The following is a 72,089-nucleotide window of genomic DNA, read 5'->3' on the forward strand; positions in this document are numbered from 1 at the left end:
ATATCGATGAAGCCATGATCATCATGTAAATCATCACCCTTATCTTCCCAAACATCCAAAATTGCAACATCCGATCTCGAAGACGGGTGAGGTTTTTCGAAATCAAATCAATGATCTTACAAAAGCTGATGATCGAAATCCTCATTAGTAAACTAATGCACTCCGAGTCCACCGAGTCTCCAATCTTGCCAGGATGATGATCTTGGCTCGGCTAAACCATATGCTCGCCAATATGTAGCCAACATTATCCTCATCACGACTCACTGAAAAATTATGCACACCTACATGAAATCTTTACAAAAAGAAATCAAGTCGATGCCTTTATAGACCTTGAGTAATTCCACAAAAAAAAGAGACCAAACTGGTGGGGACTCATAGGAAAGGCTCTCAAAATAAGGGGTGTCCCAATTTAGAGCGCCCAAAAGAGCCAAGCTTTGAAATTTTGAAAAGCTTGTTGGCGATAGTGTTCTCAAACTAGTCTTGCTTGGTGGGCCTTTCTATATAACATCTATAGAATATAACAGGACATATGCAAATTGACATTTAGCATCTAGCACTGAAGGGAACAAGAGCATGCCTAATTTGGCAAGGGCGGCACTGCGTAAAAGGGATATACATTTGAAAAATGCTATAATGTTTATGGGAGGAGACTAAGTTAAGTACATCAATTATTAGAGATTATGGGGATGGTTACAGTTGAGAATATATCCAAGCAAAGTTGTACTACTATGTCTACGAATGAGTGTTTTTTTTCCTGCAAACGGAAAGTATTTCAAAAAGAAATTTTTCATCAAATGGTTGGTAGCGCAGAACGTCGGTTCACATTTTTGAAGGTGAATGTTGAGTGTGTTTTTTCTTTCTTCTTTTATAGTTATTTGTTTTGTGTTTTACCTTTCTTCTTTTGTAGTTATTCTCGGTACAATGAATGAGAACAGTGATACATGTAACTTCACCTTCTGTGTTTTGTGTTATTGCATCAACAATGCATGTTGTACCGTTTGTCGCACCGATTGTCATGTCGATGTTTTCAATGATCATGCAGCAAATGCCAATTGCGATTGAATCCATCTCATTGAACTTAGGGTCTAGGATCCAGTGCTAAGGGATACTTATGTTACCCGCGTTCATCTTCATTTCAGCTTTTGTAATGTCAGTTTGAAGTGGACAAGGTGAATTCACTATACTGCGATACACCACTTGCATTCACTACTTATGTACTCAGTATGGTAATACATCATATGCATTGGCTAGCAACCATATACAAAGAGTTTTGTGTGTAACTAACATGTGCAGATTACAAAGAGTTGTGTGTATAACTAACATGTGCAGATGTTGATCGACATCGAGTGTATAGTTCTGAAAACGAGATCCAAGTAAAGCGAAGCAAAAGAAGTAATGCAAAAGATTCTAAAACAAGAAAATATATAAAGCATGAATGAACTGCAGCAATAAATGAGGTGCTTTACTGACCTGCAATGTTGTACTGCTACTTTTCGATTGTCCAATCTACAGGCCAATATTTGAGTCAAGCTACAAAAAAGCAATGTGAATAGTTAAACATATCGTCTTGCAATGAAACGTCACAGACTTGAAGTGCAAAGTATATAGTGCACGTCATACAGAGGTGCCATACAAAAGCATGGTGGAGAGCTGGCATTGTGGTCTCTCCAAAAAATTATAAGAAACTAAAGTCGTGCCCTGCCCCGTAGCATTTATGTGTTGCGTCAAGCAAACGCATGCGTATGGAAAATTGGATGCAAATAATAGGACCTTGCAGTGTTGTTGAGCTGAAGTCGTGCTTGTGCAATTGGAACATGCAGTTGTGAATATATGTCCTCCCTGCCATACAAAAAACACGCAAATGTAACTTTATGTTATATGTCCTCAAATCAGTATTACTTTCTCTCTCTCAAGCTACTTCGGTCATCAATTATGTCTTCTTGCCTCCTTGCTATTTAACTCGCGTTATGTTTCGTTGTTCCTAACTGCACATGATAATGGACATCTTGAGATCGGTATCTCCATAGCGGAAGGCACTATATTCAGTCCACTCATCAATAATCGAAACACGCATCTAACGAACTACTATTACGTGACGCTCATGAACATAAGTTACGTAGGATATTGCTCTGCAATTTTCTTCAAGTTGGCAAGATTGTCAGGACCAAGCTGAGTTATAATGCCTGGTAAGAGGTGATGAGTCACTCACAACCCATGTGTTCGCCGCAATTGAAGCTTGCCTTTTAGGGTTGGTAAAATGAATGACCGTATCATCCTTGAAGATGTTGACTTCTTCAATACCAAGAATAATATTTACACCCAACCTTTTCAAGGTGTTCTGCAATCTCTCTGTTATTTTAATCCACTAGAATCTCCCCAGATCTTCGATAATCCTTTTGCTCGTCACCTTCTTGAGGCATTCACAAATCTCTCAAAAAGCTTTATGCGGTATTTGAATGCGGGCACTCGGAGCGAGATATCAAATCGGGCTGCGTCTGCAGAATGCCTGCTGATTGAATTGTTTTAAATTAAAAAAAGGGAAAACTTGGCCTTGGCCTTGCCCGTCGTCCCTCAGCTGCAAACACACTGCGTGCAGGAATTGTGAGCGGAGAAGGAGCCCTCTCAACGCGCATGCTACTGGTCTCTTTGCTGCGAAAAAGCACGTGAAGAGCCGAGCGGGGCGCAGAAGCTGAAGTAGAAGCAGACGATGAAAGAAACACTCTCTCTCTCTCTCTCTCTCCCCGTCTCTCCGTCCGTAGAGGAATTCAAAGGCAAACCTGAAACACGCACAGAGAGCTCTCGCTTTCCCCGTCTCTCCGTCCGTAGACGAATTCAAAGGCAAACCTGAAACACGCACAGAGAGAGAGAGAGAGAGAGAGAGAGAGAGAGAGGAAGAAGAGCTCTTCTCTAACGACGCAAGAAAAGCAATGTTGTTGGCGCTATGCAGACCTGAAAAGCAGAGCTGTTTTTGTTTTTTTGTTTTTTTCAGCATAACCGCATTGGGGCCTTTTGACCATGCGATTGGAGCCTTGGGCAATGGTTCAGATCATGCCAAGTGACCAGTTCTACGTTCAAGGAACAAGAAAACCTCCTTTGGCTCACCAAGTAATGAAAGCGCAAAGAGAGAAGGTGGGCTCATAGTGGCTAGTGCCTACCATTTCGTCCTCGGCCCAAGAAGCAAAAAATCTTCAACATACAAGGGCAACCCCTTTTGGTGTTAGCTATGCCCGATTTGGTGGAGGTCGGCGTCAAGCAGTCCACCATGCAGGAGATGGTTCATGCCAAGTTGATGGTGCCAAAAAATGGCACCAGGTGCTTGGATATGGCACCAACAGCCTGTCATGTGTTGAAGATATTGATACCATTGTAAAGCCTCAAACCAAAGCGAGCTACTCTCCATCGAACAATCGCCCTTTATAGGAGCTCTATCTTTAGGAACCCTAGCATTGTTTTAGCTTTTGTCTTATCCCTAGTCTAGGACCTTGTCCCAAAGGACTCTTGTCCTAGCTTGAGTTGTGGGGCTAAGTATACAAAAGCTTTTACAACTATGGCATATTTGAGTAGTCAAAGCATATTGGTAATTTGGGAAAAATCTATAGTTTTACACTCCAAAAGCACATTGAGGTGCATCACTATTATGTCAAAGACAAACCCTTTGCACCAAAGGAGGACAACCGTGCCAACCTTATCATGAAGGCTTTTGCCAAGTTAAAATTTCAAAGCTTTCCACAAGGCTTTAAGCATAATCTCCTTTGAGGATTGAGCAATTTCTCATACATAATAGCTTAGTATCAAACTTATGGCAACTTCATGGTGCACACATGGGTTGTCTTCCCTTTGTACATTGACACTAAGTAACATTCACTATAGTGTAGTCTTGGGCTTCTTGTTTTGATTGGTTGTGTGTATGCGTCTTTAAACCCTAAAGCTAATGCCATTGCTACTTTGTACATTGACACTAAGTAACATTCACTATAGTGTAGTCTTGGGCTTCTTGTTTTGATTGGTTGTGTGTATGCGTCTTTAAACCCTAAAGCTAATGCCATTTAGCAAGGGGGAGTTGTGTTTGAAAAAAGAGACCAAAGAGTCCATCCAACCATGCAAGCCCACAAGGACTACCAAGGTTCTAAGCTTTTGTAAATTTTAGACGTATTTGCATCAACTTTTGGTTAAGCAATGAAGGCAATTTCAACTGGCTAACATCATGCCTAATTTATGATTTCATTAGAACTTTTTAGTCTTACCAAAGTGAGGACTTTTTGTCAAAAGATAGTGAAGCTACCCTGCACTCTTCTAATCTTTGCCTAAGCTCCCCTTTTGTAACCCATGCACTCTTAAAATCCATTGTGTTTGTAGTTCAAATGGCTAATAGAAAGCTTCATCTTCTTTTCCCTCCTCCTTTTGCTCTCTTCTCTTTTGTCTTGAATAATGATCTATCTTATTTGTTTCTGCTAATCATGCTAAGGCATTTTCTTTCTTGCATTCCCAAAATGGAAGTAACTTGTAAATTGTGTGTGTGTGTGTGTGTGTGTGTGTGTGTGTGTGTGTGTGTGTGTGAGAGAGAGAGAGAGAGAGAGAGAGAGAGAGATTCAAAAGAACAATTATACACAAAGCATTAAGGAGACGAATAATAGCCATGGTAATGCCAAAGAATCCACTAATCCAAGAGCCTTTCAAGATAAATGTTCTATAGTAAGCTTTACATGAAGTACAAATGAGAGAAAAAAATGTGTGCATAGCTCTTTTCACTGTTGTCAGCACCAAGGAGGAGAGTTTCATCAATTGCTTTTAATCACATATAAAACAAGGTCGACCCCTATTACCTACCACCATTACAAAACCAAATAGATCACTAGTCAATAATATTTGTGGAAGACAAGTGTCCTAAAGACCAACCACTTGTCATCGATGTCCATTTTACAAATAAAAAAAGCAAGGCCTAATACTCTTTCTACTTGTACCCTACACGTTTCTCTCCTCTCCCCTCCCCTCCCAACCACATGGAACCCATTGCCCAAGAGCTTTTCTACTGGACTCCAAGTGATGGCATCCCTTGTGACCACTCTTATATAGTATACCTCTTCTTTAGATTCTATTAGAGTCCAAGTGATGGCATCCCTTGTGACCACTCTTATATAGTATACCTCTTCTTTAGATTCTATTAGAGTCCAAGTGATGGCATCCCTTGTGACCACTCTTATATAGTATACCTCTTCTTTAGATTCTATTAGAGTCCAAGTGATGGCATCCCTTGTGACCACTCCTACATAGTATACCTCTTCTTTAGAAAGCTCTGTGTGTGTGTGTGTGTGTGTGTGTGTGTGTGTGTGTGTGTGTGTGTGTGTGTGTGTGTGTGTGTGTGTGTGTGAGAGAGAGAGAGAGAGAGAGAGAGAGAGAGAGAGAGAGAGAGAACTTGCAATGTTCTTGGGTGCATATTACAATTGCTATATTAAGGCTAGCATGTAAGGCATCATAAGGTGCATCATACTAGAAAGGGTGTTGTGACTTGCCATTATTACCATTGGAAGAAATAACAACACAACTTCCTAACCAAAAAGGGCTTAATATAAAAAAGGAAACATGCAAGAAATATAAAATCCTCGGAGACTTGGGTAAGGGGTAGATTAGCTAGAAAAGTCAAAACTAAGGCAACTTTGGAACTTGCCTCAAGTGTGTGTAAATGAATGAGAGTTTCGCCATGGGTTGATCAAAGCCAAAATTGTCTGAACATATAAACACGGTGTCAACAAAGGTCATAGCCCACATCCATGTATATCTCCCTTGTAAGCCTGCTTCTAGTAATGTATGTGGTCCAAACATGCACAAAGTATTTGCTTATGATTGTAAATGCCCTTTGTTCCAAACCCACCTTTGATGGGGGCATATCATAACATACCACATCCAAAAAGAATGTAAACAACCCTCCAAAGTCTAGCCTTCAAATGCAAAATGGGAGTACAGAGAAGCTCACTCGTCCCCTTGATAAGAAATGCCATTTTTGAACAAAACCTAGGCCATTTCATGCCCACATCTGATGACTTAGACCACTGATTTCAACTGATGTTGGCAAGATGCCCTTTATTGTTGTAAAGCCAACCCTTAAGATACATAATTCTCCCCAAACATGGTTAGACGTTATGCCTGAAAATTTAGCTAAATTCTATTTCCTTTCCTTTTTCTTCTTTTCTTTTTGGCTTGTACTATCACAAGAGTGTTCAAAGGTGCGTTTTTGAACATGTCCTACGTGCATATACAGAGAGCTGAAGTGATTTGATTTAAAAATAATGTACACCATGTTCAAGCATCTCCAAGAGCAAATAATAAGAGTTTTTAATTTTGAGTACAAAAGCTTGATTTACTTCTTTTACTCAATTTTTTCTATTTGTGAAACCTCAGAAAAATGTGATTGTCCAATGTAATAGATAAGCTTGCAAATCAATGAGGTACTCTACAAGAAATCACCATATTATTGCTTCTCGAAATACTTATGTAAATGTGGGCTTGATTTGATATCGTTGTATGTGACCTCTTGCCGCTCCGCCCTATGAAACAAAATGCCAGTTTTACATGTTTTGAGTGTGAAACAAAAGCTTTCATTGTACTCCATGGTTTCAAATTTTGTTTGATGAATATTGAAACTTTGCACAGATGATTAAAACTAATGGTGCAGAAAACAGAATGCTAGACACAGATTCCTCATTAAATAGAGCTCAACCCAGCACAAAACATCTCACACCAAAATCCATCTTTGAGAAAAAGAATCTACACTCTAATGGCCAACAAGAAAACCTGTACTCCAATGACGAGTGCCTACTATCTATACGTGCACAATGCTCGAGTCAATATCTGCACAATGCTTACTCTGTCTGGCTTGAAATGCACTTAGTTTGCTTTACTTCACTTTCCAGAGTACAAAACCCTTCCATTGTAAACTTAGGCCTTGTCAACCTCGCTTTCGATTGCCTAGTTTACCTGGGAATTTGACGGCAGAGATCAAGCCCACGCCATGTCGCCTAATTTGGGCCCTAGATCCCCTCTTGAGGGACCCCGTGTGAGATAGCTACAAGGATACCTTTGGCCCACCCAGTGAACTGGTTATACATGGCATTTAATGAATATTGTGTCAAATTAATAATAAAGAGAAGATGCTTACAAATCCTTTGTCAATGCATTTATCGTGTCCGGCGAGATGTCTCGATCACGTTTAGCTATGAAGAACAAAAGCTTGAAAAAGAGAGGAACACTTATTGTACTTCCACCATTGTGACCAAAGACCTTGAACATGGCTTCCAAAACAGCAGAAAAAGTCTGTTGCACCCACAAACACACACAAGCGCGCATTACAACAACATGAGGTCAATTTTATTTTTATTTTGAATAACATAAATTGGTTTATATCCTTGAACAAACAAAAGACACACCTTCACTGAAGTTGTAATCAATAAGATGACCACTTCCTTAGGATCCACCATATCTCCGCTAAAGCCGCCCATTTGAAATACCCTATCAATTATTGACAGCCCTATTCCATTCAAAGAACAAATTTCAGCTATCTCAGCTTGCTTCAAGCTATCTTTGCCCTTCAGCTCAATCCAAACCCCTTGAAGCTGTGGTAAACATGAAATAGGCATCAATTTTTTATCCATTTGTTTGCATGTAGCTTCACATTATCTCAAAATGGAAAGAAAGAACACTTGCGTACCGCTAGAAGATCTGGTTTTCCAGACCAAGAGGATACAAACCCTTGAACAGTTAGTAAAATATTGCCGCAAGATTGTGAGTAAAAAAATCATAGCAGGAGACAAACAACTATTTAAGTTAAAGGTGCATATTATGATATGCCCCTATTTCTCAATATAAAACCAAGTAAAGGTGAAATATTAACATAACTATCCTACCACAACCAGAGACATTTTTTTGGACAATGAATCAACAAGTGATGATAGTCGTCTCGATTCCCCAAAATTGTGGCGAGCCAAAATTGTGGAATATGTAATCAACACACTTAACAAGGTAATACTAAAACATTAAGGAAAATACAGTTTAGAAACCATTATCCATCATGTCATGATTTTCATCTCAGCCTACGCATCTAAGCAAAAATTCTAGCCTGTCAGATCCACTATTAAAATTTTCATATACCTAAATTTATACCTAGAGTCGTCCAGGAAAAGCCCACATTCACCTTTGAAGGAAAGTGCTGGATATTTACTCATGCTCCTCAAGGCTCATCCACAAGACAACAAAACCATCGGCTCCATCATCCACAATACATAACATCTCCTACAAATTCAATTTCCTCAGTATACAAATTTAAACTCCTAGATTGTCAATGAAGTCCAGACAACTGTTAACATTCATTCTTCAACTAAGTGTCTATTTGGAAGACACCCTAAAAATAAAACATTGAAATACAAATTCAAAGCCCAAATTGAGAAACTGTACACAAGTTTTTGTCCTCTCATCCAATGCTGTAATTACTTAAAACATGCCACCACCATGCACAACATGAACACCAAAAGCTAAGCTTTTCGCTCACCTGATGAACTGAAGGGGGTTGAATGTTTTTATTATCCTTGGACTTCTTCAAAAGCTGCTGAAAATACTGGGCTGCAAATTCTTCCAAACTTGCTGGTTGTCTACGAAGGACCTCCTTTGTAAACTTCTTTAACAAGTCCGGCAAACCAAGAGGCACTTGTATTTGCTCCACACAATAAATTGGCTCAAAATCCAGCTCCATTTCTTGTAAAATTAATGTTTATTGTCCCTACAAATACTGAAAAACTTGGCGAGACATTAAAGAGGAATCCTGCTTTCTCTAAATCTCCTGGAAAACAGCAGGCAAGGCATGAATCAGACAATTAAGATCAATGACATTTCCTCCCTTTGACTCTATTTGAAAATGTTGTGAAAACAAAGGACAAAAGAAAGACAAAAGGCTGTCGTCAAAGAGAAGGTGTGTAAGTGTGTGGAAACTTCTGCATCTACCAAACAAGAAGGGTGTACGATGTATCATGACAGAAAAAACATCTCCTGTGAGCACTTGTAAGTTGAATTTAGCCAAAAACTGGCTGCACTCTTGTTACCTTCATGTGTACTTGGAAGTCACTTTCAAAGGCCCACAATTTCCTTTGGAGGCAGCGAAGCCCAGACTTGCACACCCGTTTTGCGGCTTTGGGTGCACTTTTGAGACAGTGGGAAGACACACAGTTCCAAAAAGGCACACACCAAACGATGGTCATTTGATAAGTTGGTTACAATACTCTTCTTTGTGACACAGACATTTGGGGGACTAGTTTAGCCTTTGGTGGATTGCAATGGAGCAGTGGGAGACTATTATGGTGAATAGCAGCATTTGGTAAGACGATGCGCTGATGACTGCTTGTATAAAATGATGTAAATCAGTACCGCATGAGATTCTAAGGGCAAAGATAAGCCCCGCTCTCAAAGTCACAGAGGCACTGTTGTAAGCAGTTATTTCTTCATAGAATATAAGAGCTATCCTTGCAGAGATATCCCCACTTAGCATTCACATCCTCCAAGCAACTTGCTCAAGAGAAGGAAACCAGTTTGGTATGCCTAGATGTGTTACAGTTACACCACTCTCTTACTTCACCTAGGGTTTGGCATGCTTGTATTGGCTAGTGTGCACCTGGGCTGGCCACCCACACATGTATAGCATTGAAACTGCATCTGGTCCGGGTCGGGCCATTTTGGCCGGCTGGACTCGGCGCCCTATTAGGGCTTTAATCCCCATATCTGGGTCGTGGGTTTCTGAGGCTGGCCAACCTAGCACAATAGGTGCTACATTGGTGGCCACCTCCCCCTGCTTTTCATGTATAATGTATCTGTGCTTGGAGGCACCCCCAACTTGTGAGCAACTTGTGAGCCTTTGCGTCACAAGTTGGTGACGTGGCGTGCCCAACTGGAAGGAAAATGGCCAAGAGGACAAGAAGAAACAGAAACTAGAAGAACTTAAAACTATGACCGTGGGGCCTAAGGGGTTACGGTTTTAACATGTCCAACTTAATGCGCACCAGCCGAGGGGCCTAAACCCAAAATATCAAAAGCTTGGACTCTGGGCTGAGATTTCCTTTAATCACGATGACATGCTTACGTGGCAGACTACGAATATTCCGCATTTTGCACCAGGAGATTTCAGCAGATTTTGGCGATGGCTTTTGAGAGCAGACGCTTTTGGGTGTGAGTACTTTTAGAACTGAAGCTTTCGGGCTCTGCTTTTGGAGCATCCCATGTAAGTTTATAAGGACCCTTGGGGCCTCATTCTCGACGAGCATCTGGACACAGAGTCTCGAAGAAGAGGACCCTCGGGAGTTGTACTTTGTAAAGCACAATAATAAGGAGATACCGAAAGCACCATTCTTTGGGGCTAGTGCATCTTGGCTTGGAACTCCGACGTGCTCTCTCTCTCTCTCTCTCTCTCTCTCTCTCTCTCTCTCTCTCTCTCTCTCTCTCTCAGTTCAATGATTTTGCAGTTTCAGCTCGTGTGTTGCTATTGATTTCTCTCTTGGAGTATCCAAGCCTATAACAGTGGGCATCAGAGCTCATAACGATTCTTCTACTATGGAGGATCCGATCCTTTCTGCAGCACACATGGGTTCTCACAGAGAATCTGACAGAGACGACACCCCTCTAACCTTTGGTTTGCGGGGAGATGAAGAAAAGTCGAGTCCCAAAGTGGGAACTAAAGAAACCAACAAAGATTTGGGTGGATTTCCGGCAGGGAATCTCGACAGAATGGAGTACAAACGTCAATAGCATGTTGACACGTGTGAAATGATTGATCAAGTACTCCAAAGACCCGAAATATGCGAATCACCTGAATTACCCTATTGATGAGATTCACTCGAGATGGCTAGAGGCCGTGGGTTCTAGAAAGAAAAGTCAAGTGCAAAAAGCAGAAACTGTACTCACAGAAAGAGTTTGACAAAGCTCTTGAAAAGAAGACAAACCGATTGATAAAAAGCTTGAAGCACTCTCGGAAGAAGAAGAAATCAACAGATTTCCACGGCTATCTGGGCCGGAAGTCGACTTTCAAGGTGGTAAGCAGACCCAAGAGGCATGCTCATTTCGAGGCATAGCAGTGAAGGTATGGGGCGAGACGTTTAATCCGTGGTGTACAATGTGTACAATATGATACTTTATTAAGGAAAAATGAAGTGGGTCATGTACCCCCTCAATGACTCTTCAATGTTTAAAAATAGCATACATAAACAAGCACATGAAACTCTAAAATACAGTTAATCAACTAGCAAAAGACATTCAAATAGAATACGTTTTGAGGAAAAAGACACTAGAATAGAAAACGCTATGAGACGTATTGTACGTTTCAATACGGGACGTCTTGTACTCTAAATAAAATACGCGTATTTTAGCTGCTATGTTTCAAGAACGACCCAAATTTTTCTTCGTCTTCTAGTTCAAGAGAGGATGAGAAAATGTAAAAGAAGAGGAGAAAAAGCCAAAAAAGCAAGAAAAGCACATTCATGAAAAAGTCTAGAAGGCAAAGGGATCTAGCAGTTCAAAGGAGAGAGAGGAGACTCCGTCCTCTGCTAACAGTTGAAACACTGAACAAAAGAACCAGAAGACCAAGGAGTCCAAGGATGGGGGTCAAGCAGTAAAGTTTGACACGTTTTCAGGCTACCAAGACACTCATCAAGCCCTTGAATTCATACAACAATTTGATGTCGCCTTCTTGGGAGGTCGTTTCTTGGAATGCTCCAAGGTGCAAAGGGCAGTATCTTACTTGAAAGGAAATGCGCAGACATGGTTGTCTACTCTGCTGTTACGTAGAGAAGCACCTAAGAAGTGGATAAAATATGTATCTGTAACTAGGAGTAGATGTAATACTGTAACATAGTCACAATGGTGACATTCCCTCCCATTTCAAATGAGAGTCCGTGTCAAAGAAATGACTTTTGATGTTGATAGAACTTTGGAAAAGCATTGAATCTTCGAAAATCTTCAGCCTTTGAGTTATATCTAAAATCTTTGCCTTGAACTTTTGCTTCTTGCGAAACCTTTTTGCTTTGACTGCTAAATCCCATGTCATTGCATTGTTTAACACTTTTGGAGGAATCTGGCATAATCAGGTTGGTTGCAACAAGAGATTGATCTTCAAAATCCTTCATGCGATGTAAGTTTTCTGGTTTAAAATCTTCCAATAACTGCAAAATATTTGATGAAGAGGAAATCTCCTCAAGGCACTCTTCAAATGGGGTAACTTTGCTAATCACTAGAAAGGATTTTGGATGAAGACTGCAATCATCTTCCAAAAACCCTTTAAGGATGAGGTGCCAGTTGATCGGGAGCCTGATGAGCAACCCGAAGTGGAAGAAAGCGAGGAGATATTCTTTCCAGAACAGATTCCGACACATAAGAAAAGAAAAGTGAAAGGTAAAGTGATTCGGCAGTTCTTAATGAAATTAAGGACTATCCAGCATTGGATGTGAAGTGGATGGAGGAGGAGGACCTAGCAGATACTCCTTAGTTTTGGAACTTTACCTTGAGGCTTTCGGATTAGCCACGTCTAGTCCAAAAGATCGCACGGATCAGCACGGTTGAATCTGGTGTAGACGGGACTGCACAAGAGGGGAGTCACTCCGCTCCTTTGTCACTAATTACCTCGATGGAATAGAGTCATTGATTTCCCTTTGGATTTCAGGTATACTGCTATGCTGACATTATTTTGTTGTATGACTTTATGAATATTGAAAATGGGAATTCCCGAACTTGAACCTAATTGATGTGTACTCTCTCATGTGATTTAAGTGCAGGAACGAAAGACGAAATGACTGCACCATTTCGGTCTTGAGAATCTATAGACACGATCGCAATAAGAATTAGCTAAGCCGACATCAATGAGGTCCGGAAGTGGTGGAATTCCACCCCAAGAGAGCATTGGCCCTAAACCTTGGCACCCTTTTCGATATTTCTTTATATTGCTTGAACTCTGTACAATGCCGATACTCCAGACTTTGCACCTTCTCCAAGAAGCATGCCAAAGAATGAGCCCTTTACACATATTTAAAGGCCCTTGGCCTTGAAAAGCAGTTACATGAAAAGCAGTCAAACTCAAAAGCAACCCAGCGTAATTTACGAAAATCCGTACAACTACCACATCATCAACGTAAAACGCGAAAATCCGTACAAGTGCCACATCAGCATGTCAGTGCATTTTGCGAGCCGTTCGTACAGCTGCCACGTCATCATCTTCTACACTTTGTACGTGTGTGTGTGTGTGTGTGTGTGTGTGTATTGGCCCCGCTTTAATTTTTAATGCCTATTGGTCAGTTAGGCCCCATCGGACGGATTCTCATAAGTTGATGGGAACTCTTCTTTAAACAATAGGCCACTTGGCAAGACTTTGCAAGTTGGTAAAACTTCTTCTGCTGCTTTTGCTTCTTCACTTAGGGTTTAGGACCCTCGGTCAGGATCTGAAGATTGGCTCCGTTCTTTAGTGACTTGACACATCAACAGTTTGTGACATCCCCCTTCTTGAAAGAAAGTAATCGTCCGCGATTACAGTATATCTGCAAAACAACTCAAGTTAGCTCCAAAATTTCCGAGGGTGATTCTGAGGGAGATTCTGAGGGACAATCCGAGGGACCAATCAATTTTCTGATTCCAAATCAGAGCTCTTGATTTCTTGGGTCATTGGCTTCCCAGAAGAATCTCATCCAATAAGGAGTCTCATTCCATATTAGAGCAGCGTAACCGCGAAACGCGTTTCAGCAGGCCTGAAACGCGAAACGGGTGAAACGGCCGAAACGTTTCACCTAGAAGGTGAAACGCCTGGAGTGAAACGCTTGAATTAAAAATTTTCCTTTAGAGAATTTGGCCATTAAATAGTTATTTATTTATTATGTATATGCTATTTCAAGGTTAACATAGCATGTGTCTCTACTCACTACACTGTGAACACCTATTTTGTCGATACATAACTCTATATATACACAAAATTGGCGTTTCAATCAGACGTTTCAGTGAGGCCTTAGCCTAGAGTGAAACGTTTCGGGGTGAAACGTTTCACGGTTACATTGTATTAGAGCTCTTGATATCTTGGGTCGTTGGTTTCCCAGAAGTATCTCATCCAATAAGGAATATTCAATGGTTGGCACATCACAATGCAATACAAATGCTCACATATGCATGTTACAAGACATAGAAACATAAATCCGCCAGTGAGCACTCCCCCCGCAAATAACCATCTTGGTCCAGGCCATGAGCTGTTCAATGACTCCCTCATCACTCCTCTCGCAAATAACCTAAAAAGGTCCGGGCCGTGAGATATAGAGTCCCCCCAGACCGCAGCCTGCGTCGTTTGGAGGTGCTGAGAGTAACCACTGCTCAGAGTTCTTAATACTCCCCCCGTAAATAACCATCCAGGTCCAGGCCATGAGTAACAACAACAATACTCCCCTCGTAAATTACCACGAGGGTCCGGGCCATGAGTAAAAACAGCACTTTTCAAACATTCAATACTCCCTCCGCAAATAACCACAAGCGTTCGGGCCATGAGTATGAGCAAGCATTTTCAAACATCATTTCTCACTACTCCACCCGCGAGTAAAATCACCAATCATTGAAACCAGAGTCAAACAATTCAAATCGGCACCAAGACAGGTTCAAAACAGATACCATCCATTTCAAACAAATTCCAAACAGGATCACCAAACAAGTTCTCAAACAAAACTCAAACTTAAAAAGCATCTCGACATCAATCGAGCTCGAAAAGTCGAATGACTTTCCATCTTGAAACCTGCACCAAAAATTAGGATTAGGTTCCTTCCATAAGGTTGTAGTTGCCCGCATCATGGTCCATAAGCTCTTGAATAGTCGAAACAAGTCTCAACAAATGGTAGCCCCAAGATATACCAATCACATTGGACCTCCAAGGTTATCAGCTTGAGAAGAGACACCTATTGCGAGGTGTCCAAAAAAAAAGATCAAGTCGTATTTTGCTAGGGTTTCTGTGGCAAGCATTCAAGATATCCCACTCTGCCAGAAGCTGCACTGCAAAGAAAGATATTTGAAGGCATATAACTTCGGTCAAAAATTTTCTTCAAAGCTTGCCAAGTCCTTAAAGTGTGCGGCTTGGTAGCTATAGACTTCCACCACTGCATGGCACTGCCTCTGAGAAAAACAACAGCTCAAAACAAATCTTGGACCCTTCTCTTGCAAGTGATCTTCATGGCTTATGCCCTGTAAGATAGAGCGATGAAGACGAGAGCGCGCCTGAAATAAGGGTGGGAGTGGCTAATAAGTCGGGGATCGGCACACAAAGATACTTAATAAGTCGGGGGTCGGCGCACGAAGATACTTTGATAAAATCACTGTAAAACTTGGAAGCGCTATCTTGCTCCATCTGCTCTTTGGTAGGACTGGTATGCTTTCAGAAAAGCACATGCCTGTCTGAAGCTCTGATACCATTGTCACGGGGACGGGCATTACGTGCCAACGGAAAAGAACACAGACGACACACAAGAAGGGGAGTGGTGGAATTCCACCCCAAGAGAGCACTGACCCCAAACCTTGGCGCCCCTTTCGGTATTACTTTATATTGCTTGAACTTAGTACAACGCCGGTACTCCAGACTCTGCACCTTCTCTAGGAAGCATGCCAAAGAATGAGGCCTCTGCCCATATTTAAAGGCCCTTGGCCTTGAAAAGCAGTTACATGAAAAGCAGTCAAACTCAAAAGCAACCCAGCGTAATTTACGAAAATTTGTACAACTGCCACGTCATCAACGTAAAACCCAAAAATCTGTACAGGTGCCTCGCATGTCAACGCATTTTGCGGGCCATCCGTACAACTGCCACATCGTCATCTTCTACGCTTTGTGTATGTGTATGTGTGTTGGCGTCGCTTTGATTTTTAATGCCTATTGGTCAGTTAGGCCCCATCGGAAGGGGTCCCATAAGTTGGTGGGAACTCTTCTTTAAAAATAGGCCACTTGGCAAGACTTTGCAAGTTGGTAAAACTTCTTTTGCTGCTTCTGCTTCTTCACTTAGGGTTTAGGCCCCTCGGCCGGGATTTAAAGGTTGGCTCCGTTCTTCGATGACTTAACACGTCAACAGTTTGTGACAGATTGTGTGCCGACGAGCCGGTGAGCAAAGACGACCAGAGGACATCTGTACTTTGCTCAATTTTTAATACAAAAAGAAATACCAAAAGGGCGCCAGTCTTTGGTGCCAATCTCTCTGGGCACAGAACTACGCCAAGCCGCGTCGTCTCGAATTAAATTGTTATTTAAATTTGTGAAGTGTTTAAAGTGAATTTCTCTCGTGTCGCAACCAGAGTGACAGGGAACGATCGGAACGGGCCCCTACCGTTCACGGACACGTTCCAGCTCAAGCTAAACGCCCGGAACGGATACGGGAAGGGAACAACGTTCCGCCCGGGGGCATAACCGGAACGTCTACCTGAACGGCCGGAACGAATACGGGAACGGAATGGCTTTCCGCCCGGAGGCATAACCGGAAAGTCTACCCGAACGGCCGGAACGGGGAATCGAAGACGGCTGGAGTCCGGAACGACCGATTTTAAAATTCAAAACATTTGACCTTTTTTGTTTTCAAAACAGCCGTTTTGAGGCAGCGTTTTTCAACGCTTGGGAGAGGGGGTGAGGGGGCTATCCTATATAAGGGCATGAAGGCCTCCTATAAACCTCATCCCTCCCTCAAGGCTTCAAGGGCCAAGGTCGACCGTCGGTGGTTTCATTGAACTTTTGAAGTTCTCATGCTCTAGCCTCTAGCCTCGGCCCTCTTCATCAAGCCTCTCTCGAGTCTCAACTCCCTCCGCATCCCTTGGGCAAGGCTCATTGCTCAAGCCTTCATTCATTCATTCTCGTCTCTCTCCCTCTCTCTTGGGCCTAAGGCTTTAAGCCTCAAGGCTCAAGAGTCAAGGCTTCAAGCTCCACACCGCAACCCCTCTCTCTCTCTCTCTCTCTCTCTCTCTCTCTCTCTCTCTCTCTCTCTCTCTCTCTCTCTCTCTCTCTCTCTCTCTCTCTCTCTCTCTCTCTCTCTCTCTCTCTCTCTCTCTCTCTCTCTCTCTCTCTCTCTCTCTCTCTCTCTCTCTCTCTCTCTCTCTCTCTCGCGCGATTACCCGAGCGGAACTAGCTGCCCCTCCAATAAAAATTGAAGCTCTTACCAGATCAGTGTCCTTTATACATGGTTTATGGGATACAAATAATTGCCGATATACTAGATTGGCCCTCAAATCCTCTCGACAATTAGCAATGAAAGGAGATACATCATGCTGGTATGCGCAACTGTCCTCGTGGTTTCAGAGACACGGGTTCAGTATGGAAAGATTACCCCCCTTCCAATACTCTCTTGAGGCTCCATCACTGGCAATCACACGAACGGAGATTAATAAAATCATCCACCAGGATCTTATACAGTTGGACACTAAGAGGACATGGGTAGACCCTACAAAAGAATTGGGCACGAAGATGGCCGACTACAAAGAAAACTTCCTACAGCTATCTGAAGATGGTTTTGTGATTCGCCTGAGCTACATGGATACCCACATGTCTCATGGTTTGAGATGTGCTATTGGTCAGATTCGTACATCCTCACACCAACTGGAAATTGAATTTGGCAGATTTAGGGGAATCCCACCTGAGAGCAGAATTTGCAAGTTATGCGGAATGGAGCCGCAGACAGAATTACACTACATATGTCATTGCACCGTATACTATGAGATATGTGGGCATTTCCAACCTATTTAAAGAAGGCTTTGGACCTCTAGATAGAGTCATGCAATACCAAGATCAAAGGTGCTTAGGCCTGTACCTACTGGAACTACATCGGCACAGAGAGAGAGAGAGAGAGAGAGAGAGAGAGAGAGAGAGAGAGAGATGTGTTCGCAGGTTCAGTTCCAGGAACACATCCTTTGAGGAACCCCACCTGCGAACACATCCTTTGAGGACCTCCTCCTTGTGTCGCTCCATCCGTCCGCAATGAGGGTCATGCCATACTTCGTCCATTGCCTCTTCATGTTGAGGGTTGCCATCTCCACAAAGGCCTTCTCTCTATCGAGTAGAGTAGTGCGGAGGGCCTTGGAAGAGGGTGGCACATAGCGTGCCCCATACTCTCCAATCCTTGTGCACATTGTCTTGAAGTACTCCGACCTACACAGTGCACACGAGTTATTAGAATTTACTATTTAGACGAGAATGAGAAGAGTAGTGCAGAGGGCCTTGGAAGAGGGTGGCACATAGCGTGCCCCATACTCTCCAATCCTTGTGCACATTGTCTTGAAGTACTCCGACCTACACAGTGCACACAAGAGGTATTAGAATTTACTATTTAGATGAGAATGAGAATCGAGATGGCAAATCATAAGAGAATGATACCGAGCCTTTATGAAGGGGATGTGATCATGATAAAAAAAGCGTGCAACACTTGTATCCACATCCTCTTTCCTTTTTGGATTTCAAGTGTAATGTAAGGTGTGTTGGTGAGGTTTGGGAGTGGAGACTGGAGTAGTATTGGGCATTGAAAAAATGATGTAGCCCCCGTCTCCGTCATTGCCGCATTACTATCACCACCGACCGACGAAGAAGGTGTAGAAAAGGGAAAAACCAAGTCGTTGGGGTCGATTGCGGGACGCTTCGGCTTGGCCGCGTCTTTCTCTTCTTTGTTGGCTTTGATGGCGGCATCCTTGGCTTCGAATACCTTCAACAATTGCTCGTTGACCGCCTTGCATATTGCTACTTGTTGTCCCTCTAGCTTAAGGAGGTGAGCACGTACATTAGTTGTGCCGGATTACCGTTCGAAGCCGCATAGTTTGCACTTCCATGCACGTGCACCACCGGCCTTTCCCAACACTCGGGAATGCACTTCATCCCACCATGAAGCTTCATCCTTCTTCTTCGCGCCCAAGGACACATGTTCACTTGATGTGGAAGCTTGGGCCATGATGATATGAGAGAGAGAGAGAGAGAGAGAGAGAGAGAGAGAGAGAGAGAGAAAATGAAATGAAATGTTATATTAACGTCTTCAAAAGGCCAAAATGACCTATGAGACCAATCAGTTACAAAATAGTGAATCTAATACCATGTCTGGGTACAAAAGAACTAGAAAAGAACTAGAAGTGGAACAAAATACTACTACTACTACTACAATCTAAAACTACGTGGGTGTAGCAGCTGATACAATAGGTACCCGGTAAACTGGATGTAACAGTGTGTGAAACAAAGATGGAAGAAATGGTGAGGATCCATCCTCATCTGCACTCTGGATGTCGAGAGAGTATGGCTCGAATCTTCTGTTGTAGTCTCCGTCGATGCTGTGTAGCTCCTCTCCTCAGTCGCGGTCGTCTGTATCTCTGTAGCTCCAATGCTCGGTCGATGAGAGTGCCAGTAGTGGTCGAATGAGTGTGGGACGAGCTCTGCAGTGGTGGCTGCTCCTCTGGCTGTCCCATATCTAGTGAAAAGAAATCTGTAATGCGTCTCTGGGACTGCCTCTCTCTAGCTCTCCCCAGTAAAGTGTCTCTATACCTGTGTAACTCAAGTAGATATAGTCCAAGACATCTCTGATCCTCATAACTCATGACCCTAGATAGAGGACCAAAACCCTCTCTGAATAAGCAGTGGAAACGCCCCCGTATCTCATAGAACACTGTGCAATGACATATGTAGTGCAACTCTGTCTCTGGCTCTCTTTGGCATAATCGGCATATCCTGCTGTCTGCTGGTATCCCTCTGAATCTACCGGTCTCAATCTCGAGCTGATGTGAGGATGTGCGTATCTGACCAATGGCACAACGCAAACCATGAGACATATGTGTGTCCATGTAGCTGGGTCGAATCACAAACCCATCTCCTGTGAGGTGGAGAAGATGCTCTCTATAGAAAGCCATCTTCGTGCTCAACTCCTGATGCGGCTCTATCCATGTCCTCCTGGTGTCGAGCTGGATCAGGTCCTGACGAATGAGTCTAGTGATCTCCACCCGTGTAAGAGACAGCGAGGGTGCCTGAAGAGAATACTGGAAAGGGGGCAACCTGTCCATGGTGAAGCCATGCGTCTGAAACCATGAAGTCATCTGTGCATACCAGCATGAAGTGTCCCCCTGTAGAGCTAACTGTCTGGAAGACTCAAGGGCCAATCTAGCATATCTGTCTCTAGTAGTATCCCATAGGCTGTGCACAAAGGACACTGATCTGGTAAGCGCCTCAATCTCCATGGGGGGGGCAGCTAGCTCTGCTCGAATGATCGCGTGAGGTACGGAGGCCTTGGCTCTAATCAATCGGGAGATCATAGATACCAAGGGCCTCTCCATACTTCTCCAACCATCCTGGCCTACAGAAGGTCCCCATACCTGTACCCCATACATCATAGCTGAGGCTACTAAAGTATCAAAGAGCCATAACTTTGTCCGAGGTTCCTGGAACTGAACCTGCGAACACATCCTCTCCAAGCCTCACCTGCGAACACATCCTCTGAGATACGAGGCCGCTCTCATTGTCTATTCAAAGAGAGCTTTGGACCGCTGGCTAGAGTCATGAGATATCAAGATAAGAGATATCTTGGGTTGTTTTTGCTAGAGCTGCGCAGACATAGGGAGAGTCTCTTGAGGAGAACAAGCAATGGGAGACATTCACAGAGAGAGATCCCTGACTTCTTTAGAGCAAGGACTCGGCAGTCAAATGAGCAGCAGACTTCAGAGCCCACCTATACTAGAGGTATATTAGTTGACAGAGCCATTGAGCTCGAGAGAGCTAGACGCCCACGTCTACGAGGACAACCACGACATCAACAGAGGCTCCATCAAAGGATTGGAACTATTCTAGCACAACACGGAAGACGTCCAGTACGACTATTTACAAAGACGGACATTGACGATGCTCTTCAACGACCGATGCAATACTTTCTTAGACAACGCCCGATGCCGGATATCCTTGGACATTGATGATGTTGATGATGATTTTAGTTTTTCACTTTACTTCATTTGTATTTTGTACCCGAACATTGTATTAGATCCACCAAGATTGTATCAGTTTTGTCTCATAGGTCATTTTGCCTTTTGAAGACGTTTAACATTTCATTTCATTTCATCTCATCTCATCTCATCTCATCTCTCTCTCTCTCTCTCTCTCTCTCTCTCTCTCTCTCTCTCTCTCTCTCTCTCTCTCTCTCTCTCTCTCTCTCTCTCACGCGCGCACACACACACACACAAAATTTCTTGTAAATCTTTGGGATTAGTTTACAAGTCCGAAACCTCGAGGGGAGGAAAACCCACGGAAAAGATCATATACAAAAGAAAGAACACAAAAGTGTTCAGCTTAGGAAAGCTGATGTATCTCTGGGGTGATATCACCACCTTTTAGGGCAAAACGTAAAGATTACCTAAGGAAAAAGCTTGAAGAATGGAAAAGGATCTGCATCATAGCAGTGGAACATACAACCATTACGTTGGCGCCATAGGGTCCACTAAGCCCAATGTCTGACCTACATACAGAAGACCGCAAATCACTATAAGAAAGATGGGAGAATGCCAAAAGCCCAAAACCGTTTATGGAAGACTATAGAGGAAAAACGGAGCCGCATACAAGCTTATATGCGGCGAAGAAAAACTCGGGTAATGCAACAATCCCAAAGTAGGTGACTGGAAATCTCTTCTAAAGTTGAGCAACGGATGCAACGCAAAGAGCGGGTATGACGTGCACTAAGAAAAGTGTCCACGGGGAGAACTTCAAGCAAGCATCGCCAAAGAAACAATCGCTCCTTCAAAGGCAAGTGGCTCTTCCAGAGGGCAGAGAGGGACTTCCTCCACCAGATAACAGACTTGTGCATGGATCATAGGGCATCACAATGATCAGGAAGCCAAGGCTGCAATAGAAGAAGAGCATAAACTTGATTGGCAGAAATGGTCTCAAAAGAAGTGGAAATTGCAATCAGACATGCGACTACCATCGGCCAAAGGTGGAATGAGTAAAAAGTCAATCAGCGTGTGTTGAAGCTCTCTCAAGAGCTGACGGTAATGCATACCCGATCCAAAATAGCGAGCAACTGGAAATTTAGCCGACCTCATTAACCACATCAACAACTACACGAAGGCCATGACAAGAGAGAAAGTATGCCTGACAAGGCGAACAGTCAACCAGAGTAAGAGAATGCCTGACTCTAATGAAGACTCTCCAAACGAAGTGAACTCCCTTCCTGTTGTTACTGACCGTGTCATGATAAATGTATTGTAACATCTTTCCAAGCAGAAATCAAACTAGAAGTAAAAAGACATCCAAAAATGTGCCCTTCCATCTTGTCAAACACAATCTCCCAGAGAGATGATTGCCAATGACCAAAGGAGGAAGTAACAATGTGCTGACACAAGTAGGCAAGCATAAGTGTCCAAGGCTAACTTTGTTGCACAAGGGTAGGCAACAACATGGGTTTTCTAGTAAGAACATGTCCACGGAAGTCCAAGATATTGAGGCCACCAAATCGCTTACATTTTCCATTGACATCAAATGCATGCCTTTTTTGTGAGCATGGGTTCGCCACAAATGAGACCAAATAGCTGACATAAGAGAAGTGAAACAATGTCGAGGCCAATGCAACAATGGCAAATAGAACTATACGTAAGCCATCAAGACACTTTGAACGATTCGCAAGCAAACATGCTCTCTCTCTCTCTCTCTCTCTCTCTCTCTCTCTCGCACACCACAAACGGGACTTTTCACTGCAAATGATTTCAGGGCTTGATGACATCCAAGTGGGTATGTGTGTGTGTGTGTGTGTGTGAGTGTGAGAGAGAGAGAGAGAGAGAGAGAGAGAGTACCCGAAGGCGCGAAACTGCGGAACAAATCGTTGCAAATGAAATTGCATTTCAAACCTGCAATACTAATCGCCCCTCGACTATAAGTGACACGCGCAGATGAAGCGATCAACGGTGTTGAACTCAGCCACGTGGCAGCCTGGATTGGCGAGCCCCTTTGTCAAAGTTTACTTTCATTGTGCGAGTTTTACTTTTGCCTAGGTTTATTTAGCATATAACTTTAATTTTTGGGCTACGGGCACTTAATCCTTGTCATTTTTTAGCAACCACTTCAACATGTGGTATCGTTGCATTAAATAAGGATTAGGTATAATCATTCTCTATGTTAAATTGACTAGTTATCTTCTTCTTAGTCAGATGTCCCAGAAGTCCATGTTGAAACTAAGTACAAGAGTGTAGCAAAGAAGGTGAAACCAGTAGCTTCACCCTTACCACTCAACTACAGAGAAAAGATTGAGCAGGCTTCTCTGCAGCCAAGTTTGAGTGAATCAATTTCTTTGCATTAGCACTTAAGAACGTTGTGTGTGCACATTGGCATATTTCGTACACTGGCATTTTTCTAGTTCTAGCATGTATATCACTCTTTTTGAACAAGCAATTCTGTCATCACATATTTAGTTAAAGTATTGGATGGCAAAGAACTTCTCCTCCTATGTAAAGAGGAGACATCTCATTAGTGCATTTCCTCTTTTTAAATAACTTTGACCTTTAATTTCTAAAAGTCGAATTTTTGTCAAAGTTGCACAATGAGCTTCTTCCATCTTTAACATAGCTTGAATAATACATAGAGACACAAGTTGCATGGCAATTATTTTGCCACTTTAAGAAATCTCCTATTCTTGATAGCCTTGCACCAAGTAGACAAGGCAAGGTCCCCATATGTGACATTATTAACCAGGACAAAAGAAGTGCTATAAATGTGGTAAGCTTGGCCATTTTGCTCCAAAAAAAATCCTCTAAACATTCATGTCCACATTGTGGGAAGACTAATCATCCTCCCTCAAAGTGCTACTTCTAGGATACAAAGAGACTGAAGCGTAGAAGTCAACTACATGTTGCACCAACAAGAGAAGAAGGAACATCCCATTTTATGTACGATTTTGGTGACAATATTTTCTAAAGTCATGTTGTAGCACACCTCTCGTGTTGTCTAGGAGGCGTTTTTGTCTTTGACAACCTATTTTTATTGTAAATTGGTGCATATATTCTCCTCTTTATTTGAGGGGAGGCAATTTCAGAGTTTTATTAATCTAAAGCCCAAGTGAAGGGTTGTTTGGAATGGGCTTTGTCCCATGTCTATGTTTACATACAATTTCATAGAGTTCTTTCTATTAACATAACAGTCTTGGCCTTTCAAATTCACACCCACACTTATGGCCTTTTGTATTCATTTAATACTTCGATAAAGGATCCTTTCTTTTCCGCTTTTGTTCCCTTAACCCTACGATCTTGTTCAAACTATTAAAAGTTTTTGTTTAAAATGAAAAGGGGGTGCCTACTATGACCAATGTTAAGTGGTGGTTGTGGTTCATCAACAACAATAGCACGAAAAGAGATGGTGGTCAATGGCTATCAATGCAGCTAAAACGGTAGAAAGCTATAAGGAAAAGCAATCACGGAAGCTCAAGCCATGGAGGAAGTCACTACGAAAGAAACTGCAAGTGTAGTACCATTGGATCTTAAGGAAAACTTATAGAAGGACAGAGATTTCAAAGAGGGAATGAACCAGAGTAGGTTGTACGCATGTCTTTTTAATGGGTATCTCACAAGATACCACTTAGCAGTCAAGTGCAAAACGTTTGGAGGCAAAGGGAAAGATGAGGTTTATAAAATTGATGTGGGATCCAAAGAGAAAGTCAGATATGTATAGAATTGCATGGAATTGCTACAAGTATTTTGGGAGGACCTCATTTTACTCATGAAGGAATTTGTGGATGTTTTTTCTTGTGGATCCAAAGTCCCACATCAACTTGAAGAAGGATGTTGTCCCAACTAAGTAGCAACGATATTGGAAGGATATTGGAGGAATTCTCATGTTGTAAAGCAATTAAAGGAAGAGTTGGACAACTTGTTGAAAGTTGGGTTCGTACCCCAAGTGAAAACCTAGGATGGATTTCACCCATTGTGGTCGCTCTAAAGAGGAATACGAAGTTACATATTTCAAAGGGATATGTAAGAAATCTTTGGCCCTTATCAAGAGAATTCTAACTAGATATTTTTGGACTATATTTAGTGTGCTTGGAGAAAAATGAAGCATTTAGAATACTTGGAGAAATGTTATGTCGAGAAGCTCATCTCAGTTTGAACCCATGAAATGTGATTTTGTAAAAGTAGTGGAATTTTATTAGGGCATGTGGTTTCAAAAGATGGAATTGTGGTAAAACTATCAAAGATAGCCACAGTGATGCAAGCCCCTCCTCTCGATTCATCAAATTCCATCATGTTGTAGTTTTTGGGTGCATTTGCAATTCTTGGTGCATGTGGCAATTACCCTTAATAAATTAGCCCATATGAACAAGAAGTAGTTTTCTTGGACTACTACGTGTGACCTAGCATATTGCAAATTGAAGATTATGTTAAGAAAGGCCTAGTGCTACTACCATACTCACCACATTCAAGCCATCTGAATATAAAATTTTGGTAATAGCTTTGGCTTAGAAGAACCTTGTGCTCTTCATTCTAATCTTAAGTTTTGGGATGAATCATCCTATCTTCATGTATAAATTAATTCCCTTATCCGAGGGGCAATATTTTCTTCTATTTACACCAAAACTACTCACAATGAGATTTGGCCTATTTTCCATGTATAGGGAAAGAAGAACTAGGCCTGAAAATACTTAGGCAATGAAAATCTTGTTGGACATGCATGCAATGAAAGAAATCAATGGGAAAGTCTATAAGCACTACCCAAACCTCAAATCGCACCTCTAAAAATTTGGGCTAATGCCATTGAATCTTCAACTAGTTACTTAACCAATAACTAGAGAAATCAAATGCAAATGTGGAATCAATGAAAAAGAGTGAAAAATGGGATGTCACACAGACTACGTTGCTTATGGAAGGGAGATCAACCAGATGGTGAGACCACATGCCAAAGCACGGGGCGAGGAAGTCCAAAGTAAAAGGGCAAGGTGTGTGAGCAAAGATTATGTGCATCCATAGGCCAAGGGTGGACGGGCAATCCACCACTATAGTAGGCACTGATGGAAAGGCATTGTATAGCGCCGCCCGAAACCCCCCTCCCCCTCTTTCCCATTTTGTCACTAGCTATAGTGGCGCTGACCATGCATACTTCCCCGATGGTATAACATCGATATCAAAGTATCCATGATGGGTGATGATAAAAAGATGTGTTTTATCCATAGATCATGTTTCCCTTTATTGCTTACGGCAAGTGATGGCATTCAATTTGTCATGAAGTACACTTAATCCACATTGATCATCTCGTTTAGCTAGTAAATACTTAATCCATAGTGATTAATTTTTTGAGGATATAGCCTTGAAGCATGTTAAAGGATAGTTTTTGAATTTGTTAGTCATGCCTAATAACTAGGTATGATATTGTCACCTAAGGAGGTAGGCGAATGGTTTTCCACTAAGATTTAGATGCAACAAATAACATGTTCTCGCTACCTTTCATACCAATACCATACACAAAACAAGGAACTTCATATGTTGGACAATCACAAGGTATTGTAATGAGGCCATTCATCTTGTTGACCTAGCAAAGCCTAGAGAAGAGCCATATATTGCAAATGTGTTGTTCCCACAAAAAGAAGAATTTGTAGTTGCATATATTGCAAATGAGTTGTTCCCGGAACAAGAAGAAGAAAAAATTTGCATATATTGCAAATGAGTTGTTCCCGTAAGAAGAAGAATTTCTCATCTAGAGTACATTGCCAAAACTAAGATCATGAATTGTACATTTGTCATCCACAAATTTGACAACAAGTTCAAGTCTTGTAAGTACAAATACAGACAAAAGGTTCTTTTTTATCCCTGGTACATAAAGTGCATCATCGAGTGTAAAAGAGATGCCAATCACAATACTTAGCACAATCTTTCCAACTCCCTTCACCGAATAAGAGGCATTGTTGGCATAAGTGAGTGTATTTCAATGAGGGACAGCCTAGAGAGAGGAAAACAAATCACTATGGGAAGTAATGTGCTTTGTAGCACCACTATCAAAGTACCAAACATATGACTTCACAACAACTGACATCCATGCATCATGGATAGAAGGATCATAAGTACACTTTGTACTAAATGGCCACTCTACATCTACATCAACATTGCAATATCCATTTACAAAAGATTCTACAAAGTTGCACTGGTAGTAGATCTAGTCTCTTTCTTCTTGGCTTCTTTTGCCTTTAATTTAGGACATTGCTTTATCAAGTGATCATTATCCTTGTAATGATGGCAATACATCTTCTTCTTGTCTTTTTCACCAGAATTCCCAAACGAGCTACTGCCAATAGAAGCACTAGAGACAGCTGATTTGGTACTCATAAAAGAACCATGAGAAGTGAATGCATTGCTATTAACACCTTTTCTTTGAGCAAAAACAAGAGACTATTCAACTACACGTTGTTTAACGCTGTTCTTTCTTGAAAGTGACTCCTATAGCAGCAATGTGCATAAATGCTTCAAGGTTGATAACTTAAGGGCTTCCTTGGGTCCTAAGTCCCCAAGTAGTAGCAAAATTCTAGTAAGAGTTTGGTAAGACATCATGAACACTTTGCATAAGTGGACTGTCAGAAATCACCATGTGCAAAAATGAATTTCTCTTTGATATTGTTGATACAAGCAAGAAAAGTGTTCATTTCATCTTCCTCTTGCATAATCTTTGACTCCAGCTCTTTATGCATCAATGCAAGTTTTACCTCATTGCAACTTGCATACAGACCAACCAGAGTATCCCAAGTGTGTTTTGTTGAGCAAATATGAGGAGTAATGGTGCGCTTCGTAGATAATGCAATCAATGCATGAGCTTGTGCATCTCTAACATCCCAAGGAGATTGCTCTTCTATAGGTAAAAAAACTCTGGTAGCAGCAGACTTGCTCAAACCTACAACATCCTTAATAGAGTGTGCATGTCGGACACAACATTCCAAACACCCTTTGACATTAGAACATGCATCATCATGTAACCCCACATTGGGTAGTTGTCCCCTTCCAATTTGTCATAGCAGCAAATATCTTGAAAACATGTGTGTTGTTGTTAGCCATGGCAAGTGATTTCACCAAATGTGAAATTGCTCTCAAAGAGGAAAAACAAAGTAGGACTAACACGTGCTCTGTAGGACAACTCAAAGAGTATTCTGCAAGAAACTGCACTGACAAAAATTCTATACAAAAGGACAAAATTCTACACAGAATGACAAAATTTTCCTATGCAGTACTGCGTGTAGTGGAAATGGAGGCCGAAATGAGTCCGAATCAAAATTTTGTGCACACCCAGCTGACGCTGACCAAAGCTTACCCAATTTGGAGAAAGTGAATAGGGGGTGTTGGGCGCAAGAGGATGCAACCTTCTTGGATACAAATTGTTGGAATTAGGGTTGCAGGGATGCACACACAACTTGGAGAATATGGAGAAGCTCAAGGCACACAACAAAGAGTTTATTTCCTAGTGTGAAAGTAGAAAGATAAGTTAGCCCTAGAGTGATGGGCTTATATACAATGCACAGGGGAAAAAAATCTTGTTCAAACCATGCTCTCAAAACTTTGGCTAAGATTTGGCCATGTAGTCAAATTTTAAGCTCGTTTTGAAAGTGGGAGTTGGGAATTTTCCAAATTCACTAATATGGTGTTCAACCCAATCTGAGTTCAAAAAATCATGTAAATCTAGTGGCAATTATCCCCTCTTGGGATAAAACTATCCAAGATGTGAAGTGTCACTCAAGTAGGAAGAAAAATCCTCTTGATAGCCTACCAATGCTTAGACCCTAGGCTATGCATAAATCTGATGACCTGTGAGACTGCAAACTCAATATCCAGCCTTGTGTTGCATACATAAATGAGGCATCCAACAACAGTTTGGTAAAGAGTGACATCGGCAGGATCACCAGCGTCACAAAGACTCAATTTCAAACCTGTTTCCATGGGACTGGCAATAGGTTTGCAATCCTCAAGTCCAAACTTCCATAGCAATGTCTCTATGTAACTTGTCTAACACAAGGCAATACCACCATCACACACACTTAAATTGTATACCCAAGTAATGATGCAACATCCCCAAATCTTTCATCTTGAAAGTAGCATTCAAATCAGCCTTAAATTCAGCAATATGTCATTCATTTGGTCCAGTGATCAGAAAATCCTCCACATAGAGAACAACAAGAAGAAGTACATCACCCTCACGCTTTACATACAATGTGCTTTCTGTTGGACTGTTACAAAAGCCTCGTTTGACCAAATGAGTATCATCCTTCGCATACCAAGCACGACGAGATTGCTTCAACCCATACAAAGCTACACACTTTATCTTCCTGCCCTTTAATGACAAACCCGCGAGGTTGCGTTACATAAACTTCCTCAAATATGTCATTCAAGAAACCAGTAACAATGTCTGATTGCTGTACATCCCAACCAAAATGAGTTGCCAATGCACATAGAAAATGCACAGTAGTCATACAACAAGTGGGAGCAAAAGTCTCTTCATAATCTATGCCTTTTTGCTGTGCATAACCTGTAGCAACAAGAAGAGCCTTATAGTAGCAATCAATCTCACCATCCAGCTTGCAACTTGTAAACCCACTTTGTACCAATGGCCTTTTTGCCAAAAGGCAAATCACATAAAGTCCATGTGTCATTTTCTATATGTGCATCATATTCTGATTGCATGGCAGCCATCCAATTTTCAGAATTTTGTGCTTCATCAAAAGACATATGTTCATCAACATCACATAAGCTAGACACAACCAAAGCATAACAATTTGATGCATAAGATGCATGGCAAGAACCTGAACGAGTATGACTAGACAAAGGTGCATCCAATTTACTATCACACAAAGTATGCACTAGCCATTTTGGCATACCTCTAGCCTGCTCATTTTCAGCTCTTTCCTCATCAAGTACATCATGTACATCTACATCAGTAATAGGCTAATCTGTAACATTTTCAAAAACCCAAATAGACTAAACATTTTCCTCATTGGAATTTACATTCGAACTTCTACCACCAAAAAGAGGCAACAAATTGTCATAAATGTCCTGTGAGCATGTATTACTGTCTCTAGTACATGACAGCAAGGGTTGAACAGAATCTTCCACAAACATAACATCCCATGAGACTAAGATACTCTTCATTTGTGGATGATACAACCTATACCCTTTGCTTTCAGCACTATAGCCAACAAAAATACATTTGACAACCTTATCATCCAATTTTCTACAGTGATTTTGTGGCACCAAAGCATATGGCAAATAGCCAAAAACACACACGTGCTCAATAGAAGGCTCTATATCATGCCATGCTTCATAAAGAGTCATAGACTGCAAAGCTTTTGTAGGACACCTGTTAAGTACATAAGTGGTGTCATAAAATCTAATATCTAGCTTACCCAAATGATTTTCTCATATTAAACTGATCATTTAATGTGGGAGGATAAACGGGAACAAGAGTTAAAATAGAGACATGTGCTTCTAGACCTATCTCAGCAAGGGACCAAAAGGAGAGATGATTGCCTCTCAATACGGGTCCAAAAGGAGATGGTCTACCAAAGAGCAATGTGCAATAAGTGCTTCTAAACTTATCTCAGCAGGGGACCAAGAGGAGAGATGGTTACATCTCAATACAGGTCCAAAAAGAGATAGTCTATCAAATAGAAATGTGCATCTAATGGAGCTTAAAAGACCTTAGGGTTAGCTTCATTAAAGACCTCCAATAGTTAGTGTTAAAAGTCCTTTGACCTTAGGCAAGCTAGGGCTTTGAGGTAGGAACCCAACCTAATCTTGAGGTGTTTGTCGTGCTTGATGACAAAGGTGCATGCTTGATGACTAAGGTGCTTGAGGTTCTTGTCATGCGTGATGACTAAGGTGCTTGTCATGCTTGATGACTAAGGTACTTGAGGTGCTTGTCATACTTAATGAGGAAGGTGCTTGAGAAGCTTCCCATGCATGGGGGGGTAAGGTGCTTGAGTCAAAAAGAGACCCTACAAACTTAATGAGGAAGGTGCTTGAGAAGCTTCCCATGCATGGGGGGGTAAGGTGCTTGAGTAAAAAAGAGACCCTACAAACTTAATGAGGAAGGTGCTTGAGAAGCTTCCCATGCATGGGGATGTACGGTGCTTGAGTCAAAAAGAGACCCTACAAACTTAATGAGGAAGGTGCTTGAGAAGCTTTCTATGCATGAAAGTCCCAAAGTTAGGGGTATCTTTGACTTAACCTTCCACTCAGCCAAAGGGAACCCCCTTTCTCAAAGGGTACATGGGACACATGTCAAACTCTCCCTATGCTTAACCACATGGTCTGCTTGAATGCTATTGGTTGGGCTAAAGAAGACAAATATCTAGATATTTTCAAGCTCTGTCTCTCTAAGGGGTAAGGAGGACACTTGTCCAAAGACAACCCATGTACTTGAATGCATGCTGCATGTGATTGGCTAGGGACAGAGGGGTCCAATGAGCTTGTGTAACAATTACTGGTCTATAAATCTTGTAAATAGCGGAAAATAACTTAACACAGTGAGCATTTCATTAAGAGCAAATTCCTAATGAGCATACAAGAGTGCTTGGTTGGAGATAACAACATTAGCATAACACCTAATTAGTTTGGCATAACAATACTTGAAAGAGGGAGAGAAATAGAACAATTGACAACTATTGAGGACCGGATTTACATGGACCGGTCTCCCCTCCATTAGGCATTTGTATTATAACTTCTCCCATTAAGAGAGACTTTGTACAATACAATTCTTTGTGTTCCTTGGTAAAAACTCGTCGGTGCTATGAAGATGGAAGCTTCATGCACCAAACTTACACGTGATAACACATAACATCAATTACTCGTTGGTCTCAGACCCAAGACCTCACACACCTTCGAAGATGGTGAGAGCTAGCGGGCTATGAGAGTAGATCTAGAGGAAGAAGGAGTATTCTTACTAGAAAGAAGTATTTCCTCACTTAATTACTCTTGTAGCTTAGCTTGGCTTAGTAATTAGATAATAGAGGAGAGAAGCATGGCATTGAAGCTTAGCTCTTGGTTGGATTTGCATTCCATATCCAAGAGTTGTTGGTGTAGGCCTCCATTCTCAAACTTGGAGAAGAAGATGAGCTTTCCATTAAAGCTTGGAGAAGGAGATGATTTTCTTGCTCTACACATGAGTTGTGTGAGTGTGTGTGGAATAATGCTCTTCAAAACAGCCCCCCCTCTCCTCTTGGTTGACCCCCCTTGCCAATTGCTCATGATGTATTCCTATTGGCCCTTGAAAAGCCTAGCCAATAGTATTTGAGTATGAGTTTTACTCTTGCTGGCTTCCTATTGGCCCATAAATAATTTGGCCGATAGCCTTTGAGAGGCCCAGTCAAGAGCCTTGTGACAAGTGTCCATCCTTTTTTCCATTTTGTAAATGCCAAATAATTAATTTAATTATCTGCTTTGCTATTGGACCTTTTAGTCCTTTGGCCAATAGGAATTAAGCAATTTTAGGAACTGCTTAATTATCATTGGGCCTTTTGACTGTCCAATAGTCTTTTAGGGAGACTATTTCTTATTGGTTATTTTTTTGAGCATTTATAAAAATAAAATTTTAGTTTACACTAGCTAACTTCTCATCGGTCCACCTATGTGCCCATCCAATAGGATTCAGGCAAGAATTGGGGATTTCTTTGCATGCCTAACATGTGTCCTCTTTACTTTGTGGAAAGGGTAAGCTTAGGTGTATAGTGTGTGTCTAGTCACTTCTCAAGCTTTGTCATCTTCCCTACTCACCCTCTAACTTGTCCTCTAGCTATTTGGATTTTTGTACACACACAAAGCATCCAATTCCATTAGCATTTGACCATTGGACATACACTTTCAAATTTTGGAACTTAACCTTTTGGAAGTCTTAATGGGCTGAACCCTAAGGTCTTTGGAGCCCATTCATTGCACATTGCACATTGCACATTGCTCTTCTGCAGATGGTACCCCTTTGGATCCCTAGTGTGCCCCCCCCCCCCCCCCCCCCCCCCCCCCTACTGTGACCAGTTTCCTAGCCTTACTAATAATCTAGATTTTTCTCCCTTGGTACTTCCCCATATTAAATGATCAGTTTAACATGAGAAAATCATTTAGGAGAATTAGATATTAGTTATTATGACATTACCTCTCTCTTGAAATCATAGTCGTCCTCAACTATGAGGTAGAGATGATAAAGCATAGTTATTAGTCTTTTGCTTAGCGAGTATAGGATCCCTATTTTACCCTACGACACCATTCCACAATGGATGACTAATCCATTTGGCGCTTGAGAGCCGAAGCTGCCGCAAGCATGTTTGCGCATTAGTCCTATCAATCTTCCATAGTAGAGTGACAAGCTCTACTTGGTATTTGGGAGACGTCGTCTCCGCAAACTTGATCCTAAGCATGCATACTTCTTAACATTTGTGCACAATAAAGAAAGAAGAAAGAGTCTTATCAGAAAAAAACATTGATCATTTAAAACATATTTACATTTGCTTACTCTAGGGAATCATTGTAAGCATTGACAAGGTTTAGGTTATCCTTTAATTGTATGCCTTGCATCCATCTAGCATCTTCAAAAGGATAATTCTTAAACTTTATAAGATACCGTTGGATAATATTACCACCTCTCAATACCTTGTTTTCGTGTCGGAGAATGGACTCTGGCTGCAGTACCTCTTCTTGGTCTTCAATCTCCGGTGGGTCTTCTATGGTTGCTTCTTGGGGTGGCTCTCCTTGGTAAGGCTTTAACAGGCTCACATGAAAAGCATTGTGTATGAGCCAGTGGTTGGGCAACTTGAGCTAATAAGCCGTCTCATTGATTGGCTTAAGAATTTGAAAGGGGCCATAGTACCTTTTTGCTAGTTTAGCATAGTATTTTTGGTGTCCCGTAGGATTCTTGCCCGTCGTGTGCCTTAATCGAGCCTTGGGAAATTTAAGCAAGACCCAATCATTTTCTTTAAAGGTCAGGGCTCTTCTGTGCTTGTTAGCAGCAGCCTTTTGCCTTTGTTGTGAGATGGATATAGCATCTTTAATTTTTTGGAAAGATTCTTGTAGGTCGCGGCTATATTCATTTGCTGCGAAGATCTTCCCATGTACCTTAAGTAGCAGGGGACTTTTTGATCTTCCCTCAATTACCTCAACAGGTGCTTTTCCCATGGATGTATGTACTGTGTTATTGTAAGCATACTCCACTAAAGGTAAGTACTTCTCCCATTGGGATCTTTGATCTACTTCAGTGACATAAGCTTTGAGTAGATCAAGAATTGTTAGGTTAGCTATCTCACTTTGACCATCCGTTTGCGGGTGATAGGCCGAAGAGAAATTTAGCCTTGTACCTAAATTCTCAAAGAGACCCTTCCAAAAATTGCTGGTCATTCTAGGATCTCTATCCGACACTATTGACATTGGCAAGCCGTGGTACTTAAAGATTTGTGATATAAAGAGGGTTGCCATTTGATGGGCCTTAATAGTCTTTTTGACAGGTATGAAATGCGCTTGTTTGCTGAACCTGTCTACTATTGTCCATATTCCCGTATTCCCATGGATAGACTTAGGCAATCCAAAGATAAAATCCATGGATATGCTCTCCCAGGGTGAATTAGGGATTGGCAAAGGTTGAAGCAAACCAGGTTGCTTCCCTCTATCAAACTTTGTCTTTTGGAAAACCACACATTTTGAAACATACTCTTGTATGTTCGCTTTCATGGTAGGCCAATAGAAGTACATTTCTATCCCTCTTAGGGTAGCTTGAATCCCTCTATGCCCCGCATATGGAGGAGCATGAGATTCATACATTACTTTCTCACGTAGTGAGTTAGTAACACATAGCCTATTACCATAGAGAAGATAACCATCTTGTAAGGTAAATGGTTCCTCTTTCTTCCCTAGTGCAAGGGCTGACATCACATGTTTAAAATCGGAATCGATAGTGTACTCATCTATCATAGAAAATAGATCATTGTGAGTTGCTATGGAAACCGCATTCACTCTCGGTCGTCTTGAAAGTGCATCAGCTACTTGATTATGCTTGCCAGCAATGTGAGCAATACGAAAATGAATTTGCAAAAGGAAATTTGCCCACCTCATTTGTTTGTCGGAGAGCTTGGTCTGCGTCATGAAGTACTTGAGGCTTTGGTGATCCGTCCACAGAATGAAAGGTGTCCCCAATAAGTAGTGCTTCCACGTGTCTAAGGCATGTAGAACCGCGAGGAGTTCCTTTTCATATATGCCTAGAGCTTGCTCAACTGGGTCGAGCCTTCGACTTTCATATGCTATGGCGTGCCCTTCTTGGAGCAGCATGGCTCCAAGGCAATCACCACAAGCATCGCATTGGACCTCGAATGGCTTTGAGAGATCCGGTAGTGTAAGCATAGGTTGAGAGATAAGCTTCTCTTTAAGGTTTTCAAAAGTAGTGTTCTCCTTGGTAGTCCATGCATACTTAACGTTCTTTTTTGTTAGGTCATGCAATGGTCGTGCTATGAGTGAGAATTTTTCTATGAAGCGTCTATAGTATGCACACATACATACAAAGCTTCTTAATTCATGCAGATTCTTTGGGTTAGGCCATGCTTTTATTACTTCTAACTTTGATGGATCCATTTGGATGCCATCTTTAGAGATAATATGACCTAAATACTGAATCTCTTGTAAGAAAAATTCACTTTTCTTTTGATTTATGTAAAGCTTATTCTCTTGCAAAACTTGAAAAATTACCTGGAGGTGCTGTTTGTGTTCGTCCAAGGAATTGGAGTAGATGATTATATCATCAAAGAACACTCGAGTGTAACTATGGTGAGGCCTAAAGAGCTTCTCCATCATGCGGTTGAATGTAGCTGGTGCATTGGTCAAGCCAAAAGGCATGACAATGAATTCGTAGAGACCAAACGTAGTGCGAAATGCGGTCTTTACAATGTCTTGATCAACAATCCTTATTTGGTGATAGCAACTTTTTAGGTCGATCCTTGTAGCTTATCAAATAGGTCTTCTACCCGCGGAACGGGAAACCTATTTTTGATAGTGATCCTATTTAGTGCTCTATAGTCGACAAACATACGATATGTGCCATCTTTCTTTTGCACTAATAAAACTGGTGAACAAAATGGAGATGAACTAGGCCTAACCATTCCTTCTCAACCAACTCATGCACTTGCCGCATAATTTCCTCTTGTTGAGCTTGAGAAACTCGATAAGGAGGTTTATTAGGCGGTGAGCTTCCTGGAAGAAGCTCTATTGCATGATCATCATCCCCTCGTTTTGGAGGCAATTCATTAGGAATGTCGTCAATAAAAACATCTTGAAATTCATTAAGGAAATTAGATAACCCTAATTCTTTTTTATTCCCTTTATTTTTATTTGACAAAACATTAGGTTCATTTTGAGAGTCTTTTACAAATATCATGTACACGGAAATAGAGCTCTTTATTGACTTATCAAAAGCTTGCTTATGTACAAGAGGTATAGTGTTATCTGACTCATTAGCATATAGTACATGTCTTTGTCCCTGTATTTAAAGTAAATTTTCCTTTCAGGAAACTTGATGTTGGCCGCCATGCGATCAAACCATGGTGCCCCTAGGATTACATCCTCATGCTTAAGGGGAGAGATGAAGAAATCCTCTTTGTCCACATAACTTTGGACATGAAGCCTCAATTTCCCAATCAAGGGAGTAACTGGGACTTCTTCTCCCTTGAAATCATTATCGGCTGGTAGGGGATTTCCCATCTCAAAGGCTTGGCTTAGTGGCCAACTCCGTGGATATTAAATTGTGAGTAGAGCCATTGTCGAAGAGAATGAAAGCATCATGTTCTCTCACCTTCCCCCAAGCATGGCATAGAGGAGATCCTTTGTGATGAGCATTTTCTTCTTTAACTTCAATTATGGAAGCTCTAGGAGGTTCATTGCGTGTGTTCTTCTGTGGGCAAGCACAATAAGCATGCCCTTGCTCCCCACATTTGAAACAACGGTTATCCTTGCGATAACTCTCTAGCTCTTCAGGAGAGAGTTTATTATTGCCTTTGTAGACTCCCTTCTCCTTAGCTTTGTTGTTGTTGAAGTTGCCCTTGGGAAAATTTTGGACATGGTCCTTCCCCTTAGGCTCATTACGGTCTTTGCTTTCTATGGGCTTAAGATTTTTCTTAGCCCCTTGTTGGAAGTGGATTCGTGAAGCCACCATAGTATGGTGTATGACCGTTGAAATAGTGCGAGGCCTTTGGGAGTTGACATACTCCGCCATATCTTCAGATAAACCCGCGCAAAATTGTTGTTTTTGCTCTCTAAAATCTATCTTTTTGTAGACAGTGGCTTTGAGATATAAATCCCAAAACTTGTCTACGTATTTGTGAATAGATTCGTAGGGAGAGAGCTTCAAGCTTCGCCATTCGGTGAGCACTTTGTCTTTGGCATCGCTAGCCAAAAAATGCTTCATAATGGAAGCTCTTAAAGCTTTCCATGTTCGTGGAGCTTCACCGTTTGCTCGTAGGCTAGACCACCATTGCCTGGCAGACTTTTGGAGATGCATGGCTACATGACGTATCTTAGAGGACTCCGTGAAGCCCTCATCTCCAAATGCCACATCAAATTGTTGAATAAAGGCCAAGACTTTGTCCGTAGCACCAAAGGTTCCATCGTAGGTAAGAAAAGAGATACTCTTTCCTCCCTCCTTGAACCGTTTGAGCTTGGATGACCTCTTCCAAGCGGCATAGGATTTCCTATGGCCTCTCCTTTTGAATTCTTTGGGAGCCGCACCATCACTTCCTTCAGAAGAGGAGGAGGATGATGAAGATGGAGAAGAGGGTGACCTCTTTCTCGCCTTTTTCTTCTCATACTTCCTTTCTTCCTTCTTTGAATTACGGTGAGAAGGACTATCCGATGGTCTTCTCTGTTTAGGGGGTGCTGGAGAGCGTTTTGCCCGCCTTCTTCGTGGTGCCATCTCCGCCGAGGTGCCGGGAGATTCACTTCTTTCTCGTTCTTTCAATGGGGGCTCTATCGTTGAGATTTGGGCTCTCCTTGGTGAGGGAGTTGCCCCATTAACTTGTAAGCTTTTGGGTCCTTCGTATGGGTCCTCCTCTTCTCTCACCGTAGAGAGCCCTCTTTTAGAAATCTCACTAGGAGCTTTCATAGGTACTCCCTCTTCTAGGTGAGGAGATTAGAGAATCCCATGGATGCGTAATTGTTGTTGTACTTCACCTTGGAGGGATGGGTTGCCCATGGCTTGTTGAAGCCTAGTAACGATAGTTCACAAGCATAGGGGCATCATTAGTAGCTTGACCATTAGCAAAATCAAAGCCATCAACATTAATTTCACTTTCTCTACTATTGTCAGCCATATAACTAAGTTTTAGGTGTAAATTTTTACTTGTACTTTGGCACTTCAAGCCCTAGTTGCTACTCCTCTTTACTTTCAAAGATAAGCACTCAAGCATCTATACCTGTGGCTCGGAATATCATTAATTGCAAGGAATAGAAGAGAGGGTTTATCATAGCCCAGTCGGCACCGGTTCCTATCAAGCTTCTAATAGCTCAATAATGGTTAAGCCGTAGGCAAGCCCCTTGGGACTCCATTATTAAGACCATAGCTCTCAAGGGTGATACCCCGTTAACTGCACGAAGCAGGCGCACCTCAAGGATAATAAATCCCTATTCTCCTTACCCTCATGAAATTAATAATACCAACCATTTGTAGCAAGCTTGAGGACCTCTCTTCTTGAGCAAGAAAAGAGAAATAGATAGCTCTGATACCAATGTAACAATTACTGGTCTATAAATCTTGTAAATAGCGGAAAATAACTTAACACAGTGAGCATTTCATTAAGAGCAAATTCCTAATGAGCATACAAGAGTGCTTGGTTGGAGATAACAACATCAGCATAACACCTAATTAGTTTGGCATAACAATACTTGAAAGAGGGAGAGAAATAGAACAATTGACAACTATTGAGGACCGGATTTACATGGACCAGTCCCCCCTCCATTAGGCATTTGTATTATAACTTCTCCCATTAAGAGAGACTTTGTACAATACAATTCTTTGTGTTCCTTGGTAAAAACTCGTCGGTGCTATGAAGATGGAAGCTTCATGCACCAAACTTACACGTGATAACACATAACATCAATTACTCGTTGGTCTCAGACCCAAGACCTCACACACCTTCGAAGATGGTGAGAGCTAGCGGGCTATGAGAGTAGATCTAGAGGAAGAAGGAGTATTCTTACTAGAAAGAAGTATTTCTTCACTTAATTACTCTTGTAGCTTAGCTTGGCTTAGTAATTAGATAATAGAGGAGAGAAGCATGGCATTGAAGCTTAGCTCTTGGTTGGATTTGCATTCCATATCCAAGAGTTGTTGGTGTAGGCCTCCATTCTCAAACTTGGAGAAGAAGATGAGCTTTCCATTAAAGCTTGGAGAAGGAGATGATTTTCTTGCTCTACACATGAGTTGTGTGAGTGTGTGTGGAATAATGCTCTTCAAAACAGCCCCCTCTCTCCTCTTGGTTGACCCCCCTTGCCAATTGCTCATGATGTATTCCTATTGGCCCTTGAAAAGCCTAGCCAATAGTATTTGAGTATGAGTTTTACTCTTGCTGGCTTCCTATTGGCCCATAAATAATTTGGCCGATAGCCTTTGAGAGGCCCAGTCAAGAGCCTTGTGATAAGTGTCCATCCTTTTTTCCATTTTGTAAATGCCAAATAATTAATTTAATTATCTGCTTTGCTATTGGACCTTTTAGTCCTTTGGCCAATAGGAATTAAGCAATTTTAGGAATTGCTTAATTATCATTGGGCCTTTTGACTGTCCAATAGTCTATTAGGGAGACTATTTCTTATTGGTTATTTTTTTGAGCATTTATAAAAATAAAATTTTAGTTTACACTAGCTAACTTCTCATCGGTCCACCTATGTGCCCATCCAATAGGATTCAAGCAAGAATTGGGGGTTTCTTTGCATGCCTAACATGTGTCCTCTTTACTTTGTGGAAAGGGTAAGCTTAGGTGTATAGTGTGTGTCTAGTCACTTCTCAAGCTTTGTCATCTTCCCTACTCGCCCTCTAACTTGTCCTCTAGCTATTTGGATTTTTGTACACACACAAAGCATCCAATTCCATTAGCATTTGACCATTGGACATACACTTTCAAATTTTGGAACTTAACCTTTTGGAAGTCTTAATGGGCTGAACCCTAAGGTCTTTGGAGCCCATTCATTGCACATTGCACATTGCTCTTCTGCAGATGATACCGCTCCGGATCCCTAGTGTGCCCCCCCACTGTGACCAATCTGCTAGCCTTACTAATAATCTAGCTTTTTCTCCCTTGGTACATCCCCATATTAAATGATCAATTTAACATGAGAAAATCATTTAGGAGAATTAGATATTAGTTATTATGATAGCTTGAAACAAGTATAAAAGCTACAACTTTCCCTGAGCAAGCAAGGGGGGTGTTGGGGGGGCATACACCACACACACACTAATTAACCAATTCAAGCCGTGGGTGCCTATTTTCAAAGACTAAGAGGAGTAGCAACTAAGGCTTCGAATTGCCAAAGCATACACTAAGTAAACACATAAGTTTAATTAACATGGCTGACAATAACCAAGAGAGTAGAATGAACATTGATAACTTTGATTTTGCACATGAAGGTGCTAATGATGCCCCCATGTTTGTTAATTATCTTGTTACTAGGTTGCAACAAGCTATAGGCAACCCCGCTTTGGAAGTCAAAGTTACTCAACAACTTCGTGCTTTTGGGATTTCCTTTCCTCTCCAAGAGAAGAGAGAGCTTAGGAGGCCTCTTGATGAGACCCCCAAAAGAATACTCTCTCCCATACGAGAGGAGGAATCCAAAGACCAAGAAATTAATGAATCCCTAAGTTCCTCCAAAGATGTGGCTCCACGAAGAAGGTGGACTAAACGATCACCGACTCCTTCCAAGAGGAAATGGTCAACCCATAGTCCTTCTCTTCGTCACTCCGAAAGGGAAGAGAGGAAACAAAGGAAGTAAAGGGGAAGAAAGACTTCACCCTCTTTTTCTAATTCTTCACCTTCCTCCTCTTTCGACGAAAGCTATGGTTATTCTCCTTGAGAATCCAAGAAGGGAGGACATTGCAAATCTTACTTTGCATGGCGAAGGTCACAAAAGGTCAAGAAGTTTAAAGAGGGAGGAAAGAGTATCTCTTTTCTTACCTAAGATGGCACCTTTGGTGCTACCGACAAAGTATTGGCCTTCATCCAGCAATTTGATGCGGCCTTTGGAGAGGAGGGCTTCACGGAGTCCTCCAAGCTATGCCATGTAGCTATGCACTTCCAAAAAACGGCTCATCAATGGTGGGCTAGCCTTCGTGGCAACGGTGAAGCCCCAAAGACATGGAAAACTCTCCGAGTTTCCATCATGAAGCAATCCCTTGCAAGCGATGCAAAGGACAAAGTGCTCACCAAATGGTGGATTTTGAGGCTTCTCTCTCATGATTCTATCCACAAATATGTGGACAAGTTCTATGTGGGATTACACAAAGAGATGGCCGAGTATGTCAACTCTCAACGGCCTGGTTCTATCACCGAAGTAATACACCACACCATGGTTGCTTCACGCTACAATTTCCAACAAGGGGCTAGACGGAATGTGTCAAACCCATGAAAAATAAAGACAAAAGTGATGCCAAGAAGAAAACCAATGCCCAAAATTCTTACCAAGGCCATTCCAACAATAACAACAACAATCGGTCCAAGGAGAAGGGAGTTTACAAAGGTAAATATAAACTCTCTCCTAAAGAGCTAGAAGCTTTTCGTAAGGACGACAAATATTTTAAGTGTGGGGAGCAAGGCCATGGTTATCATCCTTGCCCCAAGAGAATTGCCCACCATGTGACTCCTAGAGCCTCTATGTTTGAAGCTCCAAAAGAGGATGCTCATTGCCAAGGATTTCTCCTTTCCTATGCTTAGGGAAGATGGAAGAGCATGATGCTTTTATTTTGTTTGACCGTGGTTCAACTCACAACTTCATATCTACGGAGCTTACCACTAAGCTAGGCATACAAACCCACGAGAAGGGAGATGCATTGAAAGCCAATGGAGCTATCAAGGGACAAGAAGTCTCAGTTACTTCCTTAATTGGAAAATTAAGGCTTCATGTCCAAAGCTATGTGGACAAAAAGGATTTCTTCATCGCCCCTCTCAAACATGAGAATATTATCGTTGGGGCACCATGGTTTAACCGCATGGCTTCCAACATGAAGTTCCCTAAAAGGAGAATCTACTTCACCTACAGGGAAAGATCATGTACATAGATGCTAATGAGTCAGGGAACGCCATATCCTTGCAATAAAGGTAATCAAGAGGAATTAGAGTTGTCTAATTTCCTAAATGGATCCCAAGATTCTTTCATTGATGACATCCCTAGTGAGCTACCTCTAAAATGAGGGATGATGACCGTGCAATTGAGCTCCTACTATCACTGCCTAAGAAGCCTCCTTATCAAGTTTCACAAGCTCAACAAGAGGAGATCATGAGGCAAGTGCATGAATTGGTTAAAAAAAAGGGATGGTCAAGTCTAGCTCCTCTCCATTTTTTTCACCATTTATTTTAGTGCAAAAGAAAGACGACACATATCACATGTGTGTTGACTATAATAGAGCACTAAATAGATCACTATCATAAATAGATTTCTCGTACCGCGGGTAGAAGATCTATTTGATAATTTACATATTTTGGCCTGACAAGTGCTCTAGACGCATTCAAACTCATGATGGACAAAAATCTTCAGGCCATTCAAATTCTCTTGAAGAGTACAAGCGACACCTCTAGGTAATCTTTCAAGTTGTGAGAGAGAATAAGATTTTCATTAATCAAAAGAAAAGTGAAATTTTCATACGAGAGATTCAATATTTAGGTCACATTATCTCTAAAGATGGCACCCTATGGATCCAACAAAGTTAGAGATAATAAAAGGATGGTCTAATCCAAGGAATCTACAGGAGGTACAAAGCTCCATAGGTGTGTGTGCATACTATAGATGCTTCATTAAAAAAAAAATCTCACTAATAGCAAACCCATTACATGACTTAACAAAAAAAATAATGTTAAGTATTCATGGACTGCAAAAGTGCAAGAATCTTTTGAAGAAGCTTAAGGAGAAGCTTATCTCTCAATGTGTGTTCACACCACTAGATCTCTCAAAGCCATTTGAGGTCCAATGTGATGCTTGTGGTGATTGCCTTGGAGCTATTTTGCTTCAAGAAGGGCATGCCATCGCATATGAAAGTCAAAGACTCAACTTCGATTAGTGCGTATTGGGCAAATATGAAAAAGAACTACTAGCTATTCTATATGCCCTAACCTCGTGGAAACACTGTCTCTTGGGGACTCCATTCATCCTACGAATGGATCACAAAGCCTCAAGAACTTCATGACACAAACCAAGCTCTCCGATAAACAAACGAGGTGGGAAAATTTTCTTTTTCAATTTAAATTTCATATTACTCACATTGCTAACAAGCACAATCAAGTGGTCGATTCACTTTCACAAATGACTAAGGGTAAATGTGGTGTCTATAGCAACTCACAATGATCTATCTTTTATGATAGATGAGTATGCTACTAACCAAGACTTTAAGTACGTAATTATAGCCTTTGCAATAGGGAAGAAAAAAGAACCCTTCACCTTGAAGGATGGTTATCTTCCAAATGGCAATAGGCTATATGCTAATCACCCATACAATAAGAAAGTCATGTATGAATCCCATACTTCTCCTTATGCGGGGCAAAGAGGGATTACATAGTCTACTCTTCAAGGGGTAGAAATGTATTTCTGTTGGTCTATCATGACAAGTAAACATACAAGAGTATGTTTCAAAATGCGTGGTATACCAAAAGTTGAAATTTGATCGAGGGAAGCAACTTGGATTGTTTCAGCCCGGCATGCTCAACAAAAAAAGACACTCTATGCCTGTCAAAAGGACTATTAAGGCACATCAAATGGCAACCCTCTTCAGATCTCAAATTTTCAAGCATCATGGATTTCCAACATCCATAGTGTCGGACAAAGATCCTAGAGTGACCAGTAATTTCTAGAAGGGTCTCTTTTGGACTATAGGAAGTAGATTAAATTTCTCTTTCGGCCTATCATCCACATACGGATGACCAAAGTGAAATAACTAATTTAACGATTCTTGAATCTACTAAAAGCCTATGTCATGGAAGTAGATCAATGTTCTCAATGCGAGAAGTACATACCTCTTATAGAGTATATGTACAATGACATTGTACATACTTCTATGGGGAAAGCACCTTTCAAAGTTAAAGAGGGAAGATCCAAAAGTCCCTTACTACTTAAAGTACATGGGAAGATCTTCGCTACTACTAATGAATATAGCCGAGACTCACAATAATCTTTTCCAAAGATTATAGAGGTTATATCTATCTCAAAGAAAAGGCAAAAAGGGATGCTGCTAATAAACACAAAAGAGCCTTAGCCTTTAAGTAAAATGATTGGGTCTTGCTAAAGTTTCTCAAGGCTCGTCTAAGTCATACTACGAGTAATAATCCTATGGGCCACCAAGAGTATAATGGTATATAATGGTCCTTTTTAAATTCTTAAGCCAATCAATGAGATGGCTTATCAATTAAAGTTGTCCCAACCATTGGCTGATGCACCATGTTTTCCATGAGAGCCTACGTAAGCCTTACAAAGGAGCACCATCAAAAGGAGCAATAGTTCCAGACCCTCCAAAAATCGAAGATCAAGAAGAAGTACTTCAACCTGAGTCCATCCTATGACATGAAGACAAGGTATTAAGAAACGGTAATATTATCTGACGATATCTTATTAAGTTAAAGAATTATCCTTTTAAAGATGCTAAATGGATGCTAGGAACCTAGCTTAAGGATATTATGAACCTTGTCAATGCTTACAATGATGCACTAGAGTAAGCATATGAAAATGCATTGGAAAAATATTTTTGTCTTATAAAACTAGTTCTCTTTTTATTGTGCACAAATTTAAATAATATGCATGCTTAGAATCATGTTTGTGGTGATGACGTCTCCCAAACACCAAGTAGAACTTGTCACTCTACTTTGGAAGTATGATATGGAATAAAGAGAAGACATGCTTGCGGAGCTACGTCTCCCAAGCACCAAATGGATTAGTCATTCATCTTGGAATGATGTCGTAGGGTAAAAAGGGATCCTCTACCTGCTAAGAAACATGGACTAATGACTAGGCTTTATCTTCTCTACCTCATAGTCGAGGACGACTATGATTTCAAGAGAGAGGTAATGTCATAAAATCTAATATCTAGCTTACCCCAATGATTTTCTCATATTAAACTAATCATTTAATGTGGGAGGATAAATGGGAACAAGAGTTAGAATAGAAACATGTGCTTCTAGATCTATCTCAGTAGGGGACCAAAAGGAGAGATGGTTGCATCTCAATACGGGTCCAAAAGGAGACGGTCTACCACAGAGCAATGTGCAATAAGTGCTTCTAGACTTATCTCAGCAGGAGACCAAGAGGCGAGATGGTTACATCTCAATATGGGTCCAAAAAAAGATAGTCTATCAAAGAGAAACGTGCATCTAATGAAGCTATAAGACCTTAGGGTTAGCTTCATTAAAGACCTCCAATAGTTAGTGTTAAAAGTCTGTTGACCTTAGGCAAGCTAGGGCTGAGCTTGAGGTGGGAGCCCAACCTAAGCTTGAGGTGCTTGTTGTGCTTGATGAGTAAGGTGCGTGCTTGATGACTAAGGTGCTTGTCATGCTTGATGACTAAGGTGCTTGAGGTGCTTGTCATGCTTGATGATTAAAGTACTTGAGGTGCTTGTCATACTTAATGAGGAAGGTGCTTGAGAAGCTTCCCATGCATGGGGGGTAAGGTGCTTGAGTCAAAAAGAGACCCTACAAACTTAATGAGGAAGGTGCTTGAGAAGCTTCCCATGCATGGGGGGGTAAGGTGCTTGAGTAAAAAAGAGATCCTACAAACTTAATGAGGAAGGTGCTTGAGAAGCTTTCTATGCATGAAAGTCCCAAAGTTAGGGAAATCTTTGACTTAACCTTCCACTCACTCAAAGGGCACATGGGACACATGTCAGACTCTCCCTATGCTTAACCACATGGTGTGCTTGAATGCTATTGGTTGGGCTAAAGAGGGGTCCAATGAGATTCTAGTTCCATCCAACAAATATCTAGATATTTTCAAGCTCTCTCTCTCTAAGGGGTAAGGAGGACACTTGTCCAAAGACTACCCATGTACTTGAATGTAGTCTGCATGTGATTGGCTAGGGGGGAGAGGGGTCCAATGAGCTTAAAACAGGTGTAAAAGCTACCACTAGCCCCGAGCAAGCAAGGGGGGTGTTGGGAGGTATACACTACACACACACATACTCATTTTGTGGATTTATTTCACTTGGTGAAAGTTGAGGAACTCCACCTCCTTCTCCAAGCATGTGATAAGTGAGAGCCTACACCAACACTCTTGGCTATGGAATGTAAATCTAACCAAGAGCCATGCTTCAATTCTTAAGCTTGCCACCTTCTCCATCTTCATTACTATGTTATTATGTATGCTAGCAAGAAGAGTGATGATAAGTGAGGAACTATTTCTTTCTCCTATGGAATGTTTCTTCTTCCTCTTCCCTACCCTCATTCCTCGCTAGCTCTCTCCACCTTCGAAGGTGTTTGTGGCCTTGGGACTGAGGCTTGGGATAGTTAATGCTTTCTATAAAGTTTATGTTATGCTTGTGTTGCATGAAGCTTTCCATCTTCATTGCATCACCTAGGTCACAAGGAACACAAAGATTGTATTGTACCAAGTCTCTCTTGATTGGAGAAACTATAATACAAATGCCTATTGGAAAGGGGACCGGCTACGTATAAATCCGGTCCTCAACTATTGTCATGTTCTCTATACTCTCTCTCTTGCATAGTCGTCCTCAACTATGGTGTAGAGAAGATAAAGCATATTCATGGGTCCTTTTCTTAGCGGGTAGAGGATCCCTATGTTACCCTATGACATCATTCCACAATGGATGACTAGTCCATTTGGCGCTTGAGAGCCTCAGGCTGCCGCAAGCATGTCTGCACATTAGTCCTATCAATCTTCTATAGTAGAGTGACAAGCTCTACTTGGTGTTTGGGAGACGTCATCTCCGCAAACTTGATCTAAGCATGCATACTACTTCATTTTTGTGCACAATAAAGAAAAAGAGAGTCTTATAAGACAAAAAACTTTGTTCATTTTTAACATTTTGTACATTTGCTTACTCTTGGGAAGCATTGACAAGGTTTAGGTTATCCTTTAATTGTATGCGTTGCATCCATCTAGCATCTTCAAAAGGATATTCTTAAACTTAATAAGATATCGTCCGATAGTCTTACCGCCTCTTAGTACCTTGTCTTCATGTCAGAGAATGGACTCGGGCTGCAGCACCTCCTCTTGGTCCTCGATCTCCGGTGGGTCTTCAATAGTTGGTTCTTGAGGTGGCTCTCCTTTGTAAGGCTTTAATAGGCTCACATGGAAAGCATTGTGTATGAGCCAATGATTGGGCAACTTGAGTTGATAGGCCATCTCATTGATTGGCCTAAGAATCTTGAAGGGACCATAGTACCTTTTTGCTAGTTTAGCATAGTACTTTTGGTGGCCTGTAGGATTCTTTCCCGTCGTGTGCCTTAATCGAGCCTTGGGAAACTTTAACAAGACCCAATCGTTTTATTTAAAGGCTTGGGCTCTTGTGTGCTTGTCAGCAGCAGCCTTTTGCCTTTGCTGTGAGATAGAGATAGCATCCTTAATCTTTTGAAAAGATTCTTGTAGGTCTCGGCTATACTCATTTGCAGCAACGAAGATCTTCCCATGTACCTTAAGTAGCAAGGGACTTTTTGATCTCCCCTCAATTACCTCGAAAGGTGCTTTTCCCGTGGAAGTATGTACAGTGTTATTGTAAGCATAGTCCACTAAGGGTAAGTACTTCTCTCATTGGGATCTTTGATCTACTTCCGTTACATAGGCTTTTAGTAGATCGAGAATAGTTAGGTTAGCTATTTCACTTTGGCCATCCGTTTGTGGATGATAGGTCGAAGAGAAGTTTAGCCTTGTCCCTAAATTCTCAAAGAGACCCTTCCAGAAATTACTGGTCATTCTAGGATCTCTATCCGACACTATGGACATTGGCAAGCCATGGTACTTGAAAATTTGTGAAATGAAGAGGGTTGCCATTTGATGGGCTTTGATAGTCTTTTTGACAGGTATAAAATGAGCTTGTTTACTGAACCTGTCTACTATCGTCCATATTCCCGTATTCCCATGGATAGACTTAGGCAATCCAAAGATAAAATCCATGGATATGCTCTCCCATGGTGAATTAGGGATTGGCAAGGGTTGAAGCAATCCAAGTTGCTTCCCTCTATCAAATTTTGTCTTTTGGCATACCACACATTTAGAAACATACTCTTGTATGTTCACTTTCATGGTAGGCCGATAGAAATATGTTTCAATTCCCTTTAAGGTAGACTGAATCCCTCTATACCCCGCATAAGGAGGAGCATGAGATTCATACATTACTTTCTCACGTAGTGAGTTAGTAACGCATAGTCTATTGCCATAGAGAAGAAAACCATCTTCTTTCTTCCCTAATGATTATGCTTGCCAGCAATGTGAGCAATATGAAATCGAAATTGCGAAAGGAAATTTGCCCACCTCATTTGTTTGTCGGAGAGCTTGGTCTGCGTCATGAAGTACTTAAGACTTTGGTGATCCGTTCGCAGAATGAAAGGAGTCCCCAATAAATAGTGCTTCCATGAGTCTAAGGCATGTAGAACTGCAAGGAGTTCCTTTTCGTATATGCCTAGAGCTTGCTCAACAGGGTCGAGCCTTCGACTCTCATAGCCTATGGCGTGCCCTTCTTGGAGCAAAACAGCTCCAAGGCAATCACCACAAGCATCACATTGGACCTCAAATGGTTTTGAGAGATCCGGTAGTGTAAGCACAGGTTGAGAGATAATCTTTTCTTTAAGCTTTTCGAAAGCATTGTTCTCCTTAGCAGACCATGTATACCTAACGCTTTTCTTTGTTAGGTCATGTAATGGTCCCACAATTTGTGAGAACTTTTCTATGAAGCGTCTATAGTATGCACACATACATATAAAGCTTCTTAGTTCATGAAGATTCCTTGGTTTAGGCCATCCTTTTATTACCTCTAAATTTGATGGATCCATTTGGATGCCATCTTGAGAGATAATATGACCTAAATACTAAATATCTTGCAAGAAAAATTCACTTTTCTTTTGATTAACATAAAGTTTATTCTCTATCAAAACTTGAAATATTACCTGGAGGTGTTGCTTGTGTTCGTCTAATGAATTAGAGTAGATGATAATATCATCAAAGAACACTCCAGTGAAGGTTTGATGAGGCCTGAACAGCTTCTCCATCAAGCGGTTGAATGTGGCTGGTGCATTGGTCAAGCCAAAAGGCATGACAATGTATTCGTAAAGACCAAATGTGGTGCGAAATGCGGTCTTTACAATGTCTTGATCAACTATCCTTATTTGATGATAGCCACTTTTTAGGTCAATCCTACTGAAGTAGGTCGATCCTTGTAGCTTATCAAATAGGTCTTCTACCCGTGGAACGGGAACCCTATTGTTGATAGTGATCCTATTTAGTGCTCTATAGTCGACACACATACGATATGTGCCGTCTTTCTTTTGCACTAATAGCACAGGTGAGAAAAATGGAGATGAGCTAGGCCTAACCATGCCCTTCTCAACTAACTCATGCACTTGCCGCATAATCTCCTCTTGTTGAGCTTGAGAAACTCTATAAGGAGGTTTGTTAGGCGGTGAACTTCCTGGAAGAAGTTCAATTGCATGGTCATCATTACCTCGTTTAGGAGGTAGCTCACAAGGGATGTCGTCAATAAAAACATCTTGAAACCCCTTGAGAAAATTGGATAACTCTAATTCCTTTTGGTTGCTTTTATTTTCTTTTGTTAAAGCATTAGGTTCATTTTGAGAATCTTTAACAAAAATCATGTACACGGAAATAGAGCTCTTTATTGACTTGTTGAAAGCTGGTGTATGTACAATGGGGATAGTGTTACCCATTTCCTTAGCATCTATATACATGTCTTTTTCCCCGAACTTAAAGGAGATTCTCCTTTCAGGAAATTTAACATCGGCAGCCAAGCGGTCAAACCATGGTGCCCCTAGGATTACATCCTCATGCTTGAGAGGAGGGATAAAGAAGTCCTCTTTGTCCACATAGCCTTGGACATGAAGCCTCAATTTCCCGATTAAGGGAGTGACTGAAGCTTCTTGCCCCTTGAAGGCACTGTCTGCGGGTAGGACATCTCCCATCTCGTAGGATTGTATGCCTAGCTTGGTGGCCAACTCTATAGATATAAAATTGTGAGTAGAACCAGGGTCAAAGAGAATAAAAGCATCATGTTCTCTTACCTTTCCCCAAGCATGGCATAGAGGAGATCCTTTGTGATGAGTTTGGTGAGTCTCCTCCTCTTGGATTTCAACCAAGGAAGCTCTAGGAGGATCTTGGCGGTTGTTCTTTTGGGGACAAGAGCGGTACGCATGCCCTTGTTCGCCGCACTTGAAACACCGGTTATCCTTGCGATAACGCTCAAGCTCTTCAGGAGAGAGTTTGTTCTTACCTTTGTAAACTCCCTTCTCTTTAGCTTTGTTGGAGTTGCCCTTAGGAGACTTTTGGAGATTGTCCTTCCCCTTAGGCTCATTGGAACCCTTGTTTTTCGGGGGCTTATTATTTCTTTTAGCCCCCATTTGGAAATTGATTCGAGAGGCCACCATAGTATGGTGTATTACCGTCGATATGGTACGTGGCCTTTGGGAGTTGACATACTCCGCCATTTCTTCGTTTAAGCCCGCACAAAATTGTTGCTTTTGCTCTCCAAAATCCAACTTTTTGAAGACAGTGACTTTGAGTTGTAGGTCCCAAAACTTGTCTACATATTTGTGGATGGATTCATAGGGAGAGAGATTTAAGCTTCGCCATTCGGTGAGTACTTTGTCTTTGGCATCGGTGGCCAAAAACTGCTTCATAATGGAAGCTCTTAAAGCTTTCCATGTTCGTGGAGCTTCACCGTTGGCTCGTAGGCTAGACCACCATTGCCTGGCGGACTTTTGAAAGTGCATAGCTACATGGCGTAGTTTAGAGGACTCCGTGAAGCCCTCATCTCCAAACGCCGCATCAAATTGTTGGATAAAGGCCAAGACTTTGTCCGTAGCACCAAAGGTGCCATCATAGATAAGGAAAGAGATGCTCTTCCCTCCCTCTTTGAACTTCTTCAGCTTGGATGACCTCTTCCATGCGGCATAGGATTTCCTATGGCCTCTTCTTTTTGATGGTTCAAAGGTTGCACCATCACTTTATTCAGAAGGTGAAGAATTTGAAGAAGGTGGAGAAGAGGGTGACCTCTTTCTCGCCTTTTTTTTGTCTTGATCTTCGTCGTCTTTACCATCACTTTCATAAGAGGAAGAGGATGAAGAAGATGGAGAAGAGGGTGTCCTCTTTCTCGCCTTTTTCTTCTCTTGCTTTTTATCATCCCTCTTTGAATTATGGCGTGGAGAAGAGTGTGATGGTCTTCTCCGCTTTGGTGGTGATGGAGAGCGTTTAGCCCGCCGTCTTCGTGGAGCCATCTCCGCCGAGGTGGCAGGAGACTCGCTTCTTTCTCGTTCCTTCGGTTGAGGCTCTTGAGTTCTCCTTTGGGAAGGAGATGCATCATCAAGAAGTAAATTCTTGAGCCCTTCGTATGGATACTCTTCTTCTTCCCGAATCGGAGAGAGACCTCTTTTGGGAGTCTCACAAGGAGGCTTCCTAGGTGTTCTCTCGTCATGGTGATAAGCTTGGAGAATCCCGTGAGCACGGAGCTGCCGTTGCACTTTACTTTGGAGAGATGGATTGCCCATGGCTTGTTAAAGCCTAGAAACAAGATAGTTAACAAGCATTGAAGCATCATTAGTAGCTTGCTCATGAGCAAAATCAAAGTTATCAACATTAATTTCACTCTCTTTACTATTGTCAGCCATTCTAACAACTTTAGGTGTAAACTTTTTAGGTGTACTTTGGCACTTCAAGCCCTAGTTGCTACTCCTCTTTACCTTTAGAAAAAGCACTCAAGCTACTATACCCGCGGCTCGAATACCATTAATTGCAAGGAATAGAAGAGGGTCTTTCGACACCAAAACAGCACCGGCTCCTGTCAAGCTTCTAATAGCTCAATAGTGGTTAAGCCGTAGGCAAGCCTCGTAGGACTCCACTATTAAGACCATAGCTCTCGACGGTGATGCCCCGTTAACTGCACAAAGGCAGGCGCACTGCAAGGCTGAAAAATCCCTATTCTACTTACTCACAGGCAATTAATAATACCAACCATTTATAGCTAGCTTGAGGACCTCCCTTCTTGTGCAAGAAAAGAGAAACCTTGTGCTTTGATACCAATGTAACATTTAATGGCCTAAAAACTTGTGTGTAGCGGAAATTAGCATGAACATAGTGGGCATTTCATTAGAATAGATTCCTAATAAGAATTACAAGAGTGCTTGGGTGGAGAGAGCAACAAAAATCATAACACCTAGTTAGATAGCATCAACAATACTTCAAAAGATAGAGAAATTAAGCTATTGACAACATTTGAGGACCGGATTTGCATGGAGCCGGTCCCCCCTCCAAAAGGCTTTGTATTATGGTTTCTCCCATCAAGAGAGACATTGTACAATACAATTCTTTGTGTTCCTTCAAGACTAGCTAGTGCAATGAAGATGAAAGCTTAATGCACTAAGCAAAACACTTAGCAAACACAACTTTAATTATCCCCGTTCTCAGACCCAAGACCTCACACACCTTCGAAGATGGTGAGAGCTAGCAGGGTATGAGAGTAGATTGAGAGGAAGAAGGAGTATCTTACGAGAAAGATGTACATCTCCTCACATAATCACTCATATTAGCATAGCTTAGCTTAGTAATTAGCTTGGTAGAGGAGATGAGCATGCATTGAAGCTTGGCTCTTGGTTGGATTTGCATTCACAAGCCAAGAGTGTGTCGATGTAAGCTTCTATCCCACAAGCTTGGAGTAGGTGATGAGCTCTCCATTAAAGCTTGGGAAGAGATAGTCTTCTCTTTCTTCACACATGAGATTGTGTGAGTGTGTGTGTGATAATGCCTTGCAAAAATCAGCCCCCTCTCTCTCTTGGGCGAGCCCTCTTGCTAATTGCTCTTGCTTTTCCCCCATTGGCCCTCCCCAAGTCAAGCCAATGATTATTAAGCAGCATAAGTGATAGCCTATTGACATGTGTCCCCCTTTCCCCTTTTGTGAGAGCTTAAGGTAATTTAATAATTCATCTAAACTCTCATTGGACCCCTTTTCCTCCTGGCCAATAGGAATCAGGCAAGCCATTGGGCTATTGAATGCTCATTGGACCACTTGGGAGACTGTCCAATAGTCTTCTAGGAGACTTAATTCTCATTGGTTCTTTTATTAAGTGTTTTTAAATTAATTAAACTAGATTTACTCTAGCCTAATTCTCATTGGTCCACCTCCAAGGCCATCCAATAGGAATTGGGCACACCTTGTGGGTATCTGGGCTAGGGAGTTGACATGTGTCCCTAATTCCCTTTGTGTAAAGGGAGCTTGTGTGTGTGTGTGTGTGGCTTTCTCTCTCATCCCTTACAAGCTAGGCTTTCCCCCTCCTATGTAGGGATGTGTAAAGACTTTTGGGACACACACAAAGTATCCAATTCCCCCTATGGTTGACCTTTGGACACAACTTTTGAACTTTGGAACCTTAGCATTTTGGAAGTCTTAATGGGCTGAACCTTAGGGTCTTTTTAGTCCATTGTTGTACATGGCTCTTTTGCAGATGGGCCCCCCTTTGGATCCCTACTGTGGCCGGTCTGCTAGCTTAACCAATATTCTAGCTTTTTCTCCCCTGGCACTTTCCCATATTAAATGATCAGTTTAACATGAGAAAATCATTTAGGAGAAATAGATATTGATTAGTATGACATGAGTGATAGTAGAAAGGCTATCTTTGTGCCACAATTTGATACTATTTGATGTTAACCATCACTATAACTACTTCAATGAGGGTAGAATAATGAATTCTAAGAATAAGAAACTTGATAGTGCACAATAGAGTACTAGAATTAGTCTCTCTAAAGGTAACTCTATGCTATAATTTACACTTTGGAAAAGTGGAGACATCAATTGTACAATTGTGCATAGCTCAATGTGAGATTGTGTTTGACCATGAGAGCACAAAATGGTTTGAAGGACCCATCATGCACTAATTGACATGTGTAGCCTAGTTAAGCCATCTTACACCTAATTGCAATCAAGGTTGAGCTTAACCTTGACTCTCTATGTCATAAAATATAATATCTAACTAACCTAAATGATTTTTTCATATTAAAGTGATCACTTAATGTAGGAGAATAAACGAGAAGAAGAGTTATAATATAGACATGTGTCTATGGATCTATCTCAACACGTGGCCAAAGTCAGTGGGTCCAGATGCAAGATGGTTTGTCAAAGAGCAATGCTAGCTAATGGAGCTCGAAAGACCTTAGGGTTAGCTTCATTAAAGACCTCCAAAGGTTAGTGTTAAAAGTCCTTAGACGTAGGACCTTAGGCAAGCTAAGGTTGTGCTTGAGGTAGGAATGTGACCCAAGCTTGAGGTGCTCGTGCTTGCTGACTAAAGGTGCTTGTCGTGCGTGCTGACTAAGATGCTTGAGGTGCTTCACGACTAAGGTGCTTAAGGTGCTTCATGAATAAGGTGTTTGAGGGGCTTAAGGTGTTCCAAAAGCCAACAAGGATCCCTACATATGGGAAGGCGAGCCCTACAAGTAGGGGCATCAAAGAGAACGCACACACCCTCACTCAAGGCAAGCATAGTCTAAAGAGACAACAAGGACACATGTCAAGCTTCTCTACATGTTGCCCTCATAAGGTGCCTAAAGCCTATTGGTTGGCCTCTAAAGGGGTCCAATAAGCTTTTAACTAATTATATTAATTGTTTAAGCATTTATCAAGCCCTCTCTCTCAAAGGGGTAAGAAGGACACTTGTCCTAATGCTAGCATTGTTGCTTGATATGACTAAAACGTATGATTGGCTAGGCTTAAAGGGGTCCAATCAATTTCATTCTTGAGCTACAAGGAGGGGTCAACCAAGGCAAGTTGGAGGGGTGCTTGGGAGCATACTCTCTCACACACACACTCACATGTGCTCATTCTCACTTAGTGAAAGTGCAAAGACTCCATCTCTTTCTCCAAACTTGTTGAGAAGTTGAGAACCTACACCAACACTCTTGGCTATTGAATGCAAATCCAACCAAGAGCCATGCTTCAATGCTTAAGCTTGTCATCTTCTTCATCATCATTATTATATTATTATGCTATGCTATGCAATAAGAGTGATGATAAGTGAGGAACTATTTCTTTCTCGTAAGAATGTTTCTTCTTCCTCTTTCCTATCCTCATTCCCTACTAGCTCTCTCCACCTTCAAAGGTGTTTGAGGTCTTGGGATTGAGACCGGAGACAAGTTAATGCTTTCATTTAGCTAAGTTACGAGCATAATTGTGGTGCATGAAGCTCTCTATCTTCATTGCACCGTCAAAGTCTTAAAGAACACAACTTGTATTATATCAAGTCTCTCTCGTTATGGGAGAAATTATAATACAAAAGCCTTTTGGAAGAGGCCCCTTTTGGAAGGGGGATCGGGCTCCACATAAATCCGGTCCTCAATTTAATTCTCTCTTTTACAAAGTATTGTTCATGTCAAGTTAATTAAGTATAATGGTTATGTTGCTACCGTTAATTAAGTTCACCCTCTATCTTCTCAAAGTAGTCTCATAAAAATGCTCACTACAGTTCTCTTAATTCCGCTATTCTCAATGTTCATAGGCCATTTCCATTACACTCTATACTTTTTGATAGCTAAAAGAATGCCAAGATTACACATAATTATGCCCTTCAACTTGAATGGATAATACATACATATATATAACCTTCAATAGCTTCTAGATTACACATAATTCTGAAATGGACTCCGTACTGAATGTTGCTATTTCCCAACTGTGGTAAAAGTAGTCTCCCCATGTTATTTACACAAATCATTTCTGTCATGCCAGAAAACAAGCAAATTGCTAGTTAATAATTTGGACAGGTGGAAGGAGACAATCTTCCCATGTCTGTTACATAGAGCTCATTTAGTACACCAGAATTAGAGGGGGTGCTTGTCTCATTACAATAGCTATGACATCTGATTTTGACTGCAATGTATAATGCCTCAAGACACCCTTATCAAGGACAAGTATCTACACAAGGATAACTTTAACCATGAGTTATCCCCACTTTCTTAACACAGTTTGCTGGCCACTTTAAGGGATGCAAATTCCATGATTCTGTTAATAAATAGGCAATGTCCCTTGCTCTTGCAGCTGTGATCTTGCAAAGGCATCTGCATAGATGCGAGACATTGATACATAGACCCCGGCATCTTTTTCATCCAAATGAAGGGCATGCTCAAAAGCCTGTAATCCCAGCCCCACATTCCCCCACTTTCTGCAAGCATCCAACACAATGTGCCAGATAATTGAATTTGGACAAGACTGTATCTTTTGGATCATTGATGTGGCCTTCTCAAACCTGCCTGCTCGACAGAAAAGCCCTACCATGCCAGTGTGGTGAGCAAGAGTAGGTGCAATGCCATACCATCTACTCATAGCCTCATAATACATCTCACTTCTATCACAGAGACCTTTGCGACCACAGGCGTCAAGAACAATAATGAACGTGACTGGATCCGGGTTTATCGCAGCCCCCACCATTTTTTCAAAAATGCAACAAACATCTTCGCTTTCTCCAAGCTGAGCATATCCTGAAATCAACGAGGTCCATGACACGACGTCTCGAACAGGAAGCTTGTCAAAGACCTCATGTGCTCTTGAAATAAAGCCACACTTGGCATACATATCAACAAGCGAGTTGCCAACCACCAGATCTCTTTCAAGAAGACCTTTTCTTTCAATCTCAGCATGCATGTCTACCCCAATGCTAGTAGCTCCTATATTACTGCAAGCTTGCAAGCTGCAAACTAACGCCACGGCATCAGGTAAAACTCCTTCGACTTGCATGCGCTCAAGAAACTTCAAAACATTGTCAGCATGTGGCTGGTTAGCATATCCTGCCAACAATGTTGTCCAAGAGACAACACTTCGAAATCGAAGATTGTCAAACACCTCTTGTGCTTTTGATAAAGAGCCACACCTGACATACATGTCCACCAATGCATTACCGATAGCCAAATCTTTATCTAATAATCCTCGTCTTTCAACCTCAGCATGTATATCTTCCCCCTTGTCCATAGCTCCAACCTTGCCACATGCTTTCAAGCTGCTCATTAAAACAACATGGTCAGCAGAAATTCCCTCAGCTAGCATTTGCTCAAAACATGCCAAAGCTTCCTCACCCCAACCATGTTCAGTATATCCAACGATAAGCGTGGTCCAGGACACAGCATTCCGGACTGAAATCTTGTCGAAAACTTCTTGGGCAATTGCAAGTGAACCATGCTTGCAATACATGTCTACTAATGCACTATCAAGCACGATATCTTTACGTGAGAGCCCAAGTCTTTCAACCTCAGCATGTATTTCTTGTCCCTTGCAAAGGGCTCCTTTCCTGCCACAAGCTTTTAAACAACAAACAAATGTGGTCGTATTTGCAGTCACACCCTCTTGCTGCATCTCTCTCAAGCATTCAAGTGCATCCTCATAATGGCCATAGTCAGCATATCCAGCAATGAGTGCAGTCCAGGATACGACATCTCGAAGAGGAAGCTGATCCAAGACTTCCTGTGCTGTGTTCAGCAAGTCACACTTGGCGTACATGTCAACTAAGGCACTACCAACAAATCGGTCTCTCTCAGTTGACCCCATTCTCATGATTTCAGCATGTATAGTAAGGCCCCTCTCTACATCCTTTAACTTTGAGCAGGCCTTCAATAAGGCCACAAACGTATGCCCACTTGCCTGTACAGAGGTATAATTTCCAAGTCTAGAGTACAAAGTGAATGCATGCTGCAGCTTTCCAGCTTCAATGTAGCCTGTGATCATCGAGGTCCATGCCCGTTCACTTCGGTAGGGATGTCTGTCAAAAAGGTGCTGAGCGTCACAAGTGCGCCCTATGTCCACCATCAGTGAAACGAGGTTATTACCTATTAATCTGTGCTCATCCAACCCTAGATTGCAAATATATACATGCAGGTAAAGTGCTTGCTCCAAATCTCGCTTCTTCCTACATTTCTGCAAAGTGAATAATATCTCTTCTACGGAGGGTTGAAGAGATAAGGAGGGAAGAGTACATCCCCTGGTGCCATTCATTCGAGCTAATGCCAGCGTGCAAAAAATGGTTGAAGTTCTGCTTTCTTACATCATTTATAAGGATAAGTAAGAAATTCACAATGAACGATTCCGTATGTTGGAAATCTGACTTGGGTGAAAACCTAATTCCATAAAGACCTGTTGAAATGTCATGCCTGCCTTGTTGTGTGGCAGGGTAAAAATGCCATTTAGCTGGCATGTGCTGCACAGCAGTAAAGATCGACCATACAGGTCTGGTGCTTGTGCCTTGCTCATTGCATCTGCAGAATGCATTCTGCAGCATCATCCGCTCCAATGAGGGCATGTATAGCTACGTCTACTTTGCCCTTCTGTATCCTACCCTTAAGTGATTCGAACACAGGAACCAATCCGAACCCGCACTGTCTTTCTTGCATACATGCAATCCATCCAGACACGCAATGCACCAGCCACATGCATACAAAGCACTCTTTCCATCGAGTGATAAGCAGGAAGAGACGCTTCTTCGTTAGATTAATCAGGCAAGTGTGGTGCTTATCGCCCACTTGCACTAGTTGCACTGTCCACGCAGGACAAATCAAGCGAAAAACTGCTCGACTGCATAGTTGCAAGGACAGCCCTCGATGGGGACTCCGATTCATGAGTTGCTTGGTCCTTGCTGCTTCATATGCTTGAGAGAAATAGAAAGGCGAGTTTGCTTGACCCTTGCAGCTTCATTAGCTTGGGAGACAGACAAAGGCGATTGCAAAGTGAGAGACAGAAGTCACTTGCAACGATTGAGACCCCTCTGTTTCTAGACGCTCGAGCACGTCTCTCTCTCTCTCGCGCGCGCGTTCGTCTCAGAATTGTTCCTATGACGTTAAAAGCTTTCTTTCTCTAGAGTGCTTCGTTAGCTAGGAGGTAGGATACGACCCATCACTCACAATGGTATACCTACTAATGATATACCCAATGGTTTTAAAACAAGGTAGTCTGCAGTAGACGAGGGCACTCTCTACAGTAGACGAGGGCTCTACCTCCAATTAAAAATTGGAATTGCTAGTTTAAAATGTTATTGAACTATGTGTGAGGAATCATATCTTGGCGGCTTACAGTAGAAAATGATACAATTTATGATCGGAGAAATACTAAACTTTGTTTTGTGAAAGTAATTAGATTAGGGAATCATATCTATTCATAGAAGCAAGAGAAGTAAGGATTCTAGAGACAACAAGTAGGGAAGTATCTATTCATAGAAGCAAGAGAAGTAAGGATTCTACTAGAGACAACAAGTAGGGAAGTATCCAAGTAGACGAGAAAAATCACATTGAGATTGTTCTAATCGCCAATCATCCAGTATTACCTTACCTAAGTTATTTTGGAGCTCCTTTTCAATGCAATTATCGCCATTTTGCACAAATGGGTTCAAGGATCGCAGAGAAGGGGGTAAGCAGGATGTTGAAAGTAGTATAGAGGTGGCATCAACACTTTCATCACTTGATGAAGCACTATCCATAACCTTACCATGGTCTGCGTAACTTTGAGACTCACCCTGCAAAGTGGAGGAGGTCGTCACATGAGCTATAGCTGGACTGCAAGTTGTCCTGGATAATTTACATAATCGGATGAGGTATGTGATAGACTACCAATATAGGTAGAACCAAGATCAAAAGAATGCTTTGATTGGGAATTAACATGCTTATCAAAAGCCATAGCATTGTATCCAGAAGCAGGCAGTCCTCCATAAAAGGGGGATAGCGAATTGGATGATGGTGCCAAATCATCATATGCAAGAGTTCCCAGAACCTGGCAGAGTTTTCTATCAAAACATAGCCTTACTCTCCCACAGTTACTATCTTGCCATATGCATTTGTATTATATGCTTTTTCTCTTGATTATCCAAGAATGTCATAGGGTATTGAAGTCGTAGGTAGGAATCTATTGTTTCTGTTTTCTTTCTTTCACCTTTACCTACGCCTCAACTCTCTTGTGCTCGATTGTTTCAAAGTCCATGTATCTGTAACTTGTACTGTATTTTCAGTTAGTATTTTGCATACACCTCTAGTTCAATAGATGACTAAGGATTGGAGTGACATGAACTCTTACTTTACTCACAAAAAAAGGCTCAAGAGAGCATTAACAACCGGCTTGCACTTGTGATGAAGAGTGGCAAGTACACCTTGGGTTACAAGGCTACCTTGAAGTCTTTGCGTAGTGGAAAAGGTATTCTTTTGATGCCAAGTTGACCCTATATTTATGAAATTTATGTGCTGCTAATCTGTGTGCTTGGTTTGCATCTTTGCAAGAAAACTTGTCATTATTTCCAACAATTGCCCTCCTTTGAGAAATTCTGAGATTGAGTACTATGCCATGCTTTCAAATACTGGAGTGCATCACTATACTGGAAGTGAGTCACTGAGTGTCTACAATTTCAACATTATTGGGTGCAGTCTGTGTGCAAAGTTGTGTTGGAATGTGAGGTTACTTGTTCTTTTCCATAATGTGCGGATCTATAATTTTAGACCCAGCTATCTGCAACCCAATCAGAGAGGTTGTGGAGAGGGAATGAGCTTGACTTCAGTGTTATGGCCTTCTTGCTGTTGTATTTCTATCAAAGCGCTGAAAAGTGTGCAATTTGGTTTTCTCGCAGAGGCTAGGTACTAGGTGGTAGAAGATTGTTACAACTGTGAAGAGGTTCATCTTTCTTTTGGCGAGATCCCATTTAAGATGTTGTGCATGTGGCGTGAAAAACGTGAGTGTACTGACTGACTCTCACGGAGGAGTCTTGATGTGTCGTAAGCTTCAATTATGTATGGCTTTCGTCAGCTCGTGTAAGTAAGTGTTCATTGTTTTGCAGTAAGGGGAGCAATTTGCTGGGAAAGTTTAGGCAAAAGCCTTGTATCATGATCAGATATATGGTGGACATAATGTGAGCAGATGTAGACTTCTATTAGTTTTTAAAACTACACAGGTGGGCTACTACATCACCCTATCATGATGGGAGACTCTCCAAGAATGAAAGGGCTACATCAAATAATTGGAGGGGACAAAAGCCAAACAAAAGGCCTGTATTGGCCATCAAAAACTAATGAAAGCCTGACACCTTCTCTCAGCCCTATCTGAGCTGCTTTGTCAGCTGTCATACTGCCAAAATATGTGAGTTGTCATTGCAGGTTGCTTGCCACCCCTTGAAGACATGGTAACACCAAGCCCTTCAAATGAACCAGAGGCCAAGGCTACTAAATAACTCCCATAAAAGGTCTCTCTCCCGAGTCTAGTTGCTGTCAAAAAGTCCACCATAGGGTATTGCTGAGGGCACCCCGCCTGAAGTCTAATAGCTAGGCTGTCCTGATCGATCCTATAGCCGATTTGCTGGCGCCAAGGTAGCTACTCACGCTCTTGCTTCCCAAGTGAAGACCATGTCTGAGAGAAGGAAAGCAATCACACAGAGAATCAATATCTAAAGCATGTGGGATATCCCATAAACAATGACATTGAGTCTCCGCGCGCTACCCAAACTCCCACCGTTACCCCTCTGTGTACAACCAGAAGCGCAAGTAGGAAGAGCCCACTACACCTCTGGTCCTCAAAGCTCATTTACCGACACAATGCTTCAAAACTATCACAGAAAAGGTAGCGGTATCTTCGTTGGGTCTTCAAATAAATTGTACAGCGCGTATATCGTGCTCCACCCAATATTGATTACTGTGTGTATAGTTGAGTCTTTCAGCTATTTGCATACATGTACATACGCGTTGTACATACAATAATCGATTGTGGGAAATATAGTTGAACATGTACATACACGGTGTATAGTTTATTTGAAGACCCAATATCAATTACTGTGTGTATAATTGATATGGCTGGAGATGCAGTAATCGATATTGGGTAGCTGGTCGCGAACTTGAGCAGATGATGATTATGAGGAAGCCTAATGAGAAGCACACGCCCAAATTCTACCCCGTTGACCACAAAATTAGTTAATTCCTTGCATGCAAGCAACACAAAAAAAACACCCTCACACGCCAATTTTTCATTGGCCGAAGCCCCTATGGCCAAGGCAACAAAACTCCTTCCCATAGACCTTGCCTTACGGCAGTGCCAATAAATATATTCATTGCTTACATAGTGCAAAGACGCTCTAAAGAGAAAAAAAACATTTAAAAAAATTTCAACCAATAAAAACACAAACTTAGTAATGTGAACTAGACCATCTCTCTTTATATAAACACAAAAAGTCTCTTGACTTTCCACTTCCATCGGTCTTTTCATTTCTTAAACTCACCCTTCACTTATTCTCTTTTGATGTTTTGAAAGGGCTTTTAATTTTTCAAGATTGGGAGAACTTAATCGTATAATATATAATATGAGTTTTATAATGTAGAAAATCTTTTCTAAAGTGCTTCATTAGTTGCATGGAAATTTAGTCAATGAAATAGTGTAATGTGTTGCCTATTTACAGCTTGCTTCAAATTGCTAGTGTATGTATTTCCATTCGATGACAATCCTTTCTTTAGATTCACAGAGAAGAACTCGGATATTGTTAATCTTGTTCTTAGCAAGAGTAAATCCTGAAATCAATGCACCGTGAACAAGCCCAAGGCATATCTTGCACTCATTAAAACAAAAAGACACCACAATTTGCATATATGTTGATCGAAATAATACCACTACAACACAACATGGAGATATCGACGCACGTATATCGACGAAATAAACGGGCGTCGCTATACGCGTCGATATACGCGTCTCAATGTACGTCGATATACACGTGGAAAGGTTTTACTTCCCACGCGTATATCGACACGTATAGCGACGCAAAAAAATTGGGGAAAAAAGCGAAATCCGCGAGCAGCAGGGGTCATTTTCGCCTGCGCTTTGCTCAAATCTTGGCCTCCACCTGCTGCGCAGGTATTATGCCCCCCCCAACCCCTCTCTCTCTCTCTCTCTCTCTCTCTCTCTCTCCCTCCTACATCGTGTGTGTGTGTGTGTGTGTAGGAGAGAGAGAGAGAGAGAGAGAGAGAGAGGGAGGTGTGTGTGTGTGTGTAGGAAAAAGAGAGAGAGAGAGAGAGAGAGAGAGAGAGTGTGGTGTGTGTGTGTGTGTGTGTAGGAAAGAGAGAGAGACGTGTGTGTGTGTGTGTGTAGGAAATAGAGAGAGAGAGAGAGAGAGAGAGAGAGAGAGAGAGAGAGAGAGCGGTGTGTGTGTGTAGGAAAGAGAGAGAGAGAGAGAGAGAGAGAAGTGTGTGTGTGTGTGTGTAGGAGAGAGAGAGAGAGAGAGAGAGAGAATTAATGTATGCTTAGGAAATTAAAATTAAAGAAAAATAATTAAAGAGAGAAATGAAATGAAATGTTATATTAACGTCTTCGAAAGGCCAAAGTGACCTATGAGACATGAGACAAGAAAGTTACAATGTGATTGATCTGATACAAAGTCAGAGTAAGAAGATGACAAAATAAAATATTATGGAATCCTAAACTGCTGGGTATGGACTAAACAGCTAAACCAGCTAGCTGGGATAGGTAGATCATAGGAGATCCAGCAGCTGTCGCTGGCGGATCTCATCAATCTCCTCCATGGTCAGTAGTCTGACCGGGCGTTATGCATGTCGAGCCAAAGTGACCTAGCTAGATCCTCTGATGCAGCCTCTGTCGATGTTGTGTAGTCCTCCACAGTCGTGGATGTCTAGATCTCCCTAGCTCAGTCGCTCGTTCGATCAGTAGAGAGATAGGGAAGTAGAGAGCGAGAGAGATAGAGAAAGGAAAGAGAGTTATCTATATATATATATATATATATATATATATATATATATAGAGAGAGAGAGAGAGAGAGAGAGAGAGAGAGAGAGAGAGAGGTAGGGAAGTGAAGAGCGAGACAGAGAGAGAGAGATAGGAAAATAAGGAAATAGAGAGAGAAAGAGAGAAAGAGAGATAGCGAGAGAGAGAGAGAGAGAGAGAGAGAGAGAGAGAGAGAGAGAGAGAGAGATGGCGAGAGTGAGATCGAGAGAGAAAGAGAGATCGAGATCGCTTTTTTGAGCAAGAACATGGAGGCCCCGTCCGGTTTACAATCAGGTAGAAAACTTTCATTGGGCTGAGAACTTCCATGGCTTGTGCTTTCATCAAGTGAGGCATTGGAAAGCTTTCTCTGACAGGCTACCTCGGAATGGAGGCAGGTGGGTTCGTAGACAGAGAAGAAACTATGGAACTAAAAGAGGCAAAGGGGTTTTGTCTGCTACATGCATTGCCATGTACACCTGGGAGTGCACGTATGTGCCTACCCATATAGGATTTGACCAATAAAGACGAGATTTTGACCCGGTGGTCCTGATCTCCGTACACCTCTGGACCGAGGTGTACGGAGATTGGGCAAGACTAGAGAATGCGAGGTAGTTTACATTGTGAGGAGTATATATATATATATATATATATATATATATATATATATATATATTAAAACAACATTCATAATCATTGTAGATGGCAACGTCATCAACTAACATGGAGGAAAAGATTGCATGCTCGTGCACGCTCTGCAAGTATCAAATCCTGCGCAAGCGTAGGATATGTAATGAGCATGTGCACAAGTACGGAGAGTTTGCTAGAGAAACCGTAATGAATCTGTGATACGACTCCTACGGAATGGGCATTGATTTCCGCGACATAGCACCTACATCTGAGAGAGAGAGAAAAAAGATTATGCGTGAAGGTCCGACCAATATAGACCCACGGATGGAAGCAGAAAAGGGCTTACAGGCAGAAGACGACGGCATGGAGGAGATGCTGGATGCCTTCTTCTAGACAAGCGAGGAGAACGCGAACGAAGCAACACCAGAAACCGTGCGCCTATCTCGTGAAGACATGTTGAGGAAGTTGTCACGTCAACCAATCTATGAAGGCGCCAAAATATCTGTGTTTCGTACTTGTCTGGCGTTTTTGAATCTTCAGTCAGTGTACAGGTGGTCAGATGCAAGCGTCACTACTTTGTTTAGGTACGTAATTTACAAAAGAGATTTTCCGATTGCAACGGTGATGTGCTCGGAGAGCTTTTTAATTTAATGTGGCTTAAACAGGTTATTGCGGGGGCAACTTCTCCCGGCTGGCAATGAAATGCCCCTCTCTAGGCCAGACGCAAAGCAACTTCTGACCTTGTTAACCCTCACGGCTCACGGACACCCCATCACCTATGACGGACGTGTATTATGTATTTGGTAGAGTCAGGTACCGGGCTTGTCGGACCAATAGGAAAAGGGTAAGAGTGATCGCCGATGAGAGGCGCACTCTAACTGGGACATTCAAGGGATTAGTTGGCTAAGCATGGGCGCCCAAGTGTGAATGGGGTGAGCTCATATAAAAGCCAACTAAACCTAAAATTCACTCATTCTCTCATTTGTGCAATAGAAGAGTGCCATTGCTCCATCTCCATCTCCATCTTCTTCTTCTTCACCTCCTTGTGTGTGTGTGTATGTGTGTGAGAGAGAGAGAGGGAGAGTGTGTGTGCGATCGAGCATTACGAAGCCACGACGGCGGCGAAGCGGTTGAGCGCGGCACGACTGCAGCTTCTTCTTCATCGCGGCGAGGAATCCACCACGAAGGCGAGCGTAGAGCGGTGAGTGACACACCCTTTGCTCTCTTGAGCTTGCTAGTTTAGGCTTGTTGTGTGCTTGGAGCCATTTGTGGCTCGCACACGGTGTATCGCCAAGTCCCTTGCTTCGACAGTGCGGCAAGGAGCACACATTTTTGGCGCCGCTGTCGGGGAAATGCCCTACACTAAGCTCGGTTAAGCACTTTACGCTTTCTTGTGATGCAATTTTAATTGAAGGATTTGTGAAGAAGGAAGGTGTGTTTGTGTGGAGAAGGATTTGTGAAGAAGGAAGGTATGTGGTTGTGTGGAGAAGATTTTTGTTACACTGTACTGTCTTTTTTATTTTCTGTAAAGAAGGAGTTACAATTTTTTTGCAATGTACTGTTAGAATTAAGGTATTAGCTATGGAATGTTAGTTCTGTAAGGTTAGTTTTGTAGATCTGTTAGCTACTGTAGTACTGTGTAAATAGTGTTAGAGTGTGTGTGGCAATATCTCTATTAGCTGTAAGTATTTAAGTTAGGTGTAGGTTAAGTGTGTGTGCGCGCGCGTGCGCGGCACGATCGCGGCGACTTTTTTTTTTTAATCTTTTAAAAAAAAATTAAAAAGAAGGATCGGGCTGGGGATCATTCCCCAAGCCCAAGCTCAAACCCAGACCTCAGTCCTCAGTTTTAAAATATAGTTTATACACCTTTTTATATTTAAAAACTATTTTTAGGATTTCGAGGACTATAAAGACTATTTTTAGGATTTCGAGGGCTTCACGTAGCCAAATAGGGAGCTAGCTGTAAAGCACGGCACATTCCTTTAGCCAAAACGCTCGTCTTGAGCTATTACACGCCATATTTTGTGGCTTGGTTACAAAAAATAACCAAGAATAACGAAAAACTTGGGTTATAAACACCTTTTAAAAAAAAAAACTAAGTGAGCGGCCTTCACGGGCACTCACCAACGCGCTTAGAGTGTGGAACTCATATGAACCTACGCTCTAGATGAGTGTTAGAGCAAGAGCATATTGGTAGTGCCTCCATTTACGCGGGCACCCATTATTCCTCCACCCTAGGTTCTGGACCTTCGGCCGGGACTCAAGGTAGCGCGATCCAAGATCCTCATATCGCGTCTAGTGATTCTTCCTCTGACTATGAAGTCATGGAGGGGTATCCTACACCAAACCCTGATAGTTCAAGTTAAGACATGCATGCCATGGGCCCACGGCTCAAGTCCAGCGTGTTTAGTCGAGACCCTTAGTAGAGCTACTCGCTCCGAACATGCGGTTAATGAAATAAATGAAGGGAGTGGGGAAGTAAATTCGTCATTCATGCCTAAAATAGACCCTATGCTTCTTGAGAGTGTGCATGTGAATGTTCCATCCACTGCACCTCCTGATCCTTTAGGACTATCTCCCTTTGAGGTTCTACTACCCGATGGTAGGAGTCTTGCCGAAGTGCAAGAGATCGAACGCTATATGCAAGCAACAAGGGAGAGGGAAATTGAGAACCTACGAAAGCTAGAACAAAGTCGAGCCTTGAAAGCAAAGGCTCCTATGACAACAATCATGCCAGCCGAGCAACCGAGTGCTCCCAAGGTAGCAGTCATGGAGGGGCAAGCAATGGGGAGCAATAATGCTTCCACTTCAAGGGAAACCTCTAGCACGCCAGGCCTAGATGGGATATTCCTAAACGAAAATTGGGAGTATGACCTACAAGCAGAAGCTTTAACTGATCGGTACACAGGACACACCTATCATGTGGGTTGGTTAGATGTTCTACAATCCACATCGGGTGCTACTAGCATAGATGAGCAACAACAAAAAGTCTGTGATGTCCTCCATAGGATTGTCGAGTTAGAAAGACAGAACACAGGGATCAACATGCCTTCAACAGGCCTAATGAGATTCTTGGATACGGGAAAGGCCAACCAACCAACCCTGTCACAAATGGAGACTCCCTCAGTGAGCCCCATTGATCCTCCATATGTTGTTTCGCCAGGAGCCTCAGTACAATCTGAGCCCACAAGTGGTAGCTTTACCTTCCCAGATCTAGCTCATCTTTCTCTTAATGACACTACGGCTACCATGCATATCCCAGTGGTGAGCATGACAAGAAGTACACCATGGAGTTCATTTGTTAACACTGCGCCGATGCCTAGTAGCATAGTGCCCCCAACTATACCTACATGTATGTATCAATCATGTGCACCTGTCGTACCTCAGCCTCATGTAGCTCCTACACCTCCGATTATTCCAAGAGCTTACAATCCACAATGGAATTATCCAAGCTCTTATACAAGTGGAGCCATGCCATTTAATAATAACATGCCATATCAGGCACCCCCTATGCCTAGGGCCACGCCTGTAAACTTTGGACCACCGTCTGGTACACCACCATACGAAATTTGGGACCCAAGAGCCGCGCGTATGCCAAGGCCAAGGCCAACTCCCATCTCACATGTGGTTCCAGGAGCACATACACCCATTATACCTACTCAAATAGGAGATTTGGCATCATTTTCTCAAACTATCGGTCGCTCTATTGCGGAAAACATGCGTAGTGCACCTGATAGAGAGCCTAGGAGCAAGGCAGTTCAAGTAGCTAAGCTCACACAGAAATTCAGTGGAGACGGAGATGCTAGAAAGCATATGGAAGTCTTTGAACATGTGTGCGATTCCTTGGAAGAGCACAATGAGCTACATAAGTGTAAGGCTTTGAGTTTGACCCTAAGCGGAAAGTCTGGAGATTGGTATAGAACCTTAAGAGTAGAAGAGAAAACGATCTACTCTACTCTTAGGAGACTGTTCTTAAAAGAATACATACGAGAGGGAGTACTTTGGGGTGTAGCCTCTCAGCTCCAGAAAGCCCAACGAGAAGAAGGTGAATCCGTGAGAGACTTCATTAGTCGCCTAAAGAATTTGAATTCTCGATGCAATCCAAACGAGCGATTCAACAACAACCAATTGCTCGATAGATTCATTAGGGGACTACGACATGAAAGTATCTATAATGGCCTAGTCATTAGAGGTATCACTACTTGGGAAGCAGTCACCATGAATGCAATCCAATTGGAGGATAATTTAATGATTGCAGGAGAAAGAGTGTCCACCGAGCCGAAGTCTAGTAGCTCGCAAGCGTCAGGGCATGAGCCAATGAAGATAAAGCCAATCGTGAAAGAGCAAACGATATCTGAGATGACTTTGGCAGATCTCACCAAGGCCATCGAAGAAAGCCTTAGGGGTAATCGTGCTCCACAAAACACTCATATGTATCCAAGAAGGGAGCAACAATGGTGCTCAATTTGCTTGGGCCCACATACTACGAGTGAATGCCCTACTTTCAGAGTAAAGTTTAACGGGACTTGTAACGCGTGTGGTAGGTATGGCCATGAAGCGAAGGATTGCCTAATGCTTAAACGCATCATGGAAAATAGACCGCCTATAGCTTGGGCAGACTCACCTCGAGTTCCTGCATTGATGCCTACCCCACCCATGGAGCAACAGTTGCCATTACAGCACATGGTCCCTAGAACCCAAAATGTGGTCCAAACCACATTGTTGCCACCTCTAGTGCTAGGACCGCAACCCCCTCATCCAAGAGTTACACCTATGAACCAAATAAGTTGCGAGTCATCTAGTACTTATGTAGATTGCGAAGAGGACATAGACTCTAGTATCACCTATGGAGTCGAAATGCTTGAGGAGTGTCCCATGTACTATATGGAAGACCATTGGGGACAAATCAAACCGGTATATCAAGCTACTGCGCTAGCAGCAAGAGGCCAAAACATTAATAGTTTTGCCAGGAGACCACCTCTTCAGTGCTACAAATGTGGTGTACCACATTGAGTAGCTGAGTGCCCCATTAGAATGCAAAAGAATGATGCACTAATGCAAACAAGTCAAGGGAGTGCATTGGCAATGCCAATACTCACTTGTAATCGTTGTGGCATAGATCATTTGATCGCACAGTGTCCTAACAATCCAAACGCACCGAAAATCACACCATTGAACATAATAGAGATTGTTGATGGGACACCACCAACTATAAACAGAGCACCAGTGAATGCACTCACACGGTTGATGCTCCAAAAGCAAAATTACATCCTCGAAGAGAGATATGTTGCATCCATTGGCCAAGCGAGAAAGAAGAAAACACGAAGAAAGAAATCCCTTAATGCTTCTAGCTCAAAACCTAGTTCAAAGACTAACATAGGGACAGGAGAGGATCCCGTGTATATGAATGACCCTGAGGATGACTCAGATTCGATAGAGACCACGGAGACCAAAACTGTTACTACAAAGGAAAAAGCGAGTGAGGAGGATCACGAGGGGGAATTACGACGAACACCAAAAGAGTATTCAAAGTTAAACCACCCAGTTGCGAACTCCCAAGATAAGCCACGAGAGACAAAAAATGAGGATTGCAAGAGAAAGATTGGAACCTATCCAAACCCAACAGTGGAAATTGAACAAGTCCAACAACTGAGGGGTTTGGTGGAAGAAACTCAACGAACATTAGCCTGAACCCAAACATATCCAGATGTCGGACACAGTGTTTCCCACACAAGTTCAACCTCACAAGAACTACAGGCCGTTAGCTATACCCAGTATCATTCGGGAAGAGAGTGAGGGTAGGACATCTGAAAGTGGACACACACCTTTCCTACTAGAGAGAATGTTTGGTGAGGGAATGCCCGACCCCCTTGAGGAAGTGGAGATTCCGTCTTCACCATTCTCTTGTCAGGGTCCTACGTCCCACAAGATGCCATTAAATGTTGCCAAATTGATGGATTTCATGTCTTCAGAAGTTAGAACCACCATCATGTCCAAACTATATAAAGACCCCGAGCTAGTCTCAGCTCTTCGAGCCTTCCTCAATGGAGAATCACAGGCCGGATTACCACAATTTGCACATATGAACAAACCTGACTCGGTAATGAATGATGAGGAACATTTAGCACCACCATCTGACCTAGCGGGACATGAATCTGTAATTGAAGTACCCGTTAACAAGTTGGGGCAATACTTTGAAGGTGATGAATCTAATGCTACTCTACCAATCACTACTAAAGGATTAACTGTAAAGGGGGTCCTTGACGGTGGTGCGGGAGTCAGCATGGTGACAAAGAGTTGTTGGGAGTCTATGGAGAGACCTCACCTTGAAGCCACAAGCATAGTGGTAAAAATGGCTAATGGATCTATTGTTACGCCTATTGGAATGCTAAAGGATCTCAGGATCAAGGTCTTGGGACACAAGGTAAGGCAGACTTTCATTGTTATGGATTTTTCCAAGCATCCTATGTCATTTGAGATGATCTTAGGGAGTCCATTCATGAGGGAAGCAAAAATGGTGCATGACTGGTCCAAAAACCACGTCTACTTACAGTTCCAAGACTCTGTCATTCGAGTTGATCTTTTAAGTGGTCGAACGCATCCTCTAGGAAATAAATTCATCATTGATAATCGATCAGACACAATAATTCACTCAGCTCCATTACAGTATTGTTACACGTGTAACGAAGACACGGATATTGGGGAGAAATCTCCTTATATGGATATCCTACCCGGAATGGCTGAGTGAGACAATGTCGATTGGGTACACCTAGCGGCAACTATAGATACATGGGGAGCTAGAGGAACAACCTGGGTAACACCAGATGGGGAAGAGATACCACACATTGCACCAGTAAACATGTTAGGTGTAGCGCATGTAACATCCGATGATAAGAAAGAGGCACACCTACCTGAGAGTGAAACCGATGATTCCTCAAAGGCTTCAGGCCAATACACATCAGAAACGGAATCTCAGGGAGAAATGGATTCAGAACCTGAGGAAACATCGAGTGAACCAAGTATAGAAACTGAACACTCAAGGCCTAGTACGACCATCTATGGTAATTTATATGAGAGTGAAGAAGATACAAGCTAAGACCTATCAGGCGAGTCGAGTTCAAACATTTACCAAAATCAAAACCTTAACAAGAAACAAAGGTCATATAAGAGACGACGATATCGAGCAAATGTGAGAGCTAGGATAAACAAGGAAAGATCTACTGCAGAATGGCTTAGCTATCTAGGGGCATGTGATGCTCATCGAAAGCTAGTAGACAATTGGGGTGAACATCTCCAGAGTGTCATGTGGTGCAGCCCGTGACCCATTGACCTCGCTCAATTGGAGGTTACAGAG

General features: G+C 42.0%; 2 protein-coding genes across 4 annotated transcripts; both read right to left on the bottom strand.

The window, feature by feature from the left end:
* Nucleotides 1-6,296: 6,296 nt before the first annotated feature.
* LOC147442511 (uncharacterized) lies at nucleotides 6,297-22,926 on the bottom strand. 3 transcript variants are annotated; one of them, XM_086529675.1, is made up of 6 exons: nucleotides 22,810-22,926; nucleotides 8,540-8,827; nucleotides 7,422-7,607; nucleotides 7,154-7,308; nucleotides 6,973-7,072; nucleotides 6,297-6,542 (listed from the first exon to the last, which is right to left on the bottom strand). In XM_086529675.1, the coding sequence occupies exons 2-5, from the start codon at nucleotides 8,738-8,740 to the stop codon at nucleotides 6,994-6,996; spliced, it is 621 nt and encodes a 206-aa protein (XP_086385801.1). In that variant the 5' UTR covers nucleotides 8,741-8,827; nucleotides 22,810-22,926; the 3' UTR covers nucleotides 6,297-6,542; nucleotides 6,973-6,993. The 3 variants fall into 3 exon arrangements, with proteins under 3 accessions (XP_086385801.1, XP_086385802.1, XP_086385800.1); XM_086529676.1 differs by lacking the exon at nucleotides 6,973-7,072; XM_086529674.1 differs by lacking the exon at nucleotides 6,297-6,542 and having other exon boundaries at nucleotides 6,599-7,072.
* Nucleotides 22,927-56,023: 33,097 nt separating this feature from the next.
* On the bottom strand, nucleotides 56,024-59,254 carry LOC147442512 (pentatricopeptide repeat-containing protein At1g15510, chloroplastic-like). Its single transcript, XM_086528670.1, has one exon. The coding sequence runs from the start codon at nucleotides 58,373-58,375 to the stop codon at nucleotides 56,399-56,401; it is 1,977 nt and encodes a 658-aa protein (XP_086384796.1). The 5' UTR covers nucleotides 58,376-59,254; the 3' UTR covers nucleotides 56,024-56,398.
* Between the last annotated feature and the right edge of the window lie 12,835 nt (nucleotides 59,255-72,089).

The sequence above is a fragment of the Adiantum capillus-veneris genome, chromosome 14 (genome assembly GCF_014529385.1).
Source record: "Adiantum capillus-veneris isolate H3 chromosome 14, ASM1452938v2, whole genome shotgun sequence".
Lineage (NCBI taxonomy): Eukaryota > Viridiplantae > Streptophyta > Polypodiopsida > Polypodiales > Pteridaceae > Adiantum > Adiantum capillus-veneris.

Coding starts and splice junctions, on each gene's coding strand:
- LOC147442511 (XM_086529675.1), bottom strand. CDS start 8,740: ATGGAGCTGGATTTTGAGCCAATTTATTGTGTGGAGCAAATACAAGTG. Junction 7,608..8,539: donor AACCCCCTTCAGTTCATCAG/GTGAGCGAAAAG, acceptor TGTTTACCACAG/CTTCAAGGGGTTTGGATTGA. Junction 7,073..7,153: donor AATGCATTGACAAAGGATTT/GTAAGCATCTTC, acceptor GGTGGGCCAAAG/GTATCCTTGTAGCTATCTCA.
- LOC147442512 (XM_086528670.1), bottom strand. CDS start 58,375: ATGAATGGCACCAGGGGATGTACTCTTCCCTCCTTATCTCTTCAACCC.